General features: G+C 37.3%; 1 protein-coding gene across 1 annotated transcript; it reads right to left on the bottom strand.

Moving 5' to 3' along the window:
- Window positions 1-12,057: 12,057 nt before the first annotated feature.
- TGFBI (transforming growth factor beta induced) lies at window positions 12,058-57,490 on the bottom strand. Its single transcript, XM_026686970.2, has 17 exons — window positions 56,822-57,490; window positions 50,852-50,950; window positions 39,336-39,400; window positions 36,955-37,112; window positions 35,817-35,981; window positions 34,388-34,534; window positions 34,103-34,244; window positions 30,952-31,164; window positions 29,660-29,797; window positions 28,278-28,414; window positions 27,017-27,153; window positions 24,446-24,576; window positions 21,849-21,973; window positions 20,347-20,449; window positions 17,857-17,936; window positions 16,606-16,630; window positions 12,058-13,433 (listed from the first exon to the last, which is right to left on the bottom strand). Exons 1-17 carry the CDS (start codon window positions 56,941-56,943, stop codon window positions 13,393-13,395), a joined length of 2,028 nt encoding a protein of 675 aa, XP_026542755.1. The 5' UTR covers window positions 56,944-57,490; the 3' UTR covers window positions 12,058-13,392.
- Between the last annotated feature and the right edge of the window lie 14,599 nt (window positions 57,491-72,089).

The following is a 72,089-nucleotide window of genomic DNA, read 5'->3' on the forward strand; positions in this document are numbered from 1 at the left end:
ATTTGAAAGAATATATGATAACGTTGAAATTTTGATTTTAATAAATAGATGAAACAATAGAAAAATATGTGGTTGAAATTATTGAAATTTACATTATGTTATAAACTTAAAGATAATTTTTATAGGATAATGTAAGATTGGTATATAGCAGGGATGTCAAACTTGTGTCATCACGGCAGTGTCACATGACATATTGGGACTTTTTTCCCCTTCGCTAAATCGGGTGGGGGTGGGGCCAGCACGTGACGCATCTGGCCCATGGGCGTCAAGTTTGACACCCCTGATAGATAGCAATAGCACTTAGACTTATATACTATTCTTACATAGTGCTTTACAGCCCTCTCTAAGTGGTTTACAAATGTCAGCATATTGCCCTCAATAATTTGTTACCAGATTATCTAGAACAGGGATGTCAAACTCAAGGCCTGTGCATCTGGCCCGTGGGGTGTTTAAATCTGGCCCACGGGGTGGCCTGGAAATAGTAAAGGACTGGCCTGCGCATGCCCCCCCGTGCTCTGTTTTGGCCGGCAAAGTGTTGCAGGAGGTGGTCCAGGCCAAAAACGGAGCATGGGAGGGCCATGCGCGCACCCCCATGCCCCATTTTGGCCAGCAGAGTGCTGCAAGAGGTGTCCATCCCATCTCCCCCCATCCTCGGCTGGCCCACAGAAGAAATGTACAATGCTGATTCGGCCCTCAAAGAAATCCAGTTTGACACCCCTGATCTAAAATATATAGGGGTACTTCAAATTTATGTAGAAAATGTGAACAAGAGGGGACATTTTATCATGCTTGTGGATGTGTCAAACTAGAAAATTCTGGATTCAAATGTACATACTGTTGTATTTGTCTGGACGGACACACCAGGCAGACACAGGAGCTGAAGAATAACGTTTCTTTATTTGAAGCAGTAACAGATTAACGTGGCTGCCCAGCTGGAGCCCCAAAAGCCCAGTTGATGCCGTTTGACAGCTCCTTATATAGTCTGCTGTCAAACGGCACCAACCAATGGGAACAGTCGGTGGTCCCGCTCAAATTGCGGACCAGGTTGAAGACTTAGCTAGTCAGGGACACAACACATACTGATTCAGCATATTTTAAAAATTAATATACAATTGAGACTAAAGGTTTTTCTTTTGAGACTGGTGAAGAAACATTTAGGAAAAAAGTCATGGAACTTTGTTTTTGTACATGAAAACTGCAGCAAGGTTATTGTATGCAGAAAGATGGAAAGATCACTACCCACAATGGTTGAATGGTTGATGAAGTACTGTAAATATGACTGACCAAAGCAAAGAACATTATAGAATATTATAAAGGCTCTCAGAAACTAAGCTTGATTCCTGATGAATAAATGAGACCCATGTTATTTTCTTGGCAGCCATATGGATACAGTGATTCATAATTCTTTTTCTGGCATCTTTTCTGACTTCCCAATCTGGCCTAGAGCTGTGAACTTTTCAGGTGGGTCTTTTACCTAAGAACATATCCAATGCAATTTAGCTTTTTCATGTTTAGCTAGCTGCTGCCATCTGCTGTGACAGTGAGTATTTTTATAATGCTAGAATAAAATGCTGTCTAGATTCCGCAGTTTAATTCCAGTTCTTATAGAAAAGCAGTATTACAATCTCATTAAAACAATCATAGTTTGAAATCAACTTGTGTTGGGAACTGGCTGCCCTAGATAATGAAAAATATCCATGTCTAATCAAGAATAATCTCTGTATATTTTATTTTTAATATTCAGAAGGTGAGCTTCTCAGCTTAAAAGAGTACAGTTAGGTGCTAAGGGGACATAGTTATCTTTTAGAACAAGAATTTATTCTTCCTAACAATCAGTGGTAGGATTCAAATATTTTTACTACCGGTTCTGTGAGCGTGGCTTGATGGGTGTGGCAGGGGAAGGATATTGTAAAATCTCCAGTCAGAGGCAGTCTTTGCTGGTTCTCCAAACTACTCAAAATTTCCGCTACCGGTTCTCCAGAACTGGTCAGAACCTGCTGAATACCACCTCTGGTTGGTATACCTCAGATGTTCTAAACTGACCCCTTGCTAGTAATGTGTGATGGTTGGAAATGGTCTGAAGTGACCATTCACTTTTCCTTTAAGCTTGACATTTTTATTTATTTATTTTATTTATTTGATTTGCCAATTGTTTACAAGATAATAAGTATAAGTGTATACATAGTTGTGAATACATGAAATGGGTACATATAAGAAAAATAAAAGAAGAATAAGAGAAACAATAGGATAGGGACGGTAGGCACGTTGGTGCGCTTATGCACGCCCCCTACAGACCTCTTAGGAAAGGGGTGAGGTCAATAGTAGACAGTCCAAGGTTAAAGTTTTTGGGGTTTGGGGAAGAAACTACAGAGTCGGGTAGAGTATTCCAGACATTGACCACTCTATTGCTGAAGTCGTATTTCCTGCAATCAAGTTTGGTGCGGCTAACTTTGAGTTTGTATCTATTGTGTGCTCTTGTGTTGTTATGGTTGAAGCTGAAGTATTCATTGACAGGTAGGACATTGCAATGTATGATTTTATATACCATGCTTAAATCAGACCGAAGGCAGGCGTAATTCAAGGTTTTCTAGTTCTAGAATTTCAAGTCTGGTGGCATAAGGTATTCTACAACGAGTAGAGGAGTGGAGAACTCTTCTTGTGAAATATTTCTGGACTTTCTCAATTGTGCTAATATCAGATACGTAATGTGGGTTCCAGACTGATGAACTGTATTCGAGTATTGGTCTAGCAAATGTTTTGTATGCTCTGGTTAGTAGTGTGATATTACCAGAGAAAAAGCTACGTAGGATTAGGTTAACAACTCTTAATGCCTTTTTGGCTATGTAGTTGCAGTGGGCTCTAGCACTTAGATCATTAGAGGTGAGTATTCCAAGGTCCTTTACAGAGCTTGGGTCATCAACAAGATCTTGACTATTCAGCTTGTATTTTATTTTCTGATTATTATTTTTTGCCAATATGTAAGACAGAGCATTTATTTGTTGAGAATTCTGCAGAAACATTCTGCAGAAACTAGATTCTTATTATCTTCCTCCATTTCTATCATCAGAAAGCTGCCGTTCATCAAAACGTAACAGTCATACATTGATTATTCACAATCAAATACTGTGCTGTCCAGACAGTTTAGAGTTTAATGGGATTTGGGACAGTTAGTTAGGAATTGTGAGCTGTCCTCTTAAGGGAATGCATCATGCTAAATGTAGTTAAGGTATCCTGGGAAATGTAGTCCATGTCATGTGGTCACATCTGTAATCCAGTATTGGTCACTAAATTGACCTTTGGTGGGTCAGGGGAGGTCTCCCTCACTCTTGCCTGAAACTATCATACCATGCAGCCGCTTTAATCATCATGGGGTTGAGGCTTTATTACCTTCCTACACCACAATTCACATATGCAAAGGATTGGACATTAAGAAGAACTTCGTCATAAATGTGAGTTGACAGGATGACTGATGAACCAATAAAAAAGACTTTGTATGGATGCTTTGTGGAGTTATCTATCTGCCTTTGTACAGTATTTGTACAGTATTTGCAGGACAGGCAGAACAAATACCAATATAATATTCTAGGCATGTAAAAGACTCGTGTCTTTTTCAGCAGAATGTATATTTGAATGACTAGTTTTACCAATGCTTTACCCTTATTTTTTGTACCTTGAGGTTGTTCTTTCTCCCTTTCTTTTTTCTTTCTCCCTTCCTTCCTTCCTTCCTTCCTTCCTTCCTTCCTTCCTTCCTTCCTTCCTTCCTTCCTTCCATCCTTCTTTCTTTCCTTCCTTCCTTCTTTCTCTTTCCTTCCTTCCTTCCCTCTTTTTTCTTTCTCTTTCCTTCTTTCTTTTCCTTCCTTCCTTCCTTCCTTCCTTCCTTCCTTCCTTCCTTCCTTCCTTCCTTCCTTCTTTCCTTCCTTCCTTCCTTCCTTCCTTCCTTCCTTCCTTCCATTCTGTTACTCTGGGTGGCTTTCTTAAAGAAGTTGACTGCTCCTATAATTGCATGTTTAATAACCAAGGACTAAGACATCTTATGTACATATTCACCAAGCATCTTCTGGAGAATTTGAGACTTGGTCAAATCATACAAAGATGCTTTGCAAACTAGGGACACAATATGCTGTGATTGCTATCCTTCACAGATGATTGGTTGTCTAAGGAATTTCAGTTAAAAGAGATTCTAGGATTTTCTTTTTATTATTTGCTCACAAAAAAACAAAACTCAAACATTAAAGGAAGAAGAGGTCCTTAAAAACAATTTAAAGATAAAATGAGACAGAGGTGGTATTCAGCCAGTTCTGACCAGTTCTGGAGAACCAGTAGCAGAAATTTTGAGTAGTTTGGAGAACTGGCAAATACCACCTCTGACTGGCCCTGCCCCCATCTATTCTCCGCCTCTTGAGTCACAGCTGATCTGCTGGGTCTTCTTTTGTTGCCCTGCACAGGAGAACGGAGCTGGAAGGCAGGATAGTGGGGTGTGGAGGGAATGGGGATTTTGCAGTATCCTTCCCCTGTCACGCCCACCAAGCTACACCACGCCCACCAAGCCACGCCCACAGAACCGGTAGTAAAAAAAATTGAATACCACCACTGAAATGAGAGTACCTGCTAGAACAGTTAAATATACAATGATACTAAGTTTAACAAATTGCAATTAAACCTTGACAATATGAATTTTATTTTTCTTCTTTATATTTATAATATTTTTCTGCCTTATTTTATGTTATTTTCAGGTTTCTTGTTTTTGTCTTATTATTAAAAACAAATCCATGTTACTGATAATAAATATTTTTAAATAAAAGAGGTCACCTAATATGGTTTTTGTCTATTGTTTTTGTATATTCTAGCTGCTTTTACTATGAATTTTTGTTGTCTGAATTTTGTGCCATCTCAATCTAAATTACTTTAATACTTATGACACAAATACTGAAAGTAGGTGCAAATAACAAATAAACATTTGACAAGTCCACATATCTAAAAATTCCATTTTTAATTTTAAAGCTTTGAAAATTGACTTTTACAACATTTGAAATTTTACTGGCAACAATCTGGACAGTACAAAATAGTATTTCTACCCATGCAAATCTTGTAAGGGTTAAGCAATATCAGATGTCATGATTTAATTATCACCTGATGGATAGTGTTAATCTTTCAGGATCAGCTATCAACATTAATGGAACCGCTTATACACAAGAAATGTACTGCAGACTAACACTTAGAGTAGAAATAAGAAAGTAATGGCAAAAAAAGAAGCCGGTGATTGGATTGGCACCTTAGAACCAACGTTCCCAGTCATTTGACTAAGATTCTCATCAAGTATCTTATTGATACTGTATGTGTATATCTTACTGGTATAGTTTGATACATTGCATTATATAGTACAGTACAGTATGATTCCTCCCTTCTTACAGTAAACTTAATCTTTCAAGTTGGGAAAGGATCAGTCTATAACAGCCTACCATGTATTTAAAAACAAGGAACTTCTCAGAAGTAAGAAGTGAAAATTGATTAGTAAGAACCTCAACTGCAATGTATGAAACTCTCAGTTCAATTTTCTCCCACATTTGAATGTCAACTTTTTGTTCAATTTAAAAAGAAGTGTGCAAATCTGAGTAAATTCTTATCTAGCAAATAGACAACATAGAGGGCCCTTAGATAGCACTGAAAATTCATTATTGCTGCCTGGTCTGGGCCAGAGTTTTAATTATTATTCTCAATCTGGAGAAACATCTCAATATTTTACTGTGGGAACAGAGAAGCCATTGCAACTCACTAAGCAAGGTTGTGAGCAGTCTAGTTTGACAGCTTATAGTTTCTATGTTGTAATAGCCTGAGGCTAAAGTTCACTTGCCAATTCAGACTTGGTGTATATTTAAAACTTTCTCATCCTATTGCCCAGGACATCTAATCACTTTACGTGTGACAGAAATATTAGTAATGGACATTGGCACTTTGACCAAAGTAGGACTTATGGTGGCCTATTTGTCTTTTCCAGGTTGAACCACTTCTTTCTAGGTTCTACCCTTCCCTCAAGCTAGGAAGCCATCAAGCAGCTTCTGAAATCTAGCACCCCTATAGTTCTCTAATATCTCCTTCATGCGCCTCACATGCCTCAACATGCAAGTTAAATAGGAGGATAGGATTTTCATTTCATTTTTTACTTAATGAATTTATACCCTGGCTTTCTATTTATATAAACATGTAACGCAAACAAATGGGAAGGTTCAGAATATAACCCATAACAATTAAAATAACACAATTAAAATCAGGGAGTGAGTTTGGGATAGTGGTTAAGGCACAAGGCTAAAAACCAGGAGAGCATGAATTTTATTCCTGCCTTAGGCACAAACCAACTGGATCAGGTTGGGCCCGTCAGTCTCTCTAAGCCCTAGGAAGGTAGCAAGGGTAAGCCACTTTGGAAAATGTTGCCAATAAATGTTTTCTAGCAATTGACAGAAGTTTAAAAATTCACCCAAAGGCATAAATAAATATATAAACAAATAAAAGAAAAACACATTTAATTATATCATTACATTAATTCATCACAAAAAGTTGGGTGAAAGAATTTCACCATTTTCCAAAATAGACAGTGGAGGCCAAACATATCTATCAATTTGCTTGTTTTTTTTATTAGATTTATAGTCCATGTTTTGTGCAGAAACTCTTCTGGAATCTTCAAGGGGCTGCCCCAGAAAAGTAGAAGGTATTTCTTTTTCTAGATAAAGTCACAGTTGGTACAATTGGTTGGTCATGGCTAATTCTCTAATGGCCAAGTCTCTATCTTTTCTGCAGGGCCATGAGTTCAGAAGTACTTTAAATTATTGCTGTCCTTGGAGAGCACTGCCATATCAAGAGCCAAAGATGGTATAACCACAGATTCATTGAGTTTCTGAATGAATCTGAGTCTGAACATGTTTCTCCTTCAGCTTCAAGACATGAGTTTTTTTCTCATTCAGCTCAAGATAGAGAGAGAAAGATGAATATCATCATCCTGTTGATTGTTTGGTAAGATGACCTCTGGAAGTGGCTTCAGATAGTTATGAAACAGTGCAAGTTCCTAAATTTTTATATGCTTGTATCCATTTCTATACCTCTATTTCTTATTGATAAATCTATACCAATAATCTATACATACTGTAGAGTCCTATAGACTATTCCTAAAAACTTAATTTTATTAGCTATACTTACTTAAGAACTAAAATTATGAGTTGCTTACTGGTGATTACTCTTATGAATTAGTTCCTTATTCCCTATTCCTTTTTCCAGCAGATCTTTGCGTTGCCCTTTGCTGAAACCCTCTAAACTTTAGACGTAATGAGTAACTGAGTTAAAAGGTCATTTTCTGGTCATTTTAACTGCTGGACCTACTCTTGTGATTCACCTCAACCACAACTTTCATGCCAACTTTTTCGTTGATAGCAGTAGCGTTCTTACTAGACCTAAGTATCTACTTTTCCAAATGACTTCCTTCCTTCCACATCAATCCCACACATATAATGTTTTTGCAGAAGATAAGACAAGATGTAACTAAGGAAGAAATAATTATTGGCTCAGGAAATATTGTTCATTTGTTCCTTGCTACTATCACTACCTCTGAATACAACCCTGCCTTGAGGAGCACTCTTAAATTGAAAAAGTGTGATGGGTCTGGGAGAATAGAAACTTTATTCATTCAACTGTTTCCTTGGCATCAGCATTTAATTTCATCTTCTTTTCCCTCATCATCCCATTAATGAAATTAAGCAGTATTTCAGAGCACAATATGGGCTTAGATGATAACGAGTGGTAGAGATGTTTGTCATCAGTGTACGTTGTCTATCTAAACCTCCACATGATCTCCCCCAGCAGTTTCATCAAATTTGAAACCACATAGGAGACAAGTCAACAACATAGGAGTTGAACAATATCCACTGGCATAACATTATAAGTGTGTTCTGACAGAAAGACTGAAAGAGGCAACTTTCTGTTTTTTCTTTGAAGACGTTTTGCTTCTCATCCAAGAAACTTCAGCTCTGTGGGACAGAGGCAAGAGCAAACCACTTCTGAAATTTTGCCAAGAAAACTGCAGGGACTTGTCCAGATAGTCACTATGAGTCAACACTGACTTGAAGGCACACCCATAGTAACACCCAAAAGCTGCTATACTAATTCCAGCCATATTCTTAGACTCTGTTACCTGGTGGGCAGAGCTCCCCTTTTCTTAGCCAGCTTCTCCATTATGTATGCCAGGACAATACTTTACATCCTGGATAAGTTGCTACTTATCCAGATCTAAAGATCTGGCTTTTTAAAAAGTTGCTACTTATCCAACATTTTTTTAAAAACAGACCTTTAGATTATAGGGGCCAGCTAAACTATTATCTATGTTTCTTTGATTAAACTGCAACTGAAAGAAAAAAAGACCAAACTACTGTGACATCTATTCACAGCACCCCCAATTTGATCATGTTTCTAAACTGCACATGGATATGGAAAATGGGACAACTTATAGCTTCACTACCCCTTTCTGCATGTTTGATGAAACATGCATTGTGCGGCACAAAATCTTCTCCTTACATTCTTGAATGAGATAGAAAAGGGTGGAACTTGCTTTGTGACATCAAAATGCAATTTTCAGTATTGGCAGGATCATTCAGAAGTTAAATGTAGGCATTTACCACAATGGGTTAAGGCTATCACAATAGTTTGCTGAATCAGATCAATCAAGATTTTGTCATCCTGACCAGCCAGCTGCTTATAAATATGCAAAACCACCGTCCTACTTATATCCCCAGAAACTTGCCTCACAAGATACATTGCTTTTTTTGACTAGCACTTAAATTACTTGATGAGCTAACTGAATGCTGGTTGTTTCTATAAACAATGTACTGAATGTGTGTTGTTGTATATTTATATAAGAACTCCTCCTTTTCTTCCTTGTCTTTGCACTGCCTACAGGCCAGGCAACAAATTATTTCCACTTAAAAAGACAGAATGGACAATTAATTCACCAAGTTTATTTTTGGAAAGTGAATACTTGATGACCCAATGTGGGTTTTCACTTGAGCCTTCTCATGGCCAAGAAATAGAAGGAAATTGAGTAGCATCAGTCCTTGTTGTGGACTGTGTTAACTCTCCTAACTGGCCATATTTCAACCATTTCTCCATTTCTGCTATTTGTATCTGGCCTGTCTTCCATGAACTCAAAACAGCATACACAGAACTTTCTCCTCCAGCATTCCCCCACAGCAACCCATGTGTAAGTAGATTGGGCTGAAAATGTGACTGGCTTAAAGTCACCCAGCAAACTTCTATGCTTCCAGAGTGAACTAAATAATATTGCCTTACTTTATTGAAAAGGAATGTAATGATTTCATGATCAGTAGCCGCAAAGATGATTGTATTCTGAGCTGATAGAAGAATAAAGTTTCAGGCCTATTTCAAATATATAAATACTTGTTCCTTTTTCAAAAGTCCTTCTTTCAGTTCCCCATTTGCCTTCATAATAGCTGTGCACTGAATTTTGTCCTGCTAGATCTTTCTGTGGTTTCTTGAGTCTGGATGAGGCAACAAGGCTTTTCATTCCAATTGTACAGCAAAGGAATTTGGCAATCCTGCTTTTGGACAACAACCTTGTCCAACTGGCTATTGCTATCCTGACATTTTTTGGTGTTTAAAGGTCTATTTACCCATTTGTGCGTTTGTTTTCTAAATTACTTAATTGCACATCTGTTTCGTGGTTTGCATAGAATAATTATAGTTCACTTATTTTTTGTGGAAGAAAACTCAAGGAAAACATCTAGAAGTAGCTGTAGAGTTCACTATTTACATTTATCTTGAAAGAAATTTTGCTATACATTTTAGCTTAAGCTGACTGGTGTTAAAACTTCAGGTGAGGAGAAAGGCATTTGAGTGTTTCCCAGAAGATAGAGAAGGAATTAGTGCATGGCCCAAATTACATGTCAAAATGAAGGATTCACTTTTACATATAGATAGTGCCAGGTCATTTTCAATCAAGAAAAAGAAATGGATATCATCGGATATTGGTATGCCGCCGGGCTGTAATAATAAAGAAATGAGTCATCCTAATGATTTCCTTTTTTCTCAGGAAATCATTGTCCTGAGAAATGATCCATTCCTCTCTTATCTATGGAGTTAAGAAAAAGTAATGTCAACCTGCACCTGAGGCTGGTTGAACAAGGTTCAGGAGGACAGCATTCACATTTAGCAAGACAATAATTGTATTGCCTTAAAAAGGTTATTAAAAAAAACTAGTTCAGGTCAAGTATTAGAAGAGATACTGCAATTTGGGCCAAGAGACCTAAAAATAAAAATGGGGCCACTGGTATTTATTTTGAGAAAATATGTCCCTCAAGATTACTATTTTTCAGTTTGATTCATCTCATAAAGTTGTTGTTAGTGTAACATAAAGGGGAAACCTTGAGCTCGTGATAGAATTGTGATGCTAATGAAATTATTTGACAAACCAGTAATTTTATTCCATGCTATAATTCCAAAGTCCCCCCCCCCCAAAGTAGGAAATGTATAATTCTCTAGATTTCTTTGAATTCTAATCACTATCAACCTTAAAGAGGCCAGCCAGTTATTAGAAATACAGGAACTTTGGAGTTAAGCAATAACTGCACTGTAGAATCCACAGATGTTTCCCCCTTATTCTAAATATATCAGTACACCAAAATGAAGAGTGTGAAGCCTGTATGTGGAGCTTCTTCCCCGCACCAACCTATTATTTTCCTAGTATTCACATGTAAATTCACTTGCTTGACTCTGTCTACAGGAAAACATGAGTTCTGTGGATCAAAACTTCCATAAGTACGAATTAAATTTCTTTTACTTGGGTCAAGGTCTCCTGATGATTTGGGGAAGACAGTAACGGCTGTAACTTCATTATTATAAAAACCAGGGGGGTTAGCACATACTTTTAAAAAAAATTATGCTGGAATCATCTGTCATAATTGTGAAGCTTACAACCAGCCACAACCACACTGCCAAGAAAATTACATGGCTGTGTCCAAAGACTGAATCTGACTTGAAAGAAACTTTACCTTATCTATTTAAGTTGAAACTCAAATTTTATTACAGATTGATTGTTTACTTCAAGGTTTTTATGAGGGAGAACTCCATGGCTTTTTTAAATGTGAGGATGTATTTTCGCATGTGGGAAGAACAAAGGGGATGAAAGTTAGAACCATATGTGTAAACCAAAGTTAATCAACAGCACTGGTCAAACTATGCCTTGCATCATGCAAAATTCTTAATTGGAGAAAATATGTAGCTCAGAGTTGAACTGTGGAGTCCTTGGTGATCTCTGAGCTTGGTTGTTTTGCTTGCACTGATTATGTTACTTGGTTGTCTGCAGGCAAAACAACCAAGCTCATCGAGCGCTAAAATTCCCTGATATCAATAATGAAGGATTTTTTAAAAAAAAGGTTAAAATGAAGAATTGCATGGAAGATTTTCAAAGCACAGGGAAGAAGTTAAAATAGATTCTTGCTAAAGTACTTGCTTATTTTATTTTATGCATTACCATTACTATTAATCCTCCCTTCCTTTCACCCATCTCCTCCCACTTATGACTGTATGACCGTAATATTGCTGCTTGTATCCTAACCATTTATATTGACTGTTTCCTAATATGATTTGATTGCTTATTGTACCCTATGACTTTTATTAAGTGTTGTACCTGATGATTCTTGACTCTTGACGAATGTATCTTTTCTTTTATGTACACTGAGAGCACATTCACCAAGACAAATCACACTTGGCCAATAAAGAATTCTACTCTACTCTACTCTACTCTACTCTACTCTACTCTACTCTATTCTGGTTATCATACAGTATAAGATTATAGACCATTTTTTAGAAAGCTCATGTCAACATATGCAATACCTTGTACTTGCCCAAGTGGCTTTGGACAACAGCCTCTCACATGACATCGCAAAAACCTTTTGAATTCTACACTTTTAAAAAGAGTGGTTGTTTTGTCAGATCTGGAGATGGTACACTATGAGAGAGCAGAAAGTAACCCAGATTTGGATTGTCACTGACAGAGCCACATTCAATTGACAATATTCAATTTTACTTTGCATAAAATATGTATATACAAATTCCAAGTTATTGCAATTGAGAAGAAAAGGGTAATGATTATCATCGCAAAGTTTCAGGCTTCCTTTTAAAAACATACCTAGAGCTGAAAATTCAAACGATCCCTTGGAACTGCACAAAAAGGGTCATTGGCATCCTCTACCACAGTCAATGGCAAAACATTTATGAAAAGTGTGAAAGTTATGTAAGACGAAACCCATGAGTTGTACATCATCATGTCATAATGCACATTCTGACATTTTTCCCCTCTTGCTTCTCCCCCCTCTCCAGACACCTATGAGAAAGGTCAAATTATAGGGCTGTGAAGATTGGGAGCCTCAAAGCAGAAATAGAGATAGAATCTTAAACTCAAAGTTTATTCTACAATATTTTTTTTAAAAAAAGAGTGCAATTTTAAAAAGAGCATTACAATTGAAAAATTCCTAATATGTAAAGAGAAAGTAATGATTCTGCCAGTATACAGTAAATGTACATGAAGGCTCTCTGACTCTATCCAAAAATATTCCTTGACAAAACGATATAGAAGCAAAATCCTATTGTTTGAACCTTACAAAAAATTGACCATTCATCCCATTGGACTTGAGAATATAAAAATAGTTTAGGCTCTTGATCTCTAGCAATTGTTTTAGCAGTGAAAATGAAAATATAGTTTAAGGGATTGCAATTTGGTCTACAGACAGAATATAGAGAAACAAAATGGAAGCCAACCTGAGAATTATTTAGACTAAGAGTGCTCAATGTCTTCATTTTCTGCAGCTAAAGTCCAAATAAATCATTAAAAAAATAATTTATGGAAGAAACCTATTCAATGGAAGAGAGCACGGTTATATACATAAGATCTAAGGCACTGACACTAGCTAACAAATTCCATCAGAAGATACAGGAAAGCTGTTCCTTTGAGAACTAGGGCAACTTTTGTCCAGTGAAGTAGAAGCCATTGGACTAAACAGTTTAATGGGTGAGCTAAGCATATGACACCTGGTTCTCTTTCTTGATACACCTACAATACTAGGGGGTTTTCTTTGCTTAAGCTCATATGACTTAAATAATTTTGGAATAGATATTTCCTAAATTATCCTACTATTAGGACAAAGTAATCTTATAAAGTGATGGCTGTGTCTGGCTATATGGCTTTTATTTTCTTTATTTCACTTCAAAAAGAAGATCACCTTTGTATACATTCCACCTACATGGCGGTGTTTTGATTTGATTAAATTTAGGCTTTGCTTTCCACAGTAAAAATCAACTGAATCCTTGATTGTGCTTGACATGTAGGTTGCTGTCACTTTAATGTTTCATCCTGGCTAATAATCTGGAATACACAGGAGCTGGAAAATAAAACATAAAGGGTGGGGGGAGAAGAACCAGCTTTAAAACACAAGTCATGTTATTTGATCTCTCACAGAAATTTGCACTAAAATTAAAATCAGTATTCAGGTATTGTCTCTGTTCCAGGCTAATTGATACTCCAGAGGCAATGGGTCGGAGCTCCTATAATTCTCTTTAAGTGTAGACTGTGTTACTAAGAGCATGTAAGGGGCTATGAGGATAACCTTGAGGGAGACAGGAGGAATTGCCCTGAGCCTAGACAACAGCCTGATAAACAAAATCTGAGTGAAAAGGAAAGCTAAAGATAGAATAAGTATCTTACAAAGGACAAAACCACCCCCACAGCCCAGCTAACAGGAATTTAAAAGGCAGGGAGGGAAGTACAGTCAGACTTAAAGATTCTGTTACTATAACCTTATAATACGTAGTATTAGTATTTATAATGTGAGTTTCCTTGTCTGGACTACCTTGAAGAGTTAACAGGGCATATAAAAATTGTGAGTTTACAATAATTTGCTTTCTATTAGTCTAGTTTGTCTACAGTCTATTTATTTGGAAAACTATTCAGCTATAATGATGTCCGGTGATCAACAGAATGTTCATCGATCCACATTTTAGATCAGGTTTAGACATGGAGCAGAATTAGGAAGGAATAAAATGACAGAATCAATTATACTCACTACAGAGTGCAAGTGAGGGGGGAAATGTATGTTTTTTAAAAAAATCTTCTAAGTGAGTTGAGCTGGTCTCCTTGATGTGGTAATTTTTAAACAGATTTTTAAATAGCAATGTTAATAATAATATACATGCTAAATAATATACATGCTAAATAATAAATAAATAATATACATGCTAAAACTTCTTGTTGCCTTTTATGAAAATGCATCTGATGGGGATATTTTTTTCCTCCATCAAGAAAGTAGAGTATTCAAAATAGGACATTTATTTTATTTAATTATTGATAGTATTTATAACTTGCCCCAATCCCAAAAGACTCTGGGCGATATCTACATTTAACAAAACAACATTACAGGACAAGTTATCGAGTCAATAGGTATGATAAGAGCAATGGAAGCTTTGCTAAAAGAATATAGCTTTTATTTGTTTACTGAAAGCTTGTTATTGACACTTGGGGAGCAGAAAAAAGGTTTCCAAGAATGAGAGGCTACCTGTGAAGGCTGCTGTCCAATCCATCTTCTGTGTCCTTGTGGGCATGGGGAAGACATTGTGTGTGTGTTTGTGTAAGAGAGAAAGTGTCTATGGAGATTCTCAGTCATCCAGGACGTGGTTGTCCCAAAGGTGCTTTTTCAAGAGGCAACTGAAAAAGCCTTTCGGGTTTTTTCTTTTGAGCTGAAGGAGCTTCTTGGATGAGAAATGAAACGTCTTCAAAAAATAAATAAATCAGAAAGTCCAGTTGCCTCTTGATAAAGCACTTTTGGGTAAGAGAGAAAGAGATAAAGGAAAAGAGTGCTTTAAGAAGAGCATTATATTAGCTTAGCTTTTATGGTTGTCTTGTGTTTTCTGATTTAACATAATTCTGAGCAGACTGAAGACTACTAAACTCTTTCAAATAAGAGTTTAAGAAAGGTGTAGTAGCCATAGGCTGAAATAACATAATCCATTTTGCTATTTAACAATTCTACCCTTTCATTCAGATACATTGCTAAATCAAGTTTACTCTTAGGTTCTGGCAGACGAAAGAAACAAATTTGTTAAGATTTTGGATAAGGAGAATCTCATCACTGAATGACAATGAAAATTAAGACTAATGATTAAGTCATATAGACAATTAATTTATAATTTTTATAGTCTATAGTCTATTTTTATAAATTATGACAAACAACTATTTTGGAACTTGGGTAATGCACTCTATATCTGCTGTCTTGGCACACTATAATCATTTGCAGGTTGACTCAGATATTCATGCCAGTGTGATATTATCATGACAGGCCTTTTTCTTGGCTATCTTTCCTTGGCTATATTTGCCAAGTTGTATTTGACAAAAAGAGAATTAATAGTATATTGGCTCCTTAAAGCAAAATTATACAACACAAGCTAATGTCGAGATTCTTAACAATATTACTTCTTGCTGATTGCACTAGAGGTAAAAGTATGTATGTATTCCTGTGTGTGTAAAGATTATGCAAGACTGTAAAGAAGATCCATGTTGAACCAGACTGAAGGTGAATTTAGTCCAGCTTCTGTCTTCACAATGACCAGGTAAATAGCAATAGCAATGCCACTTAGACTTATATACCACTTCACTGTGCTTTACAGCCCTCTCTAAGCCATTTATAATAGAGTCAGCATATTGCCTCCAACCATCTGGGTCCTCAACTTACTGACCTCAGAAGAATGGAAGACTGAGTCAACCTTTAGCCGATGAGAATCGAACTGCTGAACTGCTGGCAGTCAGCAGTCAGCAGAAGTAGCCTGCAGTACTTCATTTTAACCACTGCGCCATCACGGCTCTTTCATACAAAATAATGCCTCTGACAAGAACATAAATTGGATAAAATAACACCATCCTACTTAGGCTTCCTAGTACATGAATTTGAGACCATTCAGCTCTGATAGAGTTATTATTTTGCTTAGGCATCCATTCATTATCTTCCATCAACTTACAAGTTGAAATATAAAATAATCTCAATCAATGCCCCTTCCTTCCTACATATGTACACTATTTATAAATACAGCTGAATTTTGGACTACCATGTGCCAATATGTCTCGGAAATTATTGCACATCTCAATTTAAGGCTAATGCAGGTTCAGTGAATGCTCTGGTGTTGTATACAAAAGGATTTATGCTGTTACAGAGATGGCAACTTCTTAGCCCAGTGTTTCTCAGGGAGTCTTGTGAGCTAAAACCCAATCCAGTCGTTTCTTAGATTTCCATCCGGCTGCACAGTTAATGGCTATAAGCATTGTTGTACAAATTATTGTTGTACAAACTCTGATTATTTTTTAAAAAATGATAAAATGTGTGTTGAGGTATTGTGACACAGACCGCATTATAGCCATAAGTTTTTTGTTTTGTTGTCACTTCAGAAACATAGGTTTTGTTTTCCATTCCCCTGGGGATGCTTGCACTTGTATATCCAAGAAGAAAGTCCATAATCTTATTTCATATTATAAAAGTACATTTAAAGAAGGCAAAATATGTCACATACCGAGCCGAGCATCCCTTAGCGAAATCTGTCAGGAACAAAAGGGAAAAACATCATTGAGCAAATAGAGGTCCAAACCCAGAGAAAGTCAGGCAGTGTCTGTGTGCCTTTCAAAGACATCATTTCTTGCTGTCCTCTTAACTCAAAACAATTTCAGACTGTTAGGAAAACTTTCAGAGATGCTCTGAGCTACACAAAACTTCCATTAGAAAAGAATTCTTACAGAAGAACAGAGCATCCGGGGGATATTTTGGATTACAGGCTTCGTAGCCCTTGCAAGTAAGGTTGGAAAATATTTAATTGAAATGTTAGCCTGCTACAATCCAGCAATTCTCAGAAGCGTACTAACATAAAACATCCATGGCACAGTTAGTAATCAGTATATAATAAAGTAATTAAAAGGATTACAGGCTATCTCTAAAACCAGTTCCTGTAATTTTCTTCAACAAACAAAACTCTCTGAAATAATTTGGCTTAACTGACTTCTGGTGGGCAGGAAGTGACCCAGTAAATCTGATTGCCCAGGGAATACTTGGACACTACAAAGGCTCTACTCAGCAAAACTCCTTCCTCAGCCTCAGCACTCCAATGTTGGAAGCTGTCTCTCACAGGCCAATTCATATCTCGGGGGTTGTCACAGGGAAGACAGAAGGAGAAAGCATTAGCCTGTGAAAAGTGAGATATAAATCTAGCAAAAGAGACGAATAGGCTGGATGGTTTTGTCAATGGCTACGATGACCTTCTGATCTAAGGAAGCCAGTTACAAGTTTAAGACTGAGATTGTAGATAAAGACTAAAGCAGGTAGGCACCAGGATATATCTTAAACATGAAAGTTGACTGGATGTCTTTGGGCCAGTTACTCTCTCCCAGCTCAGCCTACCTCACAGGTTTGTTTTTGTGGGGCAAACAAAAGGAGAAAGGATCATTTAGGTATGTTGAAGAAAAATAATAAAGGTGGGATCTGAATAAATAATCTAATTATAATTATATATGTTGAGCCTGTTCAGGAAATGCTTTCCAGCCTAGTTTTTTGTATGCAGAAAGATTAAAACTGAATCTGGATTTTGCACAACTCTCTCTGATTCCCTCACAATGCATGCGTTTGTGGGTGTGAGGGTGTATGTGTGGACGCACAAATGAGGGAATTGCATTTATTGGTTTTATCGGGGGGAAAAATGCCTTGATCAAATAACTGTAAATCAAATGACAATTTTAGAAAAATGGCTATATGATGATTTAAGCATTATATATACCTTGGATAATGCAGAAGCATGCTTGAAGATTTCCAGAGAAGGATCTGCAGGATCATCGCTTCTTTCATTATGCTTAGAAGCTGAAAGGACAACATTCAAATATATTTAGTTTTTTTTAAAAAAACCTGTATTCTCTAATTCACAAATCAGAACTCTTTATTTTATTGTATTTTATTATTTTATTTTAATATTTTTCTTCGGAATTTATGCAATGTGCAGTGTTGACCAATACATATTTTTACAATAAAATTAATGGAATCCTGGCAAAAAAAAAATTCAACAGTACTCTGGATCAGTACCCTGTCCAGATTAGCAAACACCCAAATTGTCCACGGAGATTACATAATAGCTGCACCGTGATGTCCGTTTTTTAACAGTGTTTCTGAATCAGTCACTGGTCCACTCAGCAAGGCCTGCCATAATAACAATTTGTTCCCAAGGTTTCAGCTGGAAGTCTTATCCAGATGTATCCTGCTGATTTGGGACAGATAGAAAAGGCAGATAACTATTTCCTAACCCGATGCCTATCCTTCAGAGGAAGCTACAATTCCTTTAGTGTCAGCCTCTTGGCTGCAGAAAGTTGTAATTCCCAATATTGTAGAGTTGATTTTCATTAGTGAACATAAATATGATCACTCTGTTCAAGAATTTGGGTTTTTTAATCTATTTTTTTCAACCAAATGAAAGGTTTGCAGCTGTAACCTCCAGCTTGAAGGAGTATCAAAAGGTGCTGGCAGTTTTGAGGGCAGGAAAAGGGATTGTCACAAAGTAGATAAGAGTAACATCAGAGTTTGAATAGCAAATAATATTTTTTACAAGTTAACCCCTGATCTTTTTGTTGCTCCTCTTCTCCATCAAACATGTACAGGACCCACAAATCAGCAGCGGTTCATAACTAAAGCCACATTAGAATCCATATGGAATAAGCTACAAGCCAAGCAGAGAGCTTTCAAGAGTGAGTTTGCTAAAGGCCATAATGAAAACAGATAAAGTGTACAGAAGTGCTTTGGGAGAGAGGAGGATCGCCGATAAGCTGCATGGAATTGCTTTGTGTGATTCCCAGTAAAAGTGCCTGATCAAGGGAAAGGTTATTCTTTCTTTTTCTAATCAACTAATTTCTGTCTGGCAAGAGTCTTTGTTTCAAATAAGGCTGCAGGAATGGGTGCAGATAATGTATGAAACCAACTTGAGCAAATTACTTGCTTGTAAACTTTTGTATGCACCCTGTGATCAAACAGTTTTAGAGACCTGTTTAGAGACCTGTTTTGCAGTGAATTGGGGTTAAGAAAGGGTTCCCCAAGCTTGCTTGTCCTTTTTGAAGAATGATGGATGTAGTTTCCGAGCAACTCCTGTGCGGGATTCCAGGCTCAGGAGCTTAAATTTGAAAGCCTCGTACTAGTCTCAACCTTAGCACCCAATGTGTGACAGCAGAGACAGATTTCCATGTGCAAGGATGTCATCGTGAATTGTTCTTCTGATCCACATGGAAGAGATTCCAAGAAGCAGATAGAACCTGCCCACATTCCACCATATCCAGCCTCTACGGCAGGGGTGTCAAACTCAAGGCCCATGGTGGAGTGCTTAGATCTGGCCCATGGGGTCACCCTGGAAACTGCAAAGGACCGGCCTGTGGTGCCTCTGCCAGTGAAAACAGAGCACGGGAGGGCCACACACAGCCCTCCTAGGCTCCGTTTTTGCTTGCAGAGGGCTAGCCAAACTAAAAAAACAAAAACAAAAGGAGAAATGTTTCCCCTTTTGCATCTCAGCATCCAAGAAGGGACAGGAAAGGAGAAAGGGAAAGAGGACAAAGACAAAGAAGTTAAGATGGGAACAGATCAAGGAAGGAAAAAGAAGGAAAGAGGGGAAGGAAGAAAAATGGAGAATGAAGAGGGAAGGAAAAAGAAAAGAAGGAGGAGTTTATAATGAGAGGAAGGGTGGGAGGGTCTGAGGGAAGTCCTGCCTTAGCTCTTGGCCACCACAGGTGCCCCGACATGAGTGAAGTTGAGCTCCCCCCCGAGGTCAAACACAACCCTGATATGGCCCTCAATGAAATCCAATTTGACACTCCTGCTCTACAGCGACCAATACAAAAAAAAAGAGGCATCTCCATCCGATACTGACCTGGAGAATACCTCTGCGCATCTATGGAAGAATGTACAATTGTTGTCAAAGGAAATGATTCACCATATTTTGTGAACCCAGCTTTCCCTTTTTCCTCCCAAAGCACCAAGAATTATTTATTATTTTGTTCTGAGAAAGCCAGCACACACTTTAAAATGTATATGCTTTGTTTGCATGCCTTTTTTTAAAAAAACAGAAGCGTTAATTAAAGAGGAGGAACACCTGCTTGTTTCCTTCTGCGCAGGAAATGAACTTCCTTTCTACATAGGAATGTGCTGGTGTTTATAATAATAGCGTGCCTTTAACTACTTAGGAAAGAGAAGCAAATATAGGGCAAAATGTGTTCTGCTTGAACTCAAGCTGACCTACCTGGGGGTTGTAAGATACTATTGACTGCATAAATCACACCATTGGTGGCCATAATATCAGCTTCGGCAACAGGAATCCTGTTGATGTTTATTATGTGGTTTCTCTGAAGTAGAAAAGGTAGAGATAAATTGTCAAAGCATATGAAGAAATGAGATGACAGAACATAAACTAATTTGCAAAAATCTAATATATAAGTAGATTGTAATATTCATATAGGCAGGGTTTTTTTTTTAAAAAAAATTAAGGTTGCTTGTGCTATTGACTGGTTTCGGATATTTTGGTCTCACAAATAAAAGCTGGAGCAGGCTATGTTTCAAAGAAGTACAGTGTCAGTTATATACGTGTTTTTCTTTGCACAGATGCTGGGTGGGGTTGTGGAAGCTTGGCCGGAAGTAGGCACAGAGCTCTCTGGGTGATTCTAGGCCAATCACGATCTAACAATAGAGGAGAATATTTGTAGCTCAGCGGTTGAAATGAGGTGTTCTCTGAGCTTCATTTTTTTCTAGCAGATGTTTCATTACCCAATCTTACCCATACGTGATGTTACCTCGTTTGGGTAATGAAATGTCTGCAAGGAAACAACCAAAAAGTCAGAGAACAGTAAAAAACCTTTCAGTCACAGTCTCTTAGCCCAACTTAAGAAAATGAGAGGAAAAATATCACTGATCTTGCCTTGAGCTTTAATGGGAAAGGTAAGGTAAAATACAGTAATAATATTGTCTCAAGAAAAGTTCTACTTTGCCACACCATTATAAACCCATTCTGAAGCCCTAGCCCAAACTGAGAAATGGAGTAAATTAGTGTTTATATAGTGTGCATGCACACACACACCCATACACACACAAACCTTGATTGGGCTGTGGCAAATGCTACTTATAACTCATTGGTCTTTCTCTGTAAGGCAGATTCTGGTTTTCAAGCCTCTGTCTTTGGCTAGGCCAATAAACTAATTAAAGGTTTTTATTGTTGAACTACTCTTTCTCAAACACAGAATTTACAAAAACATTTAAAAGTGCAGAGCTGCTTAACGTCTTTGCATTAGTATCACTAAAACTCACTTATCTGGAACTGTGTGTGGGAGAGTCTTATTTTAGTTCCATCCTCCGTAACATACAAATAATTTTTTTTCCTAAACCTTATGTAATCAGTGCAATATAAAAAATAGTTGTCATTCCCAACCAACCAGCAGGTCTTGCTTTGAGACTACATGGCAGGAAGAATGAAAACCGTGGAAGGGTAAATGAATGCTAATCTTCAATAATAAAGACAATGTCCACTGGGAAAGAAAACAGATTTTCCCCTAACATTAGACTTTAATAGCTTTACTTCCTAAGGCTCCATCTGGCAACCTCCAGTTTGCTAAATCCTAGTGGCCTTTAAAAAAAAAAAAAATTAAAGGTGATATAAATTTAGTAGCTGTTCTTTAAACTGCATTACGACAGATTGAGCGACAATAAAAAAAATCTTTTTTAAAAAAAGGGAGGGCAACATCATAAACTTACAGAGCTGACTTCCAGTTTATCACCCTGCAGAGACTTGATTCTTACAACGGCACCAACTGCTCCGCTCACTAAAATTTCATCCCCAATGTGGTACTTAAGGATGTTGGCAAGTTCTTTTGCATTACCTAGGACAGGAAGGAAAGGTAAGAGGAGACCAATCATATTTCAGGTTTATAGCTTATTTCCCATAGTTCGTGGTAATTAAAAAAAACAAAACAAAATACCATATTGGCAGTGTTCATAAGCAGAGAAAAGTATCAAAAGTGTTCCCTTTACATTAAACCAAGCAGCTGTTTCCCGTCTAGTATTTCTATCAAGATTCCCCTAGACAATCATAGCAATTCCTTCGACCTAATAAACTGTTTCACACTCTGCAGCTGGAGCACTTTGGGCAACAGCAGGAGGGATACAGTGCCCCAAACAGAAAGAAACACATTTATTCATGTTAGGTGCAAAAAGTGCAAAAAAAGACTTGAATTTTGGGAATTCTATAAAAGAGGCCAAACTGTGCTCTCCTTTTAGGTCAAATGCTAGCTTGGCGTAAACCTGCTTTGCCATTTTGTTTCTGTCCCATTGACATAATTAGCTGCTCTTCCTGTTCCTTGCATATTTTTAAATAAACGAGAATGGCAGTACATATTGACACTGAATCCTTACATCTGGTGTATAAAATTGCTTTTTGGCAAAAGTTTCTAAATGTGGCCAAAAATAGCTGGAAGATTGAGAGCAAACACTATTCTATTTTTTTTAAGGGCAAAACTGAATCTCAAATGGAAGTCTAAAAAATATATAATTCATTCCCCCTGGCCCAAAGACTGGTAGACATGGAACTACAATATATTTAGCATGAAAGAGCAGTATTTATCTTTGATCTCTAGGAAAATGTTGGGCTCAGAACTAATGATTGAATTATCTAATGTATAATTATTGAATTATCTGGGCACTGTGAATTTGAGGATAATGATGGTTTAGCTTTTCTGAAGATAAAATGTTGAGATCTTTAGATACAGAAACAATAAGAGGCAGGTATTTTACAATACCATCTACATCACATTCAAATTGCTAACATGTTTATTAGATTTTTGATACAGCCAGTCAGTCAAACTCCAGTGGCCCCAACTCCACTCAAACTATCACATGGACAGTCAGAAATCTGTCATTCTATGGATCCGCTTGTTTCACAGAACTTTGCTCTCCACAGCTGAGAATGAAGTCTAATGGAATGTATAGATAATTTGATCACTGCTCTTATGTATCGGTAGAATTATATAGGTAATCCTCGACTTACAATTGAAATTAGCCCAAAATTTCTGTTGCTAAGTGAGACAATTTTTAAGTGAATGTTGCCCCATTTTCTTGACACAGTTGTTAAGTGAATCACTGCAATTGTTAAGTTAGTAAGATGGTTGTTAAGTGAGTCTGGCTTCCCCCATTGACTTTACGCATCAGAAGGTCGCAAAACTTGATGACATGACCTCAGGCCACTGCAACTGTCATAAATACGAGTCAGTTGCCAAGCATCTGAATTTTGATCATGTGACCATGGGGATGCTGCAATGGTAGTGAGTGTGAAAAATGATCATAAGTCACATTTTTCCATGCCATTGTAACTTCAACAGTCACTGTAACTTTCCCCCGTCTTTCTATTTGTATTCTGTATTTTCCTACCTATGACTGATCACTTTCAGAAAGAGTAAGCTAAACATTTGCTTATAAAGCGTAAGAACATTTTGACTGATCCTGGGATTTCTCAGCATCCCAACTGCTTATAGTAGCTATAAATCAATTACAAAGTATTTCTAAACAATAGAACAAATGTGCAGAATGCTGCTCTAGGAACTTACAAGGGATAGTCAGTGCTCATACGTTGATATCTGCTTTATTACGATGTCTCCAAACTAGTTTCAATAAATAAAATATAATTTTATTATATTATTTCAAACCCATAATTAGATATTCTCTGCACAAGCCTGAATGCTTCATTACTTGCAGAAAAGATGACTGAAATATTCATGTCTCATGTCCTAATATGGCTTCATATTGATTATTTTCAAGTGACCATTTCAGCTAATGTGTATGATATTACTATATTGAACCTACACGTTTTTGACCATATTATTATTGCTGGAAAATATCTGGATAGTGACTGGAATTTTGGATGACTTCACAATCAGCTGTGCATGTATAGTCTATGCTTCAGTGGGTGAATCAGTTCTATTAATGGATGTGGATCGGTTGCAGGAAAATCTTACTACATATATTCATGAGTAATGGTAAAAATATAAGTTTTCTGGGTCATTATTTTAGTGGAGTTAGTAAAAGTTCACTTCTTTCTTGTGAGAAAATGGAAAAATACATAAGATATTATAAATTTAAATAAATACTAATGTAACAAAGACTAATAGAGTACCAATTTGTAAAAGCATCTGTCTACGTTTTAGTCTAATAATATTTCTGTACACTATTTTTTTCACTAGTATATCAAAGGGAAGCTGTGTATTTTTGAGGCTGAAACAAAATAAAATATTGGAAGTTTACTGGAAGGCTGAGAATAAGTAGTATAAATATAATTGATCAATAAGAACTTGGGAAGTTACCCATAAGTCTGTTTAGCTCCCTCTGAGGCATGGCTTGAAAAGCTTCATTTGTCGGTGCAAACACTGTGAAGGATCTTGGCCTATTCAGTGTTTCAGTTAGGCCTGCAGATTGGATGGCAGCCACCAGGGTACTGTAAAAAAAATCACAAATGAACAGAAATCCTTGGTTAAGAATTACAAGTTTCCAAAGGCAGTATAAAATATCACAGCTACAATGCAGTGGCCCCAATCTCTACATGAAGTTCCTGAGCAAGTGACTTATTCGTTCATTTCAGAATTCACATACCTATAATAAATTGTTGAACTGGAGCAAAGTGCTTAAGGAAAATTAGCAATTATTTTTAAGCTAAGACTTCCCGGCAGATTGGTTGTTTAATTTTTTGAGAAGCCTGGTGTACAGAGACTTTTATCTTTGCAGTTCACAAACTGCTTTCATTAGAACAAAAGCATCTAAGTGGCCTATCTTGCAAATTTGCTCAAGATGTCTGAGATCCAAAAAGGATTCAATGAACGTTCTTGGTTAACTCCAGGGAAGTCTGTGTGAGGTTTCAAAATAATAATAATAATAATAATATAATAATATATAATAATATAATAATATAACATGGCAGTTGTGACTCCAATATCAAAGCCCTGTCTTTTTTTATGCATGTTGATGTACATAAAAAAATGATTTGTTTAGATTGTGTGGTTGTGACCACTGTCTTGACTTCTTGACCGCTTGTAAAGATGTCAGTGGTTAACTTCCTGTCTAAACACTGTGAAAATAGTTTTTTTTAAAGCTGAATGTAAATCTGTAAAACCACCAAATGTATTCTAAAAAGCAAGCAAAAAAGGAACCTCTAAGAGACCCAACTTCTATAGATCTTCCCTTAGCGTAGGTCTATGAACAGCTGATAGCACAATAGGGAGAAAGGGAAGGGGGAGTTATTGTATATTTCATATTTTTTTTCCTATTTTTTTATTTCAATCTACATATAACAACAATACATTAACAGTGTGGCATCAATATATCATACATCTCTCATTGCATTATATTCATATTAATTCATAATTCTTCAATATATATATTCAACCTTACTCTCTCCAAATGCCTACCACCATATCAATTAAACATACCTAATAATTCCATTATTCAATTTTCTCCCTGTTTTCATTTTATTTTATTTTTTAATGAAAAATTCTCATTTGGCAAGCAGTGTGGTTCCAGGTTTCACATCTCAATACGAAAATGACCATAGTTACCTATTTTATGTTTCATATTTCCATCCAGCTGTCCCCCCCCCCCGCCCCCTCCTGGCTTGCATGCATGCTCATGCCTACACACTCACTCACACACCCACTTGTGAAAGCTAACCCAAGGGTCAAAGCTTCTTTATGTTAATCAGTTTGAAGAGGTGGGGCACAGGAAGATGTAGCAACTGTACACAGATATCCTGTTCTCTTTTTCTGTCATAGGACACAGCTTGTACAGAAGGTTTAACAGATAGCAACAGATTTGGTAAGCTTACAGTTATCTTTCTGCAAATAGAGAAGGCTGACAACTTTTGGCTGTAAGTGTGTGCCAATATTTTAACACAACAAATGTCATTCAGGATTGCATTAGGCACATTAGAAGAGATGAAGCAGATTCCTCTCAGAAACTTTGGAGTGTCACTACCAGTCAATAGAGACAATAATGAATCAGATGAGCCAGTAATCTGATATAGTTAAAAATAACTTCTGTTTCCTGCTTATTTTTTTTAATATATAAGAGAAATACATGCAGGTAGTTCTCACCTTACAATCATAATTGATCCCAAAGTTTCTGTTGCTAAGTGAGTCATTTGTTAAGTGAATTTTGCCCCATTTTACGATCTTTCTTGCCATATTTGTTAAGTGAATCATTGCAGTTGTTAAGTTAGTAATATGGTATTAAATGAATCTGGCTTCCCCATTGACTTTGCTTGTCTGAAGGTTGCAAAAAGTGATCACATGACCCCGGGACTCTGCAACTGTCATAAGAATGAGTTAGTTGCCAAGCTTATGAATTTTGGTCATGTGACCATAGGAATGCTGTAATGGTCGTAAGTGTGAAAAACAGTCATAAGTCACTTTTTTCAGTGCCGTTGTAATTTTGAATGATCACTAAATTGACTGTTGTAAGTCGAAGACTATATTTAAAACCTAAGTTATATGTTTGTATATACATATATATATATATTTGTTTTCTTAAGTTTTCGCGGGTACTTACATGTATGGTATTCAGCTTTGTTAGGGTATTTTCCCAGGTCATTGTAGTTGTGCTTTTAAAGTTGTAGCAACGTTTGGCAGAATCTCATCTCCCATCATCAGGCTTCTGTATATGAAGCCTGATGATGGCAGATGAGATTCTGCCAAACGTTGCTACAACTTTAAAAGCACAACTACAATGACCTGGGAAAATACCCGAACAAAGCTGAATACCATACATATATATATTTGTATGTTTTAAATAGAAACAATTAGCTTCTCCAAACAATCCTTACAGAAGCAAAACTGTTTTTCCTACTCTACTGCTTGTACAATAATAGTAAGAAGGAAAACTATTACCTGAAGCGATCATCTGCTTTGAGTATATCCATAACAGTTCCCATAGGGGGACTTAGCATCTTGTCCATAGCAAACAAAGTACCAAATCTTCCTCTTTTGTCATGAGCAGCAATGCAGGCATTTTCTATGCAGAGATTCTACAAGAGGGATTGCATAAATTTGGAATGTGTGACATTTTACCAAGTTTGGTCCCTAATCAGGACCCAACACAACTGCCTCCTATTATTTATCTAAATCATATGAATAAATGAAGATAAACATCCCCCTTCTACCTCCCTATGGGCTTTCAAAATATGCTTTGAGGAAGCCACAAACTTCTAGAAGAAATGATGAAGGTGCCCCAAAAGTTACAGTGAAACAATAAAAAGGAAGTGCAGTTAAGCCTCCGCTCTTAAGAAAGAGCTTTGATATACATTTGCTCCCAGTTGCATTCTGCTGATCAATTCGACATTGTTTGAAAAAGCTTTCTACTGAAAAAGAAAGATAAAAATAAGTCGTTTTTTTTCTGAATCAGGAACAGAATGTGTCTTCTACTACAGATAAATTATTGGATATGGAATAGGAAGGTTGATATACCAATCATGAGGAGACTTGTTGGTATAACAATTGAACAGAGAGAAAAAGGGACACACTATCAAAGCTTTTGCCTCTCTTAGCTCTAGATCAGGGGTGTCAAATCCAATTTCAATATTTGAGGGGCTGCCACAGGGAGGAAGGGGGTCAAGCTATTTTCTAAAGCACCTGTAGGCCAGACAAGGAATAATGGATGGAAACTGAACAAGGAGAGATTTAACCTGGAAACAAGGAGAAACTTTCTGACAGTGAGAACAATCAACCAATGGAACAGCTTGCCCTCGGAAGTTGTGGGAGCGCCATCACTTGAGACTTTCAAGAAGAGATTGGACTGCCATTTGTCAGAAATGGTGTAGGGTCTCCTGCTTGAGCGGGGGGGGTTGGACTAGATGACCTACAAGGTCCCTTCCAACTCTGATTATCTGTATCTGTATCAATCCTTGCTCAACTACAAATCCCTAGATGAAACCAATCTTTGAGAACCGTTGAGAAGATAAACAAGGAATATCTTTATATATGCTGCCAAGAGTTATTTGGGGGAAAGTTATAATCTGCAGGCTGCAGACATATTATAGCATGAAACATAATAGTTATCTTCCAGTTGGGTTCTGTATATGTTTACAAACTATCATAACATACTATAAGAATTAAATATCAAACTAGCAGTAATTATTAAAGAGAAACATACATTGCGGTATACAAATACTCTCAATTCTTTTCCACCCAAAGTTTCTAGCTTCTGTCCATGGAAAAGGTATTTAGAAGAAAGCTGCTCTTTGATTATATGATTTTGAAGCAAATTTCTGTTTGCTGAAGGACTGTGATCTGCAGAAAAAAAAAAAAACCATTATTCATACATTCAGATCAGCACACAGTCAATTGATTTCATTTGAAAATATATCCAGACGGAAGCATCTGTATGAGATGACAAAGGTGGCAAATTATAAAAGCCGTGCTACGATGCACGTTCTTCCCTTTTACACATGCATCGAGATTTTGCACACACATACCAAAAGGCATATGTTGCAACATTGCAATAGCGCTTTCATCATTTTAACCAATCCTGTGGATGCCTCTGCATGAAAAGGTCATAGAAACAAAATTAGCATTTCCTCCAACTTTCTCTCCCCCTCCTCTGCGATAGTCTAAGCAATGAACAACAATTGCATTTTTCAGCCTATTTACAGCAGAAATCTCACAATTTTTCATCTACTCCTCCCCACCCATGTTCAATTCCTCCTAGGTTGTTACCAGATAGATATTCTAAAAAAAAAAATCATTCTGGGTTTTGGCCGGCATGGTGATGGTGGTATGAAAACCCAAATACTTGGGGACTTTCCATTATGATGGCCTCCAGATATGTTGAATTGACATTCCCCAACCTACCACCCAATTTATTTTATTTATTGTTTACTTATAGTACTTTTATACTACTCAATTCGATCATGAAAGCTTACAGTTTATGCTAATAGCTTAGAACATATCTATTCTATCTGGAAGCATTTGCTGTCACGTAAATTTGCATGCACTAAAACCCACTTTGATATGATATAATTATATACTAAGGATATTTAGGATGTTGTATACACTATTTTATCCTCTTTCTCCTCATTTTTTGTCCCACTGCTCCAACAATTGATCAGCAATCTATTTTAATATGATAGATCTACACTGGGTCATTTGTAAATCTTTAACAATTTTATGTTTAACGTTTTGACTCTCTTATGTATAAATGACCTTGTTTTAACTAGCTAAGAATCAACTTTAGGAAAATGTGTGTGTGTGTGTGTGTGTGTGTGTGTGTGTGTGTGTGTGTGTAATTGAGAACTATTACAAATCCTGAATTCCAGCAAAAAAGAGTAGGATTGGATATGGTTTTGTAATGCAATCCTACTAATTAAAAATTATTCTTAGCAGTTAATTCAAGTAGAAGGCACATCCAAAGGCACAATTCCAGGCACGGGAAGAGGGATGTGCTTTCTACCTCTCCCTCCATTTCAGCTTGTTGATTGGACATGAGGCACTTAATGACAAACAGGTCTCACTGTATAAGAGTTCAAGTATACAAACCTTTGTAGAAAGAATTGATGGGAGCCAGGACTGTCAAACGCTCATTCCCAGTAAGATGTGAACCGAGACCAACTTGTCTAAAAAGGTCAATAGATGTTGAAACATCGGATTCCTTTCCCAACTCCAGCAGAGTTTTAGCTTCAATTAAAATAACAACAACAGATGTCAAAATGGATTTCATAATTATTATACATATTAAAACAGTACCTGATAAAGGGGCAGGATTGTATTTGTTAAAACTAAAAATAATAATCATACTTAAGTGTGCTTAGTGAATTCAACAGGGCATTGTTTTTTGTTTATTTGTTTCTTTTATTTATTCATTAAAATTTCTATGGCTGCCCCTCTCAATCAACTCTGGGTAGCTTATAATTCAGAAAATACTACATTACAATTAAAATTCTAAAAACATTTTAAAACACTAAAAATATCCCGATACATGGGAGCAAGGTATTTGGCCAGTTCGCAATACAGACAAGAAACTGGGCCCTTCACACACTCAGCAATCCAGACACGGGAGCATAGACAAGTTTTTAGGGCCTTACAAAAGACTAAGATTGGGGGCACTTTAATCTCCAAAGAGAAGATATTCCATAGAGTAGGGGTCACTGTGGAAAAAGCTCGGTTTTTTTGGTCCCTGTCAGCTGATACTCTTTGGCTGTCAATATTTGCAGCATGCCCATTCTACCTGATCTCCTTGGGTGAGTAGAGATTCTTGGAAAAAAGCAATCCCTCAAGGACCCCTATGACTAATTTGTCATGACTAATTCCACTGGTTTCAATGAGTGCAATTTAGGCTTAACTAAATTTGGATCAAAACAGTTTCAAAATTGTTCAAAAACAAATCATTCTTCGTGTTTTTAGTTTCTTCCATGTTTTGTTTAAACAGAAAGAATTAGCACTGCCATTCCGTATTTCTCCTTATTTCATTTTAGAAGTTGAAAATGATAAAAAAAAAATTTAATGAAGTAAAGCATCTTCCTAATTATACACAACCTTTGTCAAGGTGAAAAATATCTAGTTTTAGCCTGATTGTCTCTTGCCCATTTTCATAATTATATCTGCCTAAAAGTAATTTGCGGTTGTTGTTTTTTAACAATACCTACCACTTCTCAAAAGTATAGGGAACATGCAAGGATCAGAATCTCTATGAACAAGGAAGCGTACATTATAGGATGGGCATAAACTATATGCAATTTCCATTTTCCTATTTCACATTCATTTCAAACGGGCAACAATGAATAGTTCTATAAACCATGTTGGAAGAAGAGGAGGAGGAGGGGGGTGTTTACCAGAGTCTGGGATGAGAAGTTCATTGATCATGTGTATCACTCCATTTGTGGCCATTACATCCTTGTCAGCAATGATGGACTTTCCATTGAGAATCAGCTGGTTGCCAACACAGCTTACTTCCAACATATGACCCTCTAGAGTTTCCATGGATAAACCGGCAATAATAGCTTCAGCACACATAGCTGTTTTTAAGATGTGGTTGTTCAGCAGTGCTATGGTAGGTGAATAGAACATAGTAAGCGGAATATTTTTTTAAAGTAGTTTGTACATCTCTTCTAGTGATTGGTAAGCCATGGAGTGAAAATTAAATAATATTTCAGAACAACAGCAGGCAGACGTGCTCAATATGTTTGTTTATAAATAGGCAAAATAGTCAAGCTAAAAAAAATCTTGCAAATTGCTCAGTGCAGCTTTCTCTAATCTAATGCCCTCCTGATATGTTGAGTCTACAACTCCTAGAATTATATCTGGAGGATAGGCTGAGAAGGGTGGACTCATTGTTTTAGTTCATTGCATATATAAAAAAAGAGATGCTTGTAGTCTCCAGTCTGCCTGGTCATACAAGCAAATCAATTATAAATACAATACTTAAGGACAGAGGAGCTGCTTAAGGACAAGGAAGGAATTCTACTAGTCTGAGCCAAGGAGGAATCAGTTGCTTGTTCCAAATCCAACCATCCTCTCATCATCATCATCATCATCCATAAAGGGGAGATTACTATTTGCAGACATTCTGTAGCCATTTCTCTAAGAGAGTCCTGCCCAGTAGTGGTAAAATTCCTTTGTTGGAACAGTTGTTGGAACTATTGGAATAAAAATAGTGAGGGATAGAAACTTGTATATTGTAATAATATCATTATGTATCCAGAGAACCCATACAGGCTGTCTCCAGGTTGAGAACATCTGACTTATGAACAATGCATACTTACCAATGGGCTGGTAATGTCACTAAAAATGGCAGACGGTGTTGTCCTTCCTTGAGCCAATGAACCACTGATGGTGCACAATGTTTTTATAAACCACTGAAGTGTTTTTTTTTAATATACTGCCTGTTTTCAGGAGTGTTCAGCAGTTCATGTAAACACTGCATAGCATCAGTAGTTTATCAGCTGAAAGAAGGAAAAGCCATCTGTCATTTTTAGTAATAGGCAGTCTATTCATAAATATGAGTTCCAACTTACATATTTCAAATTAAACACAGAACCCATTCAAATGGAACAGAATCCATTCTTAATCCAGGAACTGCCTGTAGTCTTCAAATCCATTCTAAGCCTTCCTTACTATACTAAAATATTTCTTTGCTAATAAGTGCTTATATAGTACAGTATAGTTCACATATACAAAATCAGGTACATTTATTTCCTAAAGATAAGATGTTTCTCAACTCTTACTGAACGCATTTGTTCAGATCCTTGGCAAAACTGAGGATTGTTTCCCCGTTTAAAAGTACAGACAACTGGTCTAAATTATACTATGCTTTGGCTTTAGAAATGAATGAGTGTTGTTTATTTTGAGGCCCATCTAGTGTCATCAAATACATCATTAAACATTCTGATTGCTATTGTTCATCTTTCCCCCCATAGAAAGTGCTGACCAGCTTCCTCAGTTCTCTCTGCATCTGATTTCTTGGTCATGAGTCAATGCTGACACAGCTTTCTCGAGGTTTCCTCTCTCCATTCCTGCCTTCAAGTCAGCACAAGGGTTGAAAAAGCTCATTGCCAAAGCAGTGACTCATGTAAACATCGTATACCAAAAGAGTTTAGGAAGAACCACCACTGTAGTAGGGAGGCATCCAAACACTGCAAACTATTACTCCAGTCAGGTTCCTTCCATTCATATATAACTTGTTGGTATAACAGTTGAACAGAGAGCAAAAGGGACACACTATCAAAGCTTTTGCCTCTCTTAGCTCTAGATCAGGGGTGTCAAATCCAATTTCATTTGGGCCACATCAGGGTTGTGTTTAACCTTGGGGGCCAGGATGGATGTGGTCAGTTTGACATCACTCATGCTGGGGTTGCCTTTGGAGATCTGAGCGCTCGCCCAGTGAAAACAGGCTCCCGAGCTCTGTTTTCAGCTGCGACAGCTTCTTGCAACCCTCTGCCAGTGAAAACAGAGCTCAGGAGGGCCATCTGTGGCCCTCACAACTCCATTTTTGGCTGCGATGGCACCCTGAACCCTCTGCCAGTGAAAACTGAACTCGGGAGGGTCGCAGAGCTCCATTTTTGCTGGAAGAGGCACTGTGGGCCAATCCTTTGCTGTTTCCAGGGCGGCCCTGTAGGCTGGATCTAAGTACGCCATGGCCCGGATCCGGCCTCCAGGCCAGGCCTTGAGTTTGACACCCTTGCTCTAGATCATGAGAACTGACATCTTGATTAAAGTTTTATTAGATTTCAAAATAAGTGGCCTAATTCTTTAATTAGAACCTCTAGTTAAAACCGAAAGGCAATTTCATTTGTTCAAATGAGTTGAAAAGCCTAGTGACTAGGTTCAGTCCATTTTTAAATATATAATGTTGCCTTAGATTATAAGGTGATATGCACATATGTGTATTTACATTCACATACACTATGTATACCCAAACATACGTTACTTTCACAAAGTAGAAATAAAATGTAATTTCATTAGAAGTTTAAATAAAGTTTTCACCACAAAATACAAAAAAAAAATCTTTGGATTTCATAACTGAGAAAGACCAAAAGTCTCCATCAATGGTACATCAGATAAGCTGATCTCATACTATACATACCTTTAATATTAATGCTAATAATATTTAAAAACTTGATTAATTCTCCCATACAAGTATTTATTTCTTATGAAAATAAGAACATCTTAAAAGAATATGATTCAAAGGAAGATTCAGCTTTGCCAAGAGAATGTTGAAACGTGATTTCTATATTTCTGAAAGGATGAATGATAATGAAAGCTAAAATGGTCATTCATAATCCTCAGAATAGTGTGTTATACCTCAATACAGTTCCTGTCATTTGTAACCATAATTTACTGTCTCACTATAATTCAAGGGAATAAAGAGGATTGAACAGTAATAAATTTCAAAAATACATTTAGCTTCTACATAGACTCAAATCTCTGGTGAAAGCAATAGACTTTCTATGGTATTATTATTATGGATAGATTGTAGTTATTTACCTTTCAGAGCTCCTGGGTCTCCCAGGATCCTGTTTAACATTTCTTTAGGGATCTTCTCAAAAGCTTCATTGGTTGGTGCTAATAAGGTAAATTGACCTTCGCCATCTAAAAGATTATTGAGACCAGCTGCTGCCACAGCAGTCTTTAAACAAATGGAAAAGAAAGAGAATTGTTTAAGTTAGAATAAATCTAATAAAGTTGCCGATTACACAAATTTCAAAGAAAGTGATCTCACGTTCCATTGGTGTAAGGAAATAAGAACGAAATCATTTCAGATGAACTTACCCTGAGAGTTTCAAGACTTTCTTCAATCTCTACAACTTGCAGGATACTGTTGGAAGTTGTAGAAATGACTTTGTCTATCAGATGGACTACTCCATTGGTAGCATGATGGTCAGCCTTCAGCAATCTAGCACAGTTCACAGTCACAATCTGGAATGGGCATGACAGGAATAAATGAAAATGAATATATTGTTGGCATTAAATGTCTATATTGATTTGAAGGATGGCATAACACAAGAAGGGTATCATTAAGAGAGAATGAATCTAGAGATTGCTTGTGTAGATCGGACAGAATATTTTGAAGAATCTATAGATTTTACAAATAGCTATTTGTAAATTAATACTTTTACTTTAATAAAAACTCATAAAGTTAAAGATCAATTTCAAAGAACACCTTTTTACTCAAACTTTTTTACTTGAACACAAACATCTAAATCCAAGGCACTGAACCTATAAAAACTGATGCATATATAATTCACTGCTTTTCCTTCATATAATTTGTATTATATTCACTCTACACCTATGTCCAGTAGAAGTTTTCCCCCTTCTGTCTCAAAATAATTTAGCAGTTTTCTTTTAAATTATATATTATAATGAAAATATTATATGGCTGCAGGGAGATGTGAATAAAGGAGCTGTGTTCAGTTTTTTAAAATCTTTGCATTCCTACAAACATGCTATATACATATATTCATCATAACGGGTATGATAACATCTCTTTAAAGGGTTTATTTATGGTAGCAACTCCAGATAAAAACAATTTAAAAAACTAGTCTTCTATTTTTTTGGCTATCATACTGTAGAAAGTTAATTTATATTAATATAACTGGCTACATTATTAAGCCATCCAAAATGAAATAATCTTATCTTCATCCAGTTAAGTCTAAGTTAAGCAGGGGTGAGATTCTACCAGTTCACACCTATTCGCTAGAACCGGTTGTTAACATTCTAAGCAGTTCAGACAACCAGTTGTTAGAAGAAATTACCCGCCTAATCCTGTAAGGAAGGCAGGAAGGAAACATTTTGGTGTTGCTTACTGAAACTGCCTCTTTGTTAACCCTTATTACATTCTTGGCAGGACTAGACTTCCTGTCTCAGGAACTTCTCTTGAGTTTTTTTCCCTTCCTTGGCTGGTACTTTGCTTGTGTGGAGTGACCATTCAAAGTTACAATGGCATTGAAAAAAGTGACTTAAGACCATTTTTCACACTTACGACTGTTTCAGCATCCCCACAATCATGAGAGGCCAGGCGAGGAGATGTGTGCCGCGATGTGAGTGATGTTGAGTTGGCCACACCCAGCCAGTCCCATGACCACCAAGCCATGCCTACCAACTAAGCCACGCCCACAGAACCGGTTGTTAAAAAATTTGAATCCCATCCCTGAAGTTAAGTCTGTGCCCAACTGTATTTGTAAATTTACCAGATACTTACTCCATTTGGGTAATGATGAATCTTGATGTCAATATTCTGGTACATTGAAGGGAGAGAAAGCCCGTGTTTTAGCTCGTCAGTTAGGACTCGTTTATTCACCATGTGATATCGCAGAGCATTTAGCAGCTCAATATTGACATTGCTCACCAAAGAATCCAACACTTCCTAAAATCAAGAAATCATATTAAAGAGTTGGCTGTTCTGAGCATCCTATCCCAGGTCTGGTCTTATGTATTTTACGTGACTATTTCTATCTGCTTTCTGCCTGGTAGGAGGTAGGGAACTGTACAAGTTTCCCTAGAGTGAGAATTGAGAGCTATGCCAGAAAAACAGCAGTTGGTATCTCAACATTTTCTTAACATAAATTTTCCTTACATCTGCTTCCTTTTCCAACCCAACGCATTAAAGTACAGCTACCCTAATTCTCAGTTAACATGGTTAGTAACAGAACAATTTGGAGGCACTATGTTGAGGTGGCTTACCCTTGAGAAAAGGAATGTTGCCTTTCCAAGTCGGAAACCAAGCTAATGAATGGGGTGCAGTGATAACTTCAAATTCAGTCAGTGCAACAATATCCACAGAATTTTATTGTTTTCATTAGATTGATGAAAGCACTGGTAGCAGTATTATGCCACAAGTTCTTACATTTTGAAGCAGATGTGCAACATTGCAACAGGTGTATAAAAATGGGAAAGCTTGTGACGTGATAACCCAACACTACTTTAATTAGTCTGATGCCCTTGTCCTCCTTCAGGAGACACTGGCTCAAAATAAAGACAAAGAATCTACTTTTTGATTGCCGATCTGACATTCATCTCCTACATTCTTTTGCAGTCTAACTTGTTCTTAGCTTTCATGAGCCTGGATAGATATAGTGATATCCCCCTATTTGCCGCACATAGTTTATATAATTCCACTTAATCTCATATTTTTAAAAAATATGTCAAGCATATTTCAATAATATTTCTGATAAAGACAAGGCAAATGTTTCATTTCACAGGCATAACTCTGGATCCAACTTCTTCACATTTATGTATTCTTAGTTTTATTCATAATGATTGGTTAAAACCAAGCTTAGAGTTCTATCACATGAGGAATTCCACTCATGTTGAGCAACATGCAGCTGCCCTAGACTTACAGCAGGCAGGGATGCCCAGGCTTCATTGGTGGGGGCAAAGATTGTGTAGCTGCCAGGGCCTGTGATTTCAGCACTCAGGTTAGAGCTGGCAGAATAGAGCTGAGTGGTGGTGGCTCCGACAACTCCAAGTGTCTCATAAAGATTGACAAGTGGCAAAGCTGTTAAAAATAAAGGCATATCTCTTTAGCAAAATCATAGTCAGTTAAGAACAAAATCTATTCTCTTTCCCTCTCCCTTTCCTTCTCCCTCTGTCTCTCCCTCCCTCTCTTTTTCTCTTTCTCTTTCTGTGGTGCCTTCAAGTCAACATTTACTCCTGGTGACCACCTGGACAAGTCCTTGTAGTTTTCTTGACAAAATTTCAGAAGTGGCTTAGCACTGCCTCCTTCCTAAGGGTGAGAGGGAGTGACTGGACCAAGGTCATCTAGCTCTGGGTTTGTCTCTAGGGCGGAACTAAAACTCCCAGTTTCTAGTCTCCTGCCTTAACCACTATATCAAACTACCTCCCTGGTTAGGGTTAGATAACCAGAATTAGAATAAAATAACACCATTAAGAATAAGATAATTAATCAAAAATTAAGCCATAAGTTGGTGCTGAGAGTTAGTAAGGCCAACTGAAATCAATAAGATAGATTAGACAGAATTATTTAAATCCTGCTTTTAGTTCTCAAAAAATAAGTAAGTCTAAATCCAACCCATTGAACTGACACATTTTTTTACATATTACTGTTCTTAGCAAAAACCTAGAATTAGCTTGATTGGTGTTTTAAATCTGAAGAAGACAGAAAAAAGAAACAAAAGTGGCAAATGGTACTTTGCATGGCCATGGGTATAATTGTGTAGGCATACCATATCTGCTGTGCAAAAATCCAGATAAACATCAAGATGACAATACAGAAATCTCTCTTTTTCTATCTAGTGATTTTTGCGGACCAGAAATTAAGTTAAAAATATTATTTTGTGGGTGGAGAAGCAGCAAGGAGAATGAGACTTCACTATTTCTCATTCCATCATTTTCCTACAATTTATTACTCTTTAAGCATCCATTTGCAACTGCAGACACATCTGAAATTCCACAGAGAAGAAAACATGGGGTAGGAGGTGGGGAAGAGTAATTTAGAAGCAATTTGCAAGTTTCATTTTTTTCACTCCAGGCTGCTCTTCTGTGCCATCAATGTAGAACTGATGTTAAGAAACTATATCAGATAGTAGATAGATAGATAGATAGATAGATAGATAGATAGATAGATAGATAGATAGATAGATATGATAGACAGACAGACAGACAGACAGATATGATAGACAGACAGACAGACAGACAGACAGACAGACAGACAGACAGATGATTGATTGGTAGATGGTATAGAGATAGAGAGATATCAGATATATATTGTACACTAAAGAATATGTAGATTTTACCTAACACACTATGTATGCCTTGTGTGTGTGTTTGTTGTACAGAACCTATTGATGTGATGGTGCTGCATAGGCAGGTTAAGGAGATAAGGTGAAGTGAGACTGGTTTATGAACATTTTGCTAGGAAAGAAGGAAAGGAAAGGAAAGGAAAGGAAAGGAAAGGAAAGGAAAGGAAAGGAAAGGAAAGGAAAGGAAAGGAAAGGAAAGGAAAGGAGGTTTGAAAAGTTTTAAGGAAAACAGGCAGAAAACAAGGAAATCTGCTCGACATGGGAGAAAGCAACAAAATGGAAACTCAAGGAATAGGTAACCGAAGAAGATAATTTTTGGTGGCATTGCTGCATCAGACAAAATGTGTTTAGTTCAGTCTTTTGTTTCTAGTAAATTGCTTGCTATGTACTTCTTTGTCATATTTCCTAAAGCAGCTTATTTCCCCTTACATCCTCCCTCAGACACATTACTCTTGAAATTTAAGTTTCCTTTAACCATCATAATTAATAGCCATTGACAGACAAAAATAGCATGGTTTATGGAAATGCTGAGGAAAGAAAATTCACTATAATCTCCCATTTGCCTGTGTAACAAAAGCCAAAATATGTGGCAGAAAATAGGGATAAAATAAAATTAGGACTGAAAGATTTTACTCTGAGATGCAGATGAGAATCTGCTTGCTCTGTATATGTGTTAACTAATTAAACCTCACACTTGTCTTGCGAGCTATTTAACATTGTTTATACTTTGAAAACAGAAGCATAATGACTGGTTTTAAAGGCTAAAAAGAAGCTGCCAATTTTTATATCACTCTGTTTAGAACAGATAGAAAAATTCTTATGATTATAAATTGCTTTTTTCCTTACTGATTTATTGCTCATTGGTCAAATCAGGAGATATGCATCAATACATTGATCACTACAAATTTACATGTTTCAAACTGGGGGACTTTTAAGTGTCACTTAATAATCTTATTTACCAGCTGGGCAGCCTTTTTCTCCAGGAACTTCTTCATATCCAGGACAACATTCATAAGCAACCACTCTGTAGTGAGAAATATACACAGCATAATAAGATAAATCAACCAAAACCTCAGTTACCATCTGGCATAATTGGTACAGTGAAAGTTGACTGAAATTAAGTCTAGTTAGATCGGTCAGCATTGACCTTTCATTCTGTAATTTGTGACCATCAACCTTCCTGAAAAGTCATATAGAACAACTGGAAGGATGACGGGCATGTTGAGAAATATCCCCATGGTGAAGTTAATTGAAAAATTATAGACTACTCAGGGGAGGCATTCTAAAGATGAACTGGGAAATTAGATTAGATTAGATTCAATTTTATTGTCATTGCCATGGATATAGGCAACGAAATGCAGTTAGCATCCAACCAGAAGTGCAAAACAACAATAAAATATAAATATATTATATAAATATAAATATGTGCATTGAAGCCAACATCATATGTTGTTTGCTAACTGTTAAACATATACCCATTCATTGCATCTTTCTAAAGCTTAAAAAGTTTTAATTCATCTATGTATATCAGGGTGATCAACTGTAGTCTACATTAATGAAGTGATTTTTTTTTTAGCAGATTAAGCTATTTTGGTATCTGCTGGGCTCCTACATTGTATTTAATCACTGTTTGGATGATATCATAATTTCATTATGTTTATTATCTTAACAAGCTATCTAATGTTTTCTTTCGCCAAACCTCAGTATTAGAATAATACTTCTCTCCATGGGAGATAATTTTTGCTTTCTTTGACCAGCCTACTTGACTAAGAATTTATTTAAATATTTTTTTTCTTTCTCTTGTAACAATTTATATGAACTCATGGCTATCCCAACTGAATTATGAACAATCAGGTAAATAAATCAGGCAATGAATGTATCTCTGTGTTGTAAATAAGCAGCCAGGCCAATTAATTATGTTCTAAGGTTTAATTTTTTAAAAATTGATCAGTGATCAAACTAGTTGATCAGTGATCAAACTAGTTGTTAAATATGTCAGAATTGCCTCTGACATATTTAACAGCTGCTAGTGAGTTGTTTTTTCTCTGCCTTCTAGCATAACAAAAAAGAAAAAAGAAATAAAAGTCAGCATATTTTTTTAAAAAAAACTCATCCATTTTATTATTATTTTTAAACAGCAAAATAAAAGCTATGCTTTCCTTTTTCACATGGAAAAAAAGCTTCATCTTTCCCCAATATTGGTTAATTTCTAAATCTGCAACTTTTAAAAAAGCAGACAATGTAATCTCAGAGTCAAAGAGAATAATGTACTGTCTGTGGATTTAATCTATAGAATTGATTCAGAAGCAAGTAAAACGTGTTTGATTAAAATGGTATGAAAAATAGAGGAATGTATCTGTATATGAAATAGGGGAGAGTCATGGGATGGCAGCAAGTTAAAACTATTTGGCATTTTATTATTTGATCTTTAGCATGCTACAGAATGAAAAAAAATTCCTTAATATAATTAAATTTTAAACTGCAACAAATACATGCGCTACATTTATAGAAATAAATTCTGTTCTGCAATTTCCAAGAAAAGTTACCTAGGAAAATCCTAACTCATTGTCTAGACTTTATATATATTCCATATGGGAAATGTTTTGCTTAAAATAATTTGCTTTCTTTGATGCTTGGAGCTCTCAACACCCCACTGGTACACTTTTCTGTCTCCACTAACTTTTTCTTTAATACAGATATACACATTTATATGCCCAATTTGGCAACCAAATAAACTCAGCCTTAATAGTCTAGACAGATTTTTAGTTCAAACCAGAATTAAATACAAAAAAAAAAGATTAATGGAGAATTCAGCCACTTCAGCATCAAGAATTCCTAAGATAGAATAGCAGGGTTTCACATATTAGGGAGAAATAAATCTGAGGCAAATATACACAAAATAGACAGTTATAGCTCAACATTATTATCCTATTCCATCTTTATGGGTCACTACTTAGCCTAGGTAAATATCTCTCTCATTGAAATACAGAGGTACGTAGTAGAAAGGAAAATGTTGACATTGAAGAGCCTCATATGTGTGGGATAGCCCTCAAAGAGTATGACATTTAATTATTTGTTCTACCACTGATCACTCAGCTTGAACCATTATAGCAATAGCAATAGCACTTAGACATATACCACTTCACAGTCATTTACAGCCCTCTCTAAGCAGTCTACAGAGTCAGCATATTGTCCCCAACAATTTGGATCCTCATTTTACCCACCTCAGAAGGATGGAAGGCTGAATCAACCTTGAGCCTGGTGAGATTTGAATTGCCAAATTGCAGGCAGCTGGCAGTCAGCAGAAGTAGCCTGCAGTACTGCAGTCTAACCACTGCGCCACCACGGCTCATTATCCTACTTATATCACTGGCTGGATGAATAGATAATCAGAAGCCCTTCTCAAGATCTGCTTCTCAAAGTGGTATTATCTAGTGGTTAACATTTTTATTAAGTTTGTTTCCTATGAAATAAAAAAAGTCCTTTTAAACAGTAAGAACTATCAGACAAGAGGGATGTGCAGCACTATGAAGTAGTATATTAGTCTAAATGCTATTGCTGTTCAGATGCAGAATAAGTAGCTTGCAAAAAATAAGACTCTGCTTATCTCTATGCTCAGTTGCAACTGAAAGAATCCTAAGAAGGACTTTGGATTCCTGTTTTTAGTTATGTTACACCAAGATAGAAGAGATTTTTTATGGCCTGAGTTCTTAGCTTAGCTCTGATGGTAAGTTCCTCATATCAAATCAAAACTGAGTTTCACATAGTTTGTTCCTGAAAAAGGAACTAAAGAAGGATATGATGGCACACATACTACATATTTGGGTCAGAATCAACTGGCTTCCTGCCCCCATTTTCCTGTTTGGTTTTTCTGTTGGAATGGTACGTGGGAATGGCTTCGAGGGAAGAGAGGAAGTGATGTGTCTGAGGGAACAATCAGACAAGAGAGTGAGGAGCCCACAATTGCTTAACCGTCAGAGAGAGAAACCTAGGAAGGACACACCCTAATTGATCAGACTAATAAGAGACAGCAGGAAATCTGTACTTTCAGACTTGGAAGATTCTGTTAATGTAGTCTTACAATAAAATAAAGTTAACTTAACTGATCATGTTTCCTTTCTGGTTTACTTTGGAGGGTTGACACCTGCTTTCTTTCTCAGTTTGTTACTAAGCAATTATCTTCTGAATTATGATTCTCCTGGTTTCCAATGTCCTGTATGCCTTAGTAGTATAACTCAGATTTAAGCGTTGTCTTTGATTGTCCTTATTAATACTTTACTTATTGACCAGCCCTCCCTTACCAAATGCAAACTGGAGAAATGTATGAAATTAGATGAATGGAATATTGTGTCCAACAATTGTTTTAGACTTCAAGTCCATAATCTCTTTGCTAATGGGCATGCTGGCTGAAGCTGATGCAAGTTGACATTCAAAACCTCTAAAAGTTTCTTAATTGCTTACCTGGTACTTTACTCCCCTAAATCATTACTTTGGAATTATGTCATTCCTGGTAAACTAAATCATTCTGTTTACATCCATGAGTAAAAACTAAAAGAATGTAAGGATGCTATCAGAGAAAATAATTCCTTCTTTGCTCCTTCAACATCTAGCTTTGAAAACTTACCTAATTAACTAAACAGAGTTCTTCTTTCACTGTACAGTTAATAAAATATTGTTGTATCACTTTAGTTGCCATTACTTTTAAACCAACATCTTATCCAAACATATACTGACAGTTATGCAAACCTGCTTCTCCACGCAGTCTAATTCCAAGTAAAACATACATTCTAAAACTGGGAATGTCCCAGGAATCCCCCTGTTCTTTATGAAAGTAACAGGGCTACGCTAATCCTCACTTTTTATGTATATTTTCACATCAGATTCTGATGCTCCACCCCCCCCCCTTAGGCCTTGGAAGCTGGTTTTAAAAAAACAAACAACTCTCCCCAGCCTCTAAGTAAAAAAAAAGTTGCTATGTCCCCCGCCCCCCATCTCAGAATAGTCCATCAAATTCATAAAATTCAAAGATTCCTTTTCAAACTGATTTAGCATAACTCCTCAGGCATAATAACAACCAGTGCAAGGAAAGGGTTGTTCAGGCAAGAAAGAAAGAATGTGGAACAAAGGAAAACTCAATTATTTTCGATTACTGATGGCATTTATATGAGCACAAGAGTACAGTGACTAGTAAACCTTTATCAAAGAAAGACAAATGATGATTGAACATCAAAGAACTCTGAGAAAACTTTCGAATAGCAAAGTGATTGCTCACCTTACAAAATCAAAACACACCAGAGATAACTCTGAATTGTCAGGTGAACTAGAGGACACATACATTTGTGGGAAATTTTATAATCAGACAGTATCATGACATTTCTCCCTCAGGTTTCCTCAGGTCTATGGGCTAAAGAGAGAGCACAACATCTGGTGATAGAAGGGTGAAATGCAATGACATTATCCTCCAGCAAATCAGAAGTTTGGAAGAAGAACAAAATCAGCTCATTTTCCTTTGATGTTATGAACGAACATTATAGTTCTACTTTGTCTTGGAAACACAACATTTTGGGAAATGGCCTAAAGGCATTCAGTATTCAAGAACTGTACATTTCGCTTACTTTACTACCATAGTCCAAGAACATCTTGTAAATAATAATGTCCCTTGTTTTATTATGATAGCAGTTCTTCAAGATAGTTTAACTAATGGCAGTTTAAGTGCTTTGTGGCAGAAGAGATTTGAACCCACAGTCCCTATATGTAACTTATTTTATGGCCTATGCTTTAATCATCACCATAAATATAAATTCTCCTTTGCAGATGTTTAAATCTGCTTCGATGTTAACATTTTATAATCAGATTTGGTTTTCTCATATGCAAAACTGGGAAGGTAGCCTCATGGTGGCAAACATTTCTAATTATATCACTTGTATTTGTGCCAATGGACCAGCACTTGACTCAATGGGGACTTAAACAGAAGACCACATATATTGATCTCTGATTATTATTAAGTCAGCTTTATGTATTAGACCAAAAGGAAGTTAGTGAAGGACTATATTTCAGAAACAAATTTTAGGTAAAAATAAATACATTGCTTACCAAATAATTAATTACATTCTAATATTTAGGATAAGGTTTCTTCCTTTGTGTTTTGAAGAATTACTTAGCTAAAAACAAAGCAGTCAAGCAGCACAACGTGCTCTAATTTTTTTTTCAAAGAGTGACCTTGGATTTTCAATACTTCCTGAGGGATCCATTCCATAGATAGAGCCAAGGCAAAATCATATATGATTTATGCCTTTTCAAGAACCAAATGAGTTAAATTCTATTTGAATCGAGCTAAGAGAATTCAGTCACTGCAAATAGAGCAAGGAAGTGGAATTCAGTGGGGATTTAGATATCAGTAAATCAAATGTCATAAGCTTTGAAATTTCTAGAAACCTGACTCCAGAAGCTTGATAGGGCAGATTAGGATTAAAAATATCCCTCCATCTGACGCTCTAAAAACACTAAGAAGAAAATCAGAACAATTCCAGCAGCGTAATATTCACATCCTCTCCCATTGAGTCCCTGGATAGGAGAGGAGGGCCTCCCAATGCTATCGGCAATTCATATTAATAATTATTAATGTAATATTTTACAGGTATAACATTATGTTCCATTGCAGCAGAAAAAGTCATAGAGATGGAACAAATTACCTCTATAAAATTCAAGAAGAGAGGAATCAACCTAATATTTTGAGACTGGAAATCCACAATCAGAATTTTTTTTTCAATCAGGAAAGAATCTTTTATGGGCAATAGTAAGTAAGAAATAATTAGCATACTTAAAGGGATCATGAGGTGAGTCAGTTTGTTGCAGTGGTTAAGGAATCAGATTACAAATCTCAGAAGACAATGAGTTCTAGCCTTAGGCCAGGGCTGTGATTCTACCGGTTCGGACTGGTTCAGTAGAACCGATTGTTACGATTCTGTGCAGTTTGGAGAACTGGCAAATCATGCCCCTGGCTGGCCCCACCCCTCTCTGCCCACCCCTCCCTTCCCTCCCTGCCCAGTCAGTCCTTATCACTCATGCACGACATCATGCACATGCGCATCATTGCTGACTGCATTCTCCCCCACCAGCCCCGCTCAGTTACTCCTTACAGTATTTCTTTTTTTTTCCTCCCACAACCAGCTGTTCCAATGATCAGCTGTGCCGGGATCCCCCTCACTGTCTTACTGCTTCACCCAGGAGGCTTCACTGAGGCCCAGGAGGCAAAAAAATGGCGTGTTGGGGGGTGCTGCAAAAAAAAAGGAAGACAAAGAAGCCACGTCCATCCAGTCACATGGCCACGCCCACCTAGCCATGCCCACCTAGCCATGCCCACAGAACCAGTGGTAAAAATATTTGCATCCCACCCCTGCCTTAGGCATAAAGCCAGCTTGTGGCCAGTCATTCTTCCTCAGCCCCAGGAAAGAGGCAATGGCAAATCATTTCCAAATGATATTCATAAATTTGGGACCAATTTAAAAAAGGAATTATAGTTGTCACAGTAGTGTGAAAAATGGTTCATCACATAATATAGGAATGAGTTAGACAAATTTCCTTTGCTTTTTCTCTTGACTTTATTTCTACCTGTTCCTTCCAGATGGTGAGTTATATCCCCTTTTTGGGAGATATCAAGGACCTTCAGAGACTTTTAAACAATTTCTTTTTGATGTTCAAATCAGAGAGTGGTTTGTGCTCCTCAGACAAATGTGGTTTTCTAGTAAAGATGAGCACAAAGAAGTAAGAAAAACCTACATCCATGTTTAAAACAGAACAATGATCCAATCCCTCCTATACACTATTTACATATCTTATCATGTATGTGTTCTTTTCAACACACATTTTAATTATAGATATCATGAATGTAGAGTATGAAAAGCTGTTTTCAACACACATTTTAATTATAGATATCATGAATGTAGAGTATGAAAAGCTGTCTTGAAAAACTTGCTTTAATTTGAATCTGCTAGCCTGTTACAAGTGTCATAAGCTATTCATGTTTGGACTTGCTTTGGATAGGATTGAAAGGTGTGGATCTTACAAATATTTTGTCTTTTGATAACTTGGCATGAGTATTTTTACCAGTTTCTCAGGACTTTATTATCTTTATTGTACATTATCCATGAATGTTGCAAGATTTACTTGATCTTGATGCATAGGACAGAAAAATCTCAGGATCAGCGCAATTACACAAAGAATCATAGCTTCTCTGGAAGACTACAAAAATAAAGCCTCCCTAATAAATAGTAGTCCATGTCCATTTTAAAAGAAAAGATGAACCTATCATTCTTCTGAATAATTGCTTTTATTTAAGTATCTCCCATTTCAGTGCCCAAAGCTTTTAGCTGTCTATGGTCTCTGTCTATAGGTCTAAACTTAGTATATTGCTACCACTGATGTCTTCTAATGGTTCACAGCAGTGTTTCTCAACCTTCACAGTTTGAAGATGGGTAGATTTCAGTTCCCAGGATTCTTCAACCAGCGTGCTGGCTGGGGAATTCTGAGAGTTGAAGTCCACACATCTTCAGGCTGCCAAGTTTGAAAAACACTGGTTTACAGTCACCTTCATCTTTCGTTAAAAAGTTTTTATCCATTCATGAACCATATATAATCAGCCGTGGTGGCAAAATGGTTAGAATGCAGTGTTGCAGGCTAATTCTGCTCACTTTGTCAGGAGTTTAATCCTGACCAGCTCCAGGTTGACTCAGCCTTCCATCCTTCTGAGGCTGATAAAATGAGGGCCCAGATTGTTGGAACAATATGCCGACTCTGTAAACTGCTTAGAGAGGCTAAAAAGCACTGTAAAAAGCAGTATATGCAAAGTCTAAATGCTATTGCTATATATCACTTGTATACCAATTCTTAATACTTAATAAAACTTAAAACTACAGTTATTTTTTTTTAAAAAAAAAAACTCACATTTTTGTTCTGTAAATAAATATTTCTTGTCTAGGGGATCAGTATATATAATTGGAAACTAAAATTCTGTTAGAGGGTAGAAATTTTGATTAACAACTGCTTAAAATTGGTGGTGGAAAAGATAAGTGGTCCAGAAATGTTTTTAATATAGTGGTGATTGTGCTTTAACAAATATACTGTTATTATTAACTGTTATGGCCCAAGTAAGGATTTTCCGGATATGTTACATAGATTTTTGAATATCTCTTTACATTGGCTGTGGATCAAGTTGAATTGGTTAATAATTGGAAAAGAGCTGCTGCTGCTGAATTTGATCATGTTCCAATAATGTTATCAATTACCATCTCTATTTTTTCAAGATGGTATTTCAATACAACATTCCTGAAAAATCTACTTTTTATAAAACAGATGTAACAAAAAAGGTTTTTTTTCTTAGAATGAAACGTTCTGTGAATGTCTCAGTTGTTTGGGAAATCTTTTAAGACACACACACACACACACACATACACATGCACACATGCACAGACAGACAGTCATGTCATTGCTGGTGTTTCCTAGGGGAAAAAAACTTGAAGCAAGAAAATGGGAGGGAAAGAATAGGGAATGAATGCAAAGAGATTAACCCTAGAATTATCTAAATCTCTGCCATCCAGAGCAACGAGGTCTGTATTTTGCATAAAATATGCAAGCCACCCCTTATTAATCTTTTCTTCAGGCTAAAGATACCCAGATTCCTTCAGTCACTCCTTTCAGCAATTTCCTTGGACATTTACCAGATTTTCATTGTACTTTTTCAAATGTGACATCTATGATCAGTCAAGTACTCAAGGTAAAGTTTGACAAATGTAACATAAAAGCTGAGAATCTACTTCTCATGATCTCACCTGTTCCTATAGTCTATGATTGCATTTGCTTTTTTTTTTCAATCATGCTGGCTCTTGTTCAAACTATAACAAGACACTCAAAATCCTTTTCACGTATACTTTTGCCAAGTTTGCTCTCACCCATCCCACCTGCTTTTTATTCTTTTGTCGCTGATTGTTGGACTTAAAATGTATTTCTGTTGAATTTCATCTTGTTCATTTAGACCTGTCAAGACCATTTGAATTTTGATTACGTATTCCCTAGTACAGATAACCCTTGCCAAATTTCTGCCAGCTACCAATTTGATAAGCCAATCACCTCTCTTGCTTTAAAATTCTGTGCTCAAACAATGGAAAGGCAGGACCAAACTTAAGTCCGTGGGATATCTTTTCAAAATCTCCTTGCAGGTTGGCACAAAGCCATAAACAAGCACTTCATTGTTTAATCAATTATGAACCATCCAACAACAGTCTTTTCCAAGATATATCTGGACATTTTGTCAATCCTCATTTTACATTTTTTGGCAAACCATTTCTGAGTGGCAGCCTCGCCATGAAGACCAGACCATGGCTAGGAAGGCTAAGACTACTTTTATTGAGAGTAGCTATAATAGAATATGGCAAATCTGGCTGTGCTTCTACCTCCTCCTCATCTAATACCCATGTGAATTAGGGCAGGGGTCGCCAACCTTTTGGACTTCAGGGACCACCAAACTCATAAGTTTAAATCCCGTGGACCAGAGATCCTGGGAAAATCCCCCCCAAAAAAGTCTGCAGGAAAATTCCCCACCTTGTTTTCCTACTGATCGATCATTCTTTATTTGGGATCGCAGGATACCATCTCCAGCTCTGTTCTCAGGGCCAGAGAGAGAGACTTTTGGCTTCATGCAAGGAAAGCAGCAGAAGCAGCAGAAGTCTTTCTTTCTCTCCCCCAAATTCCGCCAGAAATGAGTCTTTGTGAGACTTGTCATGCCAGCACAGCCTCTTGGAGCAGGATGCCTTGCAGTGTCCCAAAGATTTGTTTCTGGCAGAGTTTGGGGGAGAGAAAGAAAGACTTTTGCTGCTTTCCTTGCATGCAGCCAAAAGCAGAAGAAGAAAGAAGCAGAAAGAAGCAGCCCAGTGGCAGGCCAGGTGCATGGGGTGAGTGGGGCAAGTTCCCTGTACCCTTTCCCCCCTCCCCTCACTACCTTGTGTTGTTCGCAATGCAAGGCACACAAGCCTTGTGTTCCCACAGGCCATGTGGGTGTTGCAACCTTATGTTTCCACATAGCCTGGATTAATTGCTTTGGATGGTGCTTTGGGGGTGATATTTCTCTGTGGACCACCAAAATTTCCTTGTGGACCACCAGTGGTCCCCGACCCATTGGTTGGCGACCACTGAATTAGGAAGATGTCCATCTGAGATATTTCTGTGTACTTTCTGCTTGTTTTGAATCCAAGATTCCCCCCCCCCTCCTTGTTGCTTTGGTAATGGATCTCATCTATCCATTGTACATTAAGATTATGTCCCTTACTCTCTACACTGAACATTGGAAATCATAAGACTGTCAATTTTTTATAACATTCTTTGATACTGTATGTTCCCAATCAACCTCTTTTTACAGCTCTTCTGATCTAGGGGGAAAAAAAGGAATAAGGTCGCTATTTCTTTCCAGAGAAAAGTGCTATATTTGGGGATTCAAAACTCCCATAATACCCTGGTGTGAGACTTCATTATAAAAGTGCATCTCCTGTGGTCAACAGCAGAAGCGCAAATGCAGAAGGGCATAATCGAAAGCTTCAAACCTTCCAGAGTTGTAAATATAGTCTATACCAGGGGTCTCTAACCTTGGCAACTTTAAGCCTGGAGGACTTCAATTCCCAGAAGTCCCCAGCCAACTTGGGGACTTCTGGGAATTGAAGTCCTCCAGGCTTAAAGTTGCCAAGGTTGGAGACCCCTGGTCTATACAACTCTCCAAACTCTGCTAGCAAACTGTAAATGTTAATGTGATTAATAGAGATGATTAAATCAGTGCAGAATTGGTATCACTAAACTGACTTTATGGAACTGTAATTAATTTTCCATACGTATATTTTCATGTAAATTAAATTAAGAAAAATTTTATCTTGGACCCTTTGCTTCGCCAGCCCTACTTACTTGCAACCATTGATGTGAAAACACTTACATGCTTTTGCTCTAAGACACTGGTTCCCTTAAGACATATTTTCCCTTTTCTAACTTCTGTTGATTTCATCTTACATAGAAACATATTTATCATCACAGATGATCAACCTATAAATTACTCTGGCCAAGTTGGCTCTCTGGATCTTTCATGATCCTTATATTTATCTCATCCCTCAAATTTCAAATTTATCTGACCTTGGGGAGGATACACCTTTCTCAGAAGACTAGAAGACTTTAGCAGAAGACTGGCAGGCAGCCAGCCTGTATAAATTCCTAACTGAGTGCAGATTGCTTCTTCCTTCCAAGAGTATGCATCAAGGCCATTTTTTTTTCCAGGAAGCTTTAGGCTATGCTTGTTGGATTTGCCAGGTCAGACATCAGATTGATTTGCAGATATCCCTCATGGGGCTGAAGAAGTCAGGAAGAAAACCTTACTTCGTTATTCATTTGCATGCCTGTTGAGCACAAAAAGAAAAACTTTCTCCTTTTCTTAAACTTTACTTACGTTGATTTTCCACATATTTTCTTCTGGTACCACAGTTTGCAACTTGGCAAGTATTTCTTGTTGGTTCCAATGAGTTTCAGCACAGCACATACATTGGGGCTACAAATAGAAGGAGAAATATTATTTTGCATTTCTCCATTCACAGCTTGGCATTCAAACAGGTCTTGAAATAAAGAAATAAACACTGCAAGGATTAAGAAATGTATTATTATTGTTGTCATTATTGAACTTCCAGGAGATAGAATATATTGTAAACTCAACTGGGATTTGACATTAAAGCAAGATCGGGGCTTGTCTTCCTCTGAATTAATAATAAAAAGATACCTTTTCTCCTCTGACAATAATAACAATAATTTTAAATGCTTAAGTAAGAACAGTATATTTTCTATCAAGGCAGCTAGTTAGTGTACCACCAAATATCATTGGGTATACTGCCTTAAAACTCTTACAACCATGATTCAAGATGTCTCATGTGTGCATGGTTGAGAAAACTATTTCAAGTCATGTCTTGATGGTAAGGTTTCAAGGTTTGATGATAAGGCTGATTATTTGATTTATGGTATATAGCCTCTTATCTCATATTCATGACTCTGGACAAGTTACAGCAATTAAAAGCAATAAAAATATATAAAACCATGTAACAAATTGTATAAGATAATTTGTACCCGAGGTATTCAAAACTATCAATACACAACACAACTATACAGACTTTATTGCACATGTGGTCCTGAATTCTGGATGGCAATGTCAGGTCTCTAAAGCCTTGCAAAAGGCTTTAGGTTTGGATCCAATCTGATCTTTAAGAAAATGGTATCGCAAAGGGCGGATGTTACAATAGAAAATGCTTTCTTCTTTGACCCTACCAGACAGACAGGATTCTCCTGGCCAACCCAATACACTATCAAAGTCTTCATCCATACTTTTGCACACATATAATCATGCTGTAACAGCACAATGCATACTGATGTGCTACTCTGCCAATCTTCCTTGAAATGTTTTGTGTAAAAGTATATAAAGCTGAATTCATATCTGATTTCTATATGGTGTTATAAACTTCATATAGCTAGCTCCCATTGTGGTAGCACCAAGAGAAAACAATATATTAAGTAGTATAGAAGAATAAATAAAGGAAATGTTGAGATGGTAATGAGTTGTGGTCAACAACCTCTACTTTTCAAAGAAAAGCAATAATATATTTCTCATAGTCTGTTTCAGCTTACACATAATAATAGGACAGGTAGACATGGAGAAAACTATAGAAAAGAATAGAACAGGAATAGGAACCCTATCAATTTTCTTCCAGCTCTAACATTACCTTTTTGTCTAGTTCTACCATTAAACAGTGAAAATGAACTCATGAGAAATTCAACTAACTCAATATTTAATAATAAGAATAAGGAAATCACAAAATATAAAGATTTGCAAATAGAAGTAGAATGTTCCTGGCAAAAGAAAGCAAAAATATTATCAATATTAATAGGTGCGTTGAGTGTCATTCCATCTGAACACTATCAGCATTGACAAAATCAGCATCAGTCAATTGCAAAAGGCAGCTTACATCCTGAAATGGTTAAACAACAATATCTGCCTATCCTAGGTCCTTGATAGTGGGACAAAAATGTCAATTCCAATCTAAAAATCTAGTTGACTGTGAAATGGGAATGTAAATCAAATGCTGCTGGAAGTATACAGTATTTTGTGTGATCTCCCAGTGAAGATCAAACGATGGTATGAATACTCCTTAGAGTTGGATTTGGATGTGGGAATCCCCAATTAAATAATAAGCAGCCAAACTCATTAGCCTTGGATAATCATTTTTCCCAAGATGCCTTCCATCAAAACATAAGGTAACAGGCTGCTCTCAATTTCTTTAAAAAAAATCAAGAAATTAACAATACCCAGGACAAACCCATGAACTAGTTTGTGGAAGTGATGTTCTAGTTATTAATACCAGGCCTATTGTCATTCTACTAATGTTGATTTTTAAAAAATACTAGTGGACAACCCATATCTTGTAGCAGTCAATCTAAGTTAGCTAAATAGCATAGGAATTGGCATATTCATTTCTTATGATTCTGGTCACATATTTAACTGGAAATGCTACTGAGACTGAAACTAAGGAACTTAGTTTCTATTTGCAAGGAGATAATATCACAACAATAGACCAATAAAATTGTCAGGCAGCCTTCCACAATCTAATATATTCTGGGAAGTTGGAGTATAACTCATATCATCTCAACACTTCCATTGTTTGGAAGAGTGGGTATTATGATCCAGCAATTCTGTCTATAGTTCACTAGATAAAACTCTCGATCCAATTCTTAGATAAACAGGCCATTGAAAGGATTAACATAATTTTCTTGAATTACATTCAAAGCCTTCTAACAACCTTTTACTTTAATCCATGGCAATAAAAAAGGCAAAAAATTTTTTAACTTCTTTCTTATTGTTTCAGCAGTTTGTGCCTAATTGCTATGTTTAGGGTGTTTAACTTCCCATTAAGGAAGTACCAGCATCAAAAGCTCTGCCTGAGTGCTTGATCAGGGAGTTTCACGTATTTTTGGTAAAATGAGGGGGTCCAAGTTTCAGGAGAGGTGAAGAGTTCAAAGTCCTTTGAATGCCCACCCCCCCAGTGGAAATCATATTATTATCTCAATTTAACTACCTTCTAAAAGTAGATTAAAATGGAGCTCTTCTGGAAGAAATTTGGGTTGTAATTTCATCTTGGTTGAGGTTTATAGGTTGCTGCTTGTTGAAATATTCATGTTTTACATGTGCACACATTGTGCTTTAAAATTTAATCTGACCGTCCCTAGTTTAATTATATTGTATATCTGTGAATCATGAAGTGTTCTTCGGCATTGTGGCAGGATATACATACATACATACATGTTGTGCATGCCTGTTGGGCAGGAATATTATTGGGTAAAGGAAAGAGTCTGCCTTTCCTTTACCCAATAGCAAGGTGAAATCACTGTCACCTTATCTCCAATATTTTTCCCATTGCTCAAAGAAAAATAAGGGAGGCAATCAAGCACATTTGAACCACAAAAATGTTTGGTTTTTGATGTAAGGATTCCTGTGTCCTCTCCAAAAGGCCAAGGCCAAGACTTGGTTCTTCTGAGACTACTACTTCTTGTTTCTGCCTTTCAGAACAGACGTGGTAGTTTAAAAAAGAAGACGGGAAGAAAACCTGATTTCTTTTTCTTATGGGGCAAAAGACACTTTCTATTGAATAAGGACCTCACTCAGCAACACAGATTCTCTTAAAGCAGGGGTGTCCAACCTTGGCAACTTTAAGACTTGTGGACTTCAACTCCCAGAATTCCTCAGCCAGCAAAGCTGGCTGAGGAATTCTGGGAGTTGAAGTCCACAAGTCTTAAAGTTGCCAAGGTTGGACACCCCTGTCTTAAAGCTTTCTCAAGGCTTTGTTTTAAACATTGACCCATAGAGTCTACAGGATTTGTGGAATTAAAAAAAGAGTCAGTTACTGCAGGAGGAATTAATATACCCTGTGGATAATGGAAAAACATTGAGCCAACTCACCTTTGAAATTGGCATTAAATTCGGTAATCCATCAGGGAAAATATAAACAAAGACTTTCCATCCTATACTGTTGGAAGATGAGCTCCAACCACAGGATGCTTCAATCCAGCCATGAGTCACCTTCAGGAAATCCTTTCACACCTTTGTGCAGATGTCCTAACACTTTGTGCCACTATCCATCTAATCTCCTATTCATTGCGCAAGTGCTTCCTATGGCAAGTCAATGGGAGGGCACAAACATTGGTAGCCTGTTAGAAAATTGCACCTTTATCCATTTTTTTTCCAGTGTGTAATTTTTGCAATGATAAATAAAATAGGAAGGAATCCCAATTGGGGAGCGGGGAGAAGAGGAGGACAGAGATATTGCCAAAGCACAGCAAAGCAAAGTACACCATTAGTCTGACTGGGGAGGAAGGAACAATGGGGGTAGAATATTAGAAGATGGGGAAAAAAGAAACTGTAGCTTTTGGGAAGAAATGGCAAATATGCTAATGTAACACCAATAGGAAATACCCATCTCTCAGTTCCAGATGCTACACTACAAATATTGGCAGCCTTGTCTCTGGAGCAGAAGCCAAGATAGTAGTTATCTGGCTCCATTTCCCAAGATCTGTCCATATCCCATGGCATCATTGAACACGGAAGGGACATAATTCTCCCTCTTCCAGATAGGAGCTTCACAAGCATGATAGGTTTACAGTTACCAGCATCTGCAATCAATACATCCAGGTTATATGAATTGCAATCAAATAGTTCTCAAGGAGATCAGGAGGTTCTCTATTTATGGTAGAGAGATGAGAATTCCTAACTTGCTTCCAAAAGCAAGTTAGGAATTGAGGGGAAAAAAGACTGCAAATGCACACATGTTACCCACACACCATCACTGTTCTTAGCGGGATCGATTTGTAGAGGGCTGCATGAAGTTATAGCAGAAAGACTTAAATAAAATAGAAGTGCTTTCCATCATTGCAAATGAATAATCAGGATGTTGCCATCCTGCTACCATTTTTTTTTCTGGCAGGACCAACTGGTGAATCTTTTCTCATCCCTACACCTATTATTGAACCATGAAACAAAAACATTTTGCCTTGGGCAAAATGTTGAAATTCAAGCCAGTTTTGACACTAGATCATAACCCTGGGGGATCCCATGTTAGGGATCTGGCAATGATTCCTCTTACTAATTATTTTGAATGTTTGCATTGGGAAAGAAAGAAAAAGGAGTGTAGAAAACAGCATCTTTATTCTTACTTAGCCCTGTGCACGCATTAGGAGATGAGTGAAGAGATCCTGTCTTCAGGACCAAACCATTTGACATATTTTACACTAAGAACTGTGTTTTCATATATATCAAAGATAGACAACCTGCTACCCTTTTTCGAAATTACAAGTTTCACCAGCCTTTGCTGCTAACCCACAATCTTCAAAAAAAAATCTTCTGAAGGACTTCAAGTTGACTAGGATGCCTGACCCCAACACAGGCATTTGTGATATCACAGAGCATAGATCTGAACAAAGATCCATTCATCACATCTAGGGAGAACAAAACCAGTGCTGTATGCTGAGAAAAGTTTTAAAAAGTGACAGGAATAGGAAAAAGCCCTGGAATCACTGTGCTAAGCAACCTTTGGTGCAAGACAAATCTTATTTACACGCCTGACTGGTTGTGTTACTTAGAACACAAAAATACCTTTAAAAAAAATAAAAAACGATCAGAGGCTCATACAGAGAGACATGTGTCCATGGGACAGCATTTACTTTCTTACTGTTAAGCACTAAGTCTTAAAAATCAGCAAACTTTCAAGCCACGCTGGACTTTCATCTGGGCGGGATTCAGCTCTTTGACTCGAAATTTGCTCGTTCTTATGCATCTTACCCGATTGGTTCAATAATAAAGGATATCATTTGAGTTGATTTTGGGGCATGTCTGTTGGGGAGGGACAGTCTTTGGCAAAGAAAAAGTCTTTGTTTCCCCAGTGACCTTTGACTTCTCTGTACCAGGATCCAAACAATCAGCCCTATCGACCATTTGCTAGCTTTTCCCTCGTTGACAAAAAAGAAAAAGAAAGAAAGAAAGTCTGCGGGGAGCATTTTTGAACTGCTGAAGGATTTGGCTACTTGAAGTGGAATAAGGCGATCGGGGCAGCCCGGTTCCCAAGAAAGTTTCCTCTTTCCTCTAGGAAATTAATGGCAACTAAACCCAGAAAAACACCCCACACACACACACCCCACCCACGCCGCATTCGGGCTTGTGACCGCCCCGTCTGTGCCACCCATTCCAAGAGAGCTGTATCAAGCCTCTTTCCAAGCCCCCAACCCACCCAGCCCCCAAAGAAAGTAAGAGGCATGAGGTGGGCTGAATGGCTCCCCCCACGTCCAGAGCACTCCCGGTCCCTTCGCTGCCTTCCCTCCTCGGTCGCCTTACCCTTGATGCCTGCCCCGGATTCGGCTGTGCTGCAAGATCTGTTGGTAAGGGGCTCGGCTGGCCGACCAGGCATTGGTGAACCACAGAGACAGCGCCAAGGAGAAAAGCAGCCCGGTGCGCATCGCGAAGGAGTCCCCGAAGCTGAGAGATCGGCGACTGACTCGACAGTCCCAGGCGAGCAAACGGGGCAGAGCCGGACGGGGAAACGGCAGGCTCGAAGAAAGGAAAGAGCCGCCGTTAAATAAGAGCGTGAGCGAGGAGGCTGGACGGGGCGAGGTGGGGGTGGGGTGGGGAGCAGAGACAGGCCCTATTTGGGCGGCACGGGGCTGGACGGGGCGCGGCTGACTTCCCGACCCAACTGAGCAACCTTGCCCGCAAGGCAAAGCAAGGAATGAAGAGGGAGACGGTGAAAGCAGGACTTGCAGTCACCTGAAGCTCTCAGAGGGGCTGAAGCTGAACTGGGACTTGGGAAACTAGGACGGGAAGACTGGAGGGAGGCGAGTCGGAGGAAATCCATACTTGGATACCGTCCGCTCTCTACCACTTATCTGGCAAGAGAGTTGATCTGTCCGGGAAGTTCAGCTGGTAGCTCTTGCCCCCTCCCTACATCAGGCATTAAAAGTACATGAGTCTGCAACCCAAATGAGATGATGACTGCAAAGGGGGGGGGAGTATATTGTTAATCCATAAGGAAGTCACTATTCCCATTTTAGGGAAGGGGAACTGAAGACACAATAGTGACTCATTCCATACGTCCATGAGATCATAATTCAGTCTGGGTCTTCCAAATACTGCTGATTTTACACCCTCGTCATTGCCTTTGTTTATGTCTCTACAGTTCCATGGGACTGTAAATGAGGTGTGAAAAACAGAAGGCAGTGGCTACAACAAAATGAAATGGATTCCTAAACTCAATATGCATTAAACTGCAACTCAAACAATAACCAGCCGGGCAAAGTTGGGACATTAGATGATATGAGAACGAAAAGCCATATTAAAGGACTATAAGGAGAAAGCAGAAGGCAATGAATTAAAACACTGCAGGCATCTTCAAAGTAGACAAAGATTCCACTTGTGTGAATTGAGTTTAGCTCCTCGTGACTTCACTGATATGCCCATGTTGTCTTGTTGACAACAGTATGGTAGCAGTTTACCATGATCTTCTTCTGGCCGATGTCTGTTACATATTATATTATCAAGTGCATAAAAGAACAAGTCTTTGCTGTAAAAGTTTATGTATTCCATCTCAATAGGCCTGAATGGATAGTGACTGCAATATGTGTGAACTAGTCAAAATGTGGCAAAGAGCAACCTGTTGAGGAACATCTGGAAGAAAGATTAAATTCATATTATCCAATGTTAGGAAAGGAACTGGAAATAAAGCCCTCGGGAGCAACTTTTCAAAAAGGTTCTGAATGAAAAAAAAAAGGGAGAGGGGGTGACCATTTGCCTTCCTCTCCTCCAACAGGAGAAACCCATGAATGGAATTCAATTCAGAAACTCCAGGGCAAGGCCATGAATATTATCCCATAGTCCTGTATCTAAATGACTTTAGCACGAAGTTAAAAAGAAAAATAGCTGCAATTCGGATAAAGATAGACTTGGGTTAAAGTACAGTTTGGTCGTTATGCTGGATGATGACACAAAGCCACAACAAGGACTGAGATTCACAGACTGCAAATGTCAAACCCCATAAATTGGCCAGCTGCTCAGTGAGTTGGGTTTGTTTGTTTGATTGCTTAAAAAAACAATTAAAACCACAAAGGCATTTAAAGACTGACATACATTATTTCATGGGTATATGAGGTAAAGTGTTATTAGTCTTTAAGGTACAAGAAGACTCTTGTTTTTGCTACAAAAGACTTTAAACATTCTTTTTGTTCTGTTAAATAATAATTGTTAAAATGATTTGCAGAAATATACCTTGATCAATGTTTTGTGTCTACAAAACTAACACATCAACTGTAACACATCAACACAAAAATGTTTTTATACTTATTTTCAAATTAAGCAGCCAAGAAATGACAGCTGCTGAACTATAAATCAGGAAATGAATTTCTCCCAAAGGTATCGCAGAACCTAACAGAAGAAGCTTTTAGCTTGATGGAGATGTGAGTTTGTAAAATGTAACCACAGGCTTCTCATGCATAACCCATATTTCCTGAGAAACAATTATGGTTCACAGTATTATTGCAAACTTTATCTACTTTATCTACTGAGAACTCACTGCAACTATACTATACTATAAATACCATAGCAGAGGGCTTGTAAGCAGACAAATGTCCTTCTTGTGAAAAGTGAAGTTTTCATTTGCAATTTGAGGAGACCCAAGTTCTTCGGTAGATTTTTGTGAAATAAGAACCATTACATCGACCTATGTCTGGTTACAATATAAAATAACTTACAGACTGGCTGAGTTGTTTGCTTATTTTAAAAGATAATATTTCCCCAGGTTTTGAAATGGGGATTTATCATTATTCTATGGCAATCCCACCCTATTTGGCTTAATAAATGTCCATGCTAGTCAATGGTATGATAAACTAGATTACCTAATGGTTAATTTCATCTCAAAATAATCACTTTTTTAGGTATATTCTCAAAAATGAAAAAAATACATGCAAATTCCTTGTCACACCTGGTCAATAAAAAATAAAGAATTCAACTTACAATCACAATTGAACAACCTCAACTTACAACCACAATTGAACCCAAACTTTGTAAAGTGAGTTTTGCTCCATTTTATGACCTTTCTGGCCACATTTGTTAAACGAATGACTGCAGTTGTTAAATTAGTGACAGGGCTGCTAAGTGAATCTGGGTTTCTCATTGACTTTGCTTGTCAGAAAGGTGGTCAGATGACCCCAGGACACTGGAATACGCACCAGTTGCCAAGCACCTAAATTTTGATCACACGACCATGGGGAGGCTACAACGGTCCTATGTAGGAAAAAACAGTTCTGAGTCACTTTTTTCACTGCTGTTGTAACTTTGAACGGTCACTAAATGAATTGTTGTAAGTCGAGGACTACTTATATTCAGATTCTTTTAAATAGCTCTGTCCTGTTAACCTCATTAAACCATAGAAATCACATTGTAACTGACCCATTTCACTAAAAGTGGGACTCGCTGTGCAAGGGGGAGCAAGATTAGCTTCATGCAGTCTCCTGTTACTTGAAGGACTTTCCAGAGTCTCCTCATTGTCCATCCTCCAAGACCATGGAAACCAGGATGCCCAGCAGCTGTTTACGAAGAGTGGCAATATTACTTTGATAGGCTTCTGTGAGAAGCTGATTAAAATCAGACCATATAGAAACTTTTAATATGCTTACATTAGTATTCTTTGTGATGTTACTAAGGAACATGTAGGTCAAATAAATTGTATGACACTGAGGTGGTATTCAGCAGGTTCTGACCAGTTCTGGAGAACTGGTAGCGGGAATTTTGAGTAGTTCGGAGTACCGGCGGTAACCTTCCCCCAAGAGGGGGGAGGGAATGGAGATTTTGCAGTAACCTTCCCCTGGAGTGGGGAGGGAATGGAGATTTAACAGTATCCTTCCCTTGCCATGACCACCAAGCCACACCCACCAAGCCCTGCCATGCCCACCAAGCCACACCCACAGAACCGGTAGTAAAAGTTTTTGAATACCACCACTGGTACGACATTATTAAAAACTGATCAGAGCAGGTAATGGGTAGGAAATTTGTTCAGATCTTTGATTCAGAATTCTTTTGTCAGCATTTTAAAAAGTTGATTAACAAAAAGTCTGTAACAAGGCAATTAGACAACAGAGTGAGGATTATGCTACCATCATTTTAGGGGGCACATGGACAGGAGGTATTGCCATGAATTCTGTCCCAGTTATGGGGAAAGAGTCCATTTCAACCTTCAGCCTCCACGTTTAATATCTCAGCTAGGGAAGAATTTGCTGAGTTCCGAATAACTTTCATTCCTGATTAGTCGATGATGTAAGTCTTTTCAACCTCACTGTTTGAGTTTGGGGAGCCAAATGGCTCTTTTATTTAATTTACATTTGGGAAGCTGAGACTAATAGAGTTCTTTCCTTGTCTCCATTACATCATGAAGTTAGATTTTTCTAAGGTTAGTCCAGGCACAGAGAATGGAAAAATGGCAGGTGGCCATCACTTTCTCTTCACCCTTGGGCCTGATGGAGAGAACACTTAAGCTGGCCAAGGAACTTAGCCTACATATGTCACACATACATACTTTTATGAAATACATATGGTTTACTTTAACTAGAGTGATTTTATAGATTACAGTTAAGCAGATAATTGAGAAAAGATGCTGTTTATAGAAAAAGAACTAAAGAAAGAGCCAGTTGAGGAGGTTTGTAAACATTTCTTGATACAGAATTCTAAGATAAAAGAACATTTGATCCGCTCCTTCACAGCCCACTGAAATAAGCGATGTTTTAATAAATCATGTTCCATTTGGTATAACTTGCACATGAAGAAAGTTTAGCTGTCAAGCCAGTTTATCTTCAAGTCAGCAGTAAGTGATGTTTATAAAAGTTTCTCCCAGCATGTTTTCAATGTCTCCACATTGTTATTATGGTGCCTGCAGGCTAAATAGCAAGTGAACTTGTCATTGGTGGTAACTGGTTAGCAAGCAAGCAAACCAACCCAAGGAAATGAGGTTCAAGAGGCTGCAATTTGCACTGAACCACAGTAATGGGGAAGCTCTTTCTCCTATGATGACTTTTCTGCTTGAATTAAAATGACAGGAGTGGATTCTTGTCTTTTGTATCTGGGAAAGAAAATGAAATGAAAGGGCCTATTTTTTATTTCTATGAAGAAAATCAGGAGACATTCTTTGGTGGAAATGCACATATTATACACTCCTGAGATCAAGGATTTCTTTGTCTGAAACAGGTAAGAACCAATTTCTGAAAATGGACAAAGGGGCAGCTAACACTGTAATTTGGAAACAGGACAACATCTTGCATGTTGCATCTACACCTGAAGATAAATACTATAATTTAAGCACTCCAGACTTCCCGATGGAAAACTCTTATCATTAAACAAGCCCATTAACTCTCCTATCTCTAGCATAACCAGCTTGAATAGATTGCCTGCTTTATCTCACTGTAGGATCTGCTGTGTCTGAGAGAGAAAATTTAAGAAACTTATTTCCATGATTTTTTTTCTGCTGTAAGTTTCTATACTTACATACATGTAATTGTGATTCATGTAAAATTAAAACAAACAAGCTAAAGAACTACGTGCAATTGAAATCAAACGCATTTTAAATAGAGATAATGCACAATGGATTATAATTTTGAGGCAATTTATTTGATAAACAATTCCAATTTAGAAGAGTATTGTTTGAAAAATCCACTACTTTTGACAGAGTAATGGTAAACCTAAATCCCTACACATCCAATTGATTTTGATTGTACAAATCAACCCAGCCACTGGCTCCATACTACAACTTTGTCATATTAATGTACTGGCTAAATGTATACAACAGTTTCCAAAATCTATTTACTAGGTCATCATTTAAGAAAAAAAAGAAAGAAATAATGGTCGCAGGCTTGTTCTGTTAAGGTAAAGGTAAAGGTTGCCCCACACATGCATGCTAGTCATTTCTGGCTCATCTCTGTTTCTAAGCCAAAGAGCCAGGGCTGTCCAAAGACATCTCCGTGGTCATGTGGCTGGCATGGCTAAATGCCAAAGGTGCACAGAGAGAGCTTACTTTCCCACCAAAGTGGTCCCTATTTTTCTACTTGCATTTTTTATGTACTTTTGAACTGCTAGGTTGGCAGAAGCTGGGACAAGTAATGGAAGCTCACTCAGTTACACGGTGCTAGAGATTCGATCCACTGAACTGCTGACCTTCTGATCAACATCTTAGCCACTGAGCCACCACGTCCCTTTCATTCTGTTAAAGCAAGACAAATTTTGGGCTCTTCCTATTCACTTTTATTCATCTATACTATTAAGCAAGAAAAGTCAACTGTATAACTACAGAGTAAGTGAAGCTTGGTTTAACACCAATCACTATAAGAGGCATCTTGGAGTCTTGGTGGACAATCACTTAAATATGAGCCAATAGTGTGGCAGCAATCAAAAAGTCAATGCAATCCTAGGCTGCCTTAATAGAGGGATAGAATCAAGATCAGATGAAGTTCTGTACCGCTTTACAAAGCCTTAATAAGACCACACTTGGAATACTGGATCCAGTTCTGGTCACGACAATAAAAAAAATGTTGAGATTCTAGAAAGAATGCAGAGAAAACAGTACAAATGGGTTAAGGGACTGGAGGCTAAAACATACAAAGAATGTTACAGAGATGGACAGTTTTGGTATTTATTAATTTTATCCATCAGAGTTTGCAAGTTAGATGTCTTGAGCATATTCCACAAATCTGTCTTTGAATCATAAGTAAAACAGACATTTTTTATCTTATGGGTTATTATTCTTTTAGAATGTCCTAATTAAAGCTCTTTGTGTCTGTTAAACTGTAAAATAAACAAGAGTCTGTTTTTCTTGTCTGACGGTGTACCAAGAGACTATGGAGTTCAAAGTCATATGGTTTTAATACTCCAGTTTGTATGGGCAGTTTAAGTCATTCTTGGCTGCTTTCTCCTTTGCAGTACTTTCCTAGACAGTTTAAAAAAAAGAAGGTAGAGCCACCTCAGCCAACATGCTTTGATCTTTTTAGTACTTTTGTTGAAAGAACCTCACAAACAGCTTAGCGTTTGTGACTGCCCAATAACATGTAATGGCTTGTGATACAAACACCTAGCTACCTCTCAGGAGGCACTAAATCTTCATCTCAATACATGCTAAAGCTATTATAAGACTGATTTGGATGCCTAAAGTACATTGAAAAGATCTACTTGAATTGGCCTAAATGGACCAGCTCAATCATAAGAGCATCTGTCCAATGTAAAAATATCTAGCAGCCTTAGGTCACATGGTCCTAAGCATCTATTGCATCACACATGAGTCTCAAAGTAAAAATAAAATGCTTTCAACCAGTTCTTGATAAACACAGGTGATGAAGAAGAGATAACATTACTTGGACTATGGATTTCAGTCTAACACTTCTAGAGTAAAAAGTATTTCTGGTGCAGCATGCAGTTTACGGAAGTGAGCTGGCATTTCTCTCTCTGCCTATAGCATGTTTACTTAGGCAGATTCTAATTAAAAAAAAATGGAAACTTTGCGTTCTGATCTTCAATGATAAAATGAATATCCAGCGTACAAAGATTATTCTGAAACATGATCCAAAAAAATCCAGCCAGGTATCCTTAGCATGATTTATGTCTGGATGTGTTTAAATAAAAAGGTGCTAGTCAAGGGTATTCAGAATGCTGTCTGACCAATAAAACATCTTGTGTGCAATGAACTGGCTGCTGTTTACATAAATTACAACAGGCAGACTAAGCCATACTTAATGCATCTGAATTACATCAATTCTCATGTAATAGTATGATAAATGACTGCACTGCTTGACGTATGAAAGCTGAGCTATGCTAGTGACAACAACAAAATCTGTCCCCTAACCCAGAAAAGAAACATGGATCCCAGGTTCCAGAAAAGGGATGTCAAACTCGCATCGTCACATCGTCATCACGTGACGTATCGTGACTTTTTCACCTTCATTAAACCAGTACATGACGCATCTGGCCCGCGGGCCCCATGTTTGACACCCTTGCTCCAGAACATTTCTTTGTATTATTATTCTCTATGGAAAAATTAATTATATACTTCTGGGGATGATCATGGAATTTCAGAAAATCACATTGTAAATCATTGTGTCAAAAGACAGGAAGGAATCTCTGGTAAAAAAAAAAATTTGGATAATTTATTTTGGCCATTAGGAAATAGCTTCCTTTTCTCATTAAATGTTGGGTTTCCTATTCTCATTCTAAGTGGAACATTTTTTTAATTAAAATAAGTAGGACATATAGCTCCTCACTCATAAATCTGTGTCAAACCAAGCCTTATTTTATTTTCCCCTGATTTCCTCACCAATTTCTGTTAAAATTCTTTTCTTTTCTTGCATTGGACAAAATCACAGCTGCTTTGCTCTGATTTCTCAGTTTTTGAGTCAATGTATATCTAAGTCTCCCTCTCTCCCGCTCCCTCTCTCTCTCTCCTCCCTCCCCCTCCCTCCCTCTCTCTCATCATTTTCCATTACACTTTTCAGTTTAAATATGCAATCTTTGCTCAAGTTGCATATTCAGCTGCCACTGAATTCAAATGTTCTTTCCTTTGAATAAAGACAAAAAAGATTCCTTGCATCAAACATAAGATATTTAGGAAAACTCCAAGGACAGTGGTTTTCTCTTGAAACATCTTTTTTCCCTCTCTCTGCTGCTGTTCCCTTTTGACAGCAATGGAGTTACACAAAGAAAGAAGAAAAGAAACAGAGCAGTTTATGTTCGGTTCTGGATTCCTTTGACTGGAATCACTTTTTCTATTCAGACTAAGGTATGTATATGTCCAACTAAAACAAATGGCATTTGCAACAGTGACATGCAAATTTAAAAAAAATCACTAGATTTTCTTTGGAAATTTAGGCATACCGTTTTTCTTTCATAAATTGTTAATCTTCATGCTAACATCAGTATAAGAAATCTCAAATCTCATTTATAAAATGTCTTCAGGATAGATTTGGTATGATTATATGATTTGTTATAAAATAAATTAAGTAAATTATAGTTATCTCGTAAAGTGTGAATGAATAAAATCATAGTCAAATGATTGTTTGATAGTGATACTAGGGTATATAATTTTTGATTGATAATATGAGTTATTATGTAATGTAACTGTAATTGAGACTACGAAATGAATGCACAAAAACTGGTAAACCAACCGACACACTGTATATTTATGAAAGAAAGCTGGGTTTGTTTTTAAAAACTAATAAAATTGTTTTTTAAAAAAAGAAATCTCATTGGGAAGAGGTTTGGTCCAAAAATGTTCTACATTTTTTTCTCAAGGGTTAGCAGCAGTTCCTTTTATGAGCCATTCTATTCTTTCTGACAAAATCACCTGGGACATATTTTCCACCTGTCCCAGTTTTTTAATCTGTTTACTTTCCTTCCAATTTCTTGATTAACCACTGCAGTGTGTGTTTTTTTAATGCCTCTGCATCTCAAGTAGAATTGATATTGCTTGGGCTGTTCTTTTCCACACCACTGGCACCAGCATCTGGTGAAAAGTCTGGAAATTGGGGAGAAATGGAGTAGATCAGCCTGATCACAAGGACCAAGGACTTGATGAGATGCTTCTCAGAAACAATTTCCAGATGTTTACAGCCAGGGGTCTGCCACACAAAGACAAGTGGCTCCTTCTCTGCTAATCACAGCTAGGGATTCTCAGGAGGGCAGTAGGACATCTCTCTGCTTTTCCACTGCAGGCTGCAAAGTGCTTTTGCAGAAGATTTTATTTTCCCCATGACAAGCAAATCTATCTAACACTTAGCAAACTCCTGCTAGAGTCCTAAAGGTCTGCTGCAAAGCTTAAATCATATTCAGAAAGAAAAAGGAAGGAAGGAAGGAAGGAAGAAATGTATACAACAGTAAGTGCATACCACAATGATCCACATCATTCATCATTTCAATTCTCTTCACAAGCTTGTTGTTATGGGGAAAATAGGAGGAGAAAGGTATGTTGAATAATTAGAATTAGAATTAGAATTAGAATAGAATAGAATAGAATAGAATAGAATAGAATAGAATAGAATAGAATAGAATAGAATAGAATAGAATAAACAGAGTTGGACCTGCTTAGGCAGGAAACCCTGCTGTGTTTCAGACAAATGGTTGTCCAATCTCTTCTTAAAAACCTTCAGTGTTGGAGCATTCATAACTTCTGGAGGCAAGTTGTTCCACTGATTAATTATTCTATCAGGAAATTTCTTGTTAGTTCTAGGTTGCTTCTCTCCTTGATTAGTTTCCATCCATTGTTTCTTATCCTTCCCTATTGGAACACTGCTATCATATCACCCCTAGTCCTTCTTTTCATTAAACAAGACATATCCAATCCCAGCAACTGTTCTTTAGACGTTTTAGCCTCCAGTCCCCTTATCATCTTTGTTACCCTTCTCTGCACTCTTTCTAGAATCTCAACATCTTTTTTACATTGTGACAACCAAATCTGGATACAGCATTCCAAGTGTGCTCTTACAAAGGCATTATAAAGTGCTATTAACACTTCACGTGATCTTGATTCTATCCATTTATGTTCACCACTTATTATTTATAAAAATAATAAAGATAGGAAATAGATAGACAGACAGACAAACAAATAAATAAAATTCATTCTGAAGAATTTGCAGAACAGATACCAAGGAACAAAAATATGAGTCAGCTACAGGACAGGGTTAGAGTTATGTACCTTAATTTTTACCTGATTTCAAGAAACTTTACACAATTGCAACCTTAGCTTTAAGAAAGTGTCCGTTTGCTTCTAGTTGGGCTCCAACACTTTGTTTGAAAGCCAGCGGATGGACAGATGCTATCGATTCAAACTAGTATATCTAATTACTTAAAATACAATTCTCATCATTAAACCAACAAAAAGAAATGGAAACTATACACAATATACATAGCACACTCTCAGTCGAACATGGAGGAGAATGTTCAGCTGAACATTTCTTCTTTGAGAAATCTCAATACTCTAAAACCTGGCAACTTTACATCTCAGTCAAGTTCCATGGAAGAATCAAAGGAAGGCCTGTTTAGTTGATTCAGTTAACTTCCATCTGTATTTGACTCAATAAAATAGTGCCCAATAATTTATTTTCTCTTGGCAGTAATTTCAGTCTGAAAGGCCAAGGTCTTTCCTCCTATGATCTTTGACATTTTTCATTAAATTCCTGGTGCTTAATCATTTGTAGCCAACGTTCATTTGAGTTCTTTTTCATTTTACTCTTTTGAGTTTTAAAACCACTTGTATCTTTGAGTCCTTGTACATTCAGACATTGTGTCAGCTTTTTAAAACACAGTGTTGGAAGAAATACCCTTCTGCATTCAGTTCCAAGTGCAGAAAAAGACACTGGATTCATGGAAGTTGCTTGGAAAGAAGGTTTAATGGTGGACAGGACCGCATGCCTTAGAGCTGCTGAGCGAAAACGGAAGAGATGCTGAGAGTCCCTGGGTTTTATGCCCTCTCTAAGTTTTGAACTTCCTGGGGCACAGGAAGAGTATCCTGCTTGGTTGCTGTCAGGGGTCATAGCTTAGCTTTGTTGGTTGCTTGTGTGCTAAGTTTGGTTAAATCCTGCTGGGTAATGCAATCTTCCCAGGTGCCATGTGGTGAGATGGGTAATCCTATCATGTCCTGAGGGCCATGTCTTAATCCCATCACCCTGGAGTTGTTGGAGTGGCAGGGAGCTGCAGGAAGCTGCTTTGTCTTTAAAAACATGTTTCTCCTTTTCTCATCCAGGGAAATATAATATTCTGCCTTTTTAATATTTCCTAGAATATATCATTATTCTATGAGAGGGGTGGGTACTAACTTTCTATAACAGTTTTGAGAAGTATGCTCAGGCTGATTTCTTCACATTCTGCTCTATAAATTTTCTGAGTGTGATTTCTGTCCTTTTTCATAAATATACTTTATGCAACCCTCTCTGGAATACAGAAGTGGAAGTTGTAACCCAAGAAAAATAATAATCATACAGTCGTTCTACCTCCTTCTCGTAATATAGCTTTTCCTTATTTTGAATCTGTAAACAATTGTGTATAAAAAGTATGAATCAAAATGCTAATGAATAAGTGTATCAGCTTTGGTTCACTTTGAGAATAATTGAAATATACAATTTAATCGGAGTTTTATAAACTTTTGAATGCAACTGTATAAATATGTTATATTTTTACAGATTTCTAGATAAAGGTACATAGCAAGCTCATTGCCTTTCTCCTTAACCTTCTTTGATGAGTTGCTATTCTACCCAACTCACTTTACATGTAGAAGATGTCCATATAATATATTATGGGTGATATCAATTTATAAACCGTCCAGATTACCTTGCGTATTGATGCACAATGGCTTCTGCTAGTTTGGATGAAATCTCAGTTTGTGAACCCACAGTACTTAGATACATGAGTGATTCCATCTGTTGCTACAGCACAATAAACATTTTAATGAGTTGGCAACAGACAGTCATGAAATGGTCCATCAAATAGGAAGTAACAACATTTAAGAGCCTCCCAGCTGCTATTGTGATGGCTGAGAGGTGGTTGCTTCCTGACAATGCTTAGAAAAACAAAGTATTATGGAGAAAAATCCAAAATAATTCTCAGTGACGTTAATTGGTGTCACTATATATAAAACTGGAAGTAATTTAACCATCCTGTCTTCTTCTCCAGATTAACCCTGTCCATGTTACTGGGAGGATTACAAATCAAATACAATGGGTGGTTCCATTTGGATTGATCTAGAACTTGTTTGTGTATCAGAAATAGGCTAAAATTATCTTTTTCTTCCCATTCTTCAGAATGAGTTATGATAATTGGCTGACATATCCATCCATGCCAAGGAGGAGCACCTTCTGTGTACAGTCAACCAGATAAGACAGTATAATACTGATGAAACACTTTTCACACATTCATATTATCTGTTATTACAGCATTCCTTTCTTGTAACTTTAATTTCACTTTCTTTTCTTTTTCTTTTTGCAGCTTTTATGCCAACAATCTCTCCAATTTATTTGCAAATTCAAAATGACTTTGTTTTGCCTAATTCATCTTTTATTTCCAGCTCTCTTGAAGTTAACACAGATAATTGCTTCTGTAAATGCTTAATTTGATGGGTTATAGTTAGGGTGACAAATTCTACATACTTCAGTTTAATACATTATTTTCTTATGAATGTAATATTGATTTTTCTTCCTCTTTTGCAGAAAGCAAAATGCATCGGGAAAGCAGAAGTGTCTGGGCTGACTTTGCTAAATGCTCAAGATGACTAAAGGTTCTGTCTTTGCAGAAAAGAAAAATTATTAGGAATGATCATATACAAATTTCCTTCCTTGTTAGATCATTTTCTATTTTTTTTTTATCCAATAGGAACATTACAGATATTGTTTTTGGTAACCTATGCAATAATGGACTTTTGCTGATATCAGGAGTGAAATAATGAGGTTTTATGGATCTAGAGATGATGATAAGAGATGGGATATGTGAGGAAGAGATCATTTGCTCTATTTTCAGAGACAGTGATATACTTGTGATGAAGATGGGAAGTCATTTCTTTATTTTTTTTGTTTATGTACTATCTTCTTATTTTCTTTCTTTTCTATTTCTCTTTTTTCCTTTCTTTCTGAAATTTTTATTTTTCTGATTATTACATTAGGGTAATTTTTTTTAGTTTGCATTAATTTTTACTGATATAATTATGATTCTTAATAAAAAATTATATTAAAGGGATATGTCAAATGTCTGGTAACCCTTCATTCATTATCTCCCTGTCAATGGATCCCTTCTTTTGCCCCTATCCATCTACTGAAGCTGGTTGGAATATGGGCTAGGGCAGCAGTCTCCAACGTTTTTGGCACCAAAGATCAGTTTTGTGGAAGACAATTTCTTCACAGGCTGAGGTGGGGATAGTTTCGGTTTCACTTGTTTGCCTGTTGCTCACCTCCAGCTGTGGGGCCTGGTTCCTAACAGATCATGGACCAGTACCCAGTCTGTGGCCCTGGGGTTGAGGGCTGAAAATATGGCTTCCTTACTACAGTCAACAGCTGTTAGTAAACTATACAAAGTACAAATAATAGACTGCACAATTATACAACACACAGTTGTAATTTGCCCAGAATCACTTAGGTGAGATGGGTGGTATAGAAATTTAATAAATAGATAAAAGTGAATAACAACTTCCTCTCTTATTATAGTTTTTAATGATGATTATTTTTGTATATTTATTTGTTTTCCTTTTTAATACACTGTTGTACGCTGCCCAGAGTCATGTTTTTGTAAGATGAGTGTTCATATAAATATGATGCATAAATAAATACATGCATTTACGTATCATATTTATACATCATACAGCTTTCCAAGTTGGTCACTTTTTCCTGCTATTTCTAGAAGTAATGCCAGTTTCTCCTGGCTTTTCTCTATTCAGGCTGAAATGTAGTCAGGCCCTAGAGGAAGCTATCAGTCCTGTTAGGGAGGCCAATTAGGAGCAACCAGGAGGCAACATCTCTGGACAGCAGTTTTACTGCTCTCACCCAAATCATGAATGCACAAGGAATTCTGAGAAGCTCCAAGCATATTTCAAGCAGAGATAAGGTGCAGGGTTTCTTCTTTAGCATTTATCCCATCTTCAGCCTGAGAACATTGAAATGGTAGCCACTTCCATCACTGACCCTTAGCCCATCTCTGATCCTGCAGATCCTGCTACCATCTCACCCTTTGCCCACTTTTAGTCCCCCTGGGCATTGCAATTCATCTCTCCCACAGAGATGAAGTATGGGACGGAAGAACCAGAGGTGCTTGTCTGAAGATGCTGTAGTTCCTTCATTGTTTCAGTGGTGAAAATGCAGAAAAGAACAGGGCAGTTTATGAAAACAGCTGTGTCTCAGATACTGGGCTGACCCTTTTTGGATGAAGGGTCTGTAGAACCTCCTTCTGTAAGATGCAAGGTCTGCAAAACTATGGATGAATTATCTTCCAACCACCAGTGACCATTCTCTGTGCTTCAGAAAACTACATTAATTGATAACCTACAAACTGCCCTTTGCTGGAAAAATTGCTGCCAGCTTTGTGTTTTCTAATGAGAAGAGATGATTGTGACCATGCTGGATCTCCTCCTGGGCACTAGGAGAGCCCATGTGTGTATGGACGAATGTTGGAAAGTGAGTTGCCCCAGATCATGAAGCAAGTTTGGGAATACTTAAAAGACTGGTTTTGCCTGCGTTATGCAATGTCTGCTTTCTCTTCATAGGCATCCAACCTAATTGGCCTTGGCTGATTTTCAAAAAGCCAAGCAAAGTCACACCTGGGAGGCCACTAGACAATATCAAAAATGTCTACAGATATGTCTATGGAACCACCAGAGATCGTTCAATTTAAGAAGTGTTTATCATTTTCCAGACCAACCAGCAAATCCCAGATTTTCTTGGAAAGAAATTATGATAGATAAACTATTTGGAAAATATAAAGTAAATCTGAACGATAGACTTGGAACTGATAGCGGTCTGCTTTCTAACTGTCTTTTTAGGAAGTTAATACATCATTGCACTGAATGAAATACAGCCTTAGCAAAAACAATGGCTAAAATATGATGCCTGTTTGT

Source organism: Notechis scutatus, chromosome 2, assembly GCF_049901735.1.
Source record: "Notechis scutatus isolate UNSWTSFEM ecotype Mainland chromosome 2, rNotScu1.2, whole genome shotgun sequence".
Classification (NCBI taxonomy): domain Eukaryota; kingdom Metazoa; phylum Chordata; class Lepidosauria; order Squamata; family Elapidae; genus Notechis; species Notechis scutatus.

What these genes read in the sequence shown, in the direction of transcription:
- TGFBI (XM_026686970.2), bottom strand. Translation starts at nt 56,943, where the DNA reads ATGCGCACCGGGCTGCTTTTCTCCTTGGCGCTGTCTCTGTGGTTCACC. An exon ending in AAAGTCTTGAAACTCTCAGG is followed by an intron (nt 34,245 to 34,387) that starts GTAAGTTCATCT and finishes ATTTGTTTAAAG; the next exon opens with ACTGCTGTGGCAGCAGCTGG. An exon ending in CATCAATTCTTTCTACAAAG is followed by an intron (nt 28,415 to 29,659) that starts GTTTGTATACTT and finishes TTTTTTCTGCAG; the next exon opens with ATCACAGTCCTTCAGCAAAC.